The 65,927-nt window shown below is 46.7% G+C and overlaps 6 protein-coding genes and 2 long non-coding RNA genes across 15 annotated transcripts in view; 2 read left to right on the top strand and 6 right to left on the bottom strand.

Moving 5' to 3' along the window:
• Window positions 1–6,471: 6,471 nt before the first annotated feature.
• raver1 (ribonucleoprotein, PTB-binding 1) lies at window positions 6,472–14,668 on the bottom strand. 7 transcript variants are annotated; one of them, XM_078084010.1, is made up of 15 exons: window positions 14,128–14,668; window positions 13,125–13,191; window positions 12,095–12,564; window positions 10,679–10,870; window positions 10,463–10,583; window positions 10,269–10,369; window positions 10,072–10,143; window positions 9,655–9,724; window positions 9,143–9,324; window positions 8,966–9,047; window positions 8,718–8,845; window positions 8,530–8,601; window positions 8,313–8,435; window positions 8,143–8,208; window positions 6,472–8,028 (listed from the first exon to the last, which is right to left on the bottom strand). In XM_078084010.1, the coding sequence occupies exons 1-15, from the start codon at window positions 14,449–14,451 to the stop codon at window positions 7,882–7,884; spliced, it is 2,217 nt and encodes a 738-aa protein (XP_077940136.1). In that variant the 5' UTR covers window positions 14,452–14,668; the 3' UTR covers window positions 6,472–7,881. The 7 variants fall into 7 exon arrangements, with proteins under 7 accessions (XP_077940136.1, XP_040047651.2, XP_077940137.1 ...); XM_040191717.2 differs by having other exon boundaries at window positions 10,108–10,143; XM_078084011.1 differs by lacking the exon at window positions 8,143–8,208.
• Window positions 14,669–15,305: 637 nt separating this feature from the next.
• On the bottom strand, window positions 15,306–25,007 carry tyk2 (tyrosine kinase 2). 2 transcript variants are annotated; one of them, XM_040191920.2, is made up of 24 exons: window positions 24,819–25,007; window positions 23,873–24,075; window positions 23,659–23,779; window positions 23,445–23,571; window positions 23,200–23,363; window positions 22,241–22,619; window positions 21,992–22,168; window positions 21,527–21,684; window positions 21,327–21,444; window positions 21,030–21,213; window positions 20,840–20,946; window positions 20,583–20,753; window positions 20,053–20,140; window positions 19,742–19,869; window positions 19,310–19,445; window positions 18,405–18,556; window positions 18,168–18,318; window positions 17,983–18,074; window positions 17,706–17,895; window positions 17,292–17,410; window positions 16,487–16,659; window positions 16,283–16,400; window positions 16,059–16,169; window positions 15,306–15,968 (listed from the first exon to the last, which is right to left on the bottom strand). In XM_040191920.2, exons 2-24 carry the CDS (start codon window positions 24,054–24,056, stop codon window positions 15,834–15,836), a joined length of 3,483 nt encoding a protein of 1,160 aa, XP_040047854.2. In that variant the 5' UTR covers window positions 24,057–24,075; window positions 24,819–25,007; the 3' UTR covers window positions 15,306–15,833. The 2 variants fall into 2 exon arrangements, with proteins under 2 accessions (XP_040047854.2, XP_077940133.1); XM_078084007.1 differs by having other exon boundaries at window positions 17,983–18,318; window positions 24,819–24,998.
• A 1,620-nt stretch (window positions 25,008–26,627) lies between these two features.
• Window positions 26,628–31,621, bottom strand: cdc37 (cell division cycle 37 homolog (S. cerevisiae)). Its single transcript, XM_040191922.2, has 8 exons — window positions 31,098–31,621; window positions 30,020–30,301; window positions 29,143–29,248; window positions 28,378–28,493; window positions 28,169–28,291; window positions 27,552–27,734; window positions 27,404–27,475; window positions 26,628–27,273 (listed from the first exon to the last, which is right to left on the bottom strand). The coding sequence occupies exons 1-8, from the start codon at window positions 31,203–31,205 to the stop codon at window positions 27,133–27,135; spliced, it is 1,131 nt and encodes a 376-aa protein (XP_040047856.1). The 5' UTR covers window positions 31,206–31,621; the 3' UTR covers window positions 26,628–27,132.
• A 32-nt stretch (window positions 31,622–31,653) lies between these two features.
• cmc4 (C-x(9)-C motif containing 4 homolog (S. cerevisiae)) lies at window positions 31,654–32,386 on the bottom strand. Its single transcript, XM_040191923.2, has 3 exons — window positions 32,294–32,386; window positions 32,153–32,212; window positions 31,654–32,045 (listed from the first exon to the last, which is right to left on the bottom strand). The coding sequence occupies exons 2-3, from the start codon at window positions 32,208–32,210 to the stop codon at window positions 31,885–31,887; spliced, it is 219 nt and encodes a 72-aa protein (XP_040047857.1). The 5' UTR covers window positions 32,211–32,212; window positions 32,294–32,386; the 3' UTR covers window positions 31,654–31,884.
• Window positions 32,387–33,188: 802 nt separating this feature from the next.
• Window positions 33,189–39,566, bottom strand: LOC120827805 (vascular cell adhesion protein 1). The gene is made up of 10 exons (XM_078084738.1): window positions 39,393–39,566; window positions 38,694–38,966; window positions 38,292–38,615; window positions 37,930–38,187; window positions 37,536–37,672; window positions 35,490–35,670; window positions 34,814–35,080; window positions 33,969–34,301; window positions 33,614–33,868; window positions 33,189–33,542 (listed from the first exon to the last, which is right to left on the bottom strand). Exons 1-10 carry the CDS (start codon window positions 39,433–39,435, stop codon window positions 33,535–33,537), a joined length of 2,079 nt encoding a protein of 692 aa, XP_077940864.1. The 5' UTR covers window positions 39,436–39,566; the 3' UTR covers window positions 33,189–33,534.
• A 432-nt stretch (window positions 39,567–39,998) lies between these two features.
• LOC120828373 (intercellular adhesion molecule 1) lies at window positions 39,999–48,622 on the bottom strand. Its single transcript, XM_040191921.2, has 11 exons — window positions 48,342–48,622; window positions 46,597–46,872; window positions 46,200–46,523; window positions 45,565–45,795; window positions 45,228–45,455; window positions 44,877–45,140; window positions 43,258–43,530; window positions 42,996–43,157; window positions 42,439–42,648; window positions 42,102–42,344; window positions 39,999–40,989 (listed from the first exon to the last, which is right to left on the bottom strand). Exons 1-11 carry the CDS (start codon window positions 48,394–48,396, stop codon window positions 40,787–40,789), a joined length of 2,469 nt encoding a protein of 822 aa, XP_040047855.2. The 5' UTR covers window positions 48,397–48,622; the 3' UTR covers window positions 39,999–40,786.
• A 5,894-nt stretch (window positions 48,623–54,516) lies between these two features.
• Window positions 54,517–57,497, top strand: LOC120828509 (uncharacterized). Its single transcript, XR_013451347.1, has 2 exons — window positions 54,517–54,737; window positions 55,565–57,497. It is a non-coding gene; the product is annotated as an uncharacterized LOC120828509 (long non-coding RNA).
• Window positions 57,498–63,993: 6,496 nt separating this feature from the next.
• The window catches only part of LOC144384556 (uncharacterized), a 2,243-nt gene continuing 309 nt past the window's right edge, over window positions 63,994–65,927 (top strand). The window contains exons 1-2 of the long non-coding RNA XR_013451346.1: window positions 63,994–64,087; window positions 65,048–65,927. The exon at window positions 65,048–65,927 is cut by the window's right edge and continues 309 nt beyond it. This is a non-coding gene — a long non-coding RNA (uncharacterized LOC144384556). The remainder of the gene's footprint in view (window positions 64,088–65,047) is intronic.

Genomic DNA, 65,927 nt, shown 5'->3' with positions numbered 1-65,927 from the left:
TAAGACAAAGTGCAAAGGAAACACAGGATAGAAGGACATTTAAATACAATTATAAACTATACGGCTATAAATGAAAGCGATAGAATAGAATAAGGTCAGGTTAAATTCAAAAATAAATGTTACAACAAGAATTTCTTCAATAAATGAAGGCCTGATTGAAAAGAAGTGAGAGTTGTGGTTTTCTCTGAGTTTGTTCCACATATAATTGAGCATTAAAAGGACTGTGGGGACAGAAAGCAGATCTGAGAGGTTTGGGTGGTTAATAATGTAGAAATACTTGAAATAGTTACACTGTGAAAATGTTGTTTTCCTGGAGTGATCAGATATCTCAGCATGCATCGCATATTAAGCACTAAAAACACCGTCTAAAACTCTCGTCTTGAGGACCTAACAGACCTAAATGTATTCGCACACTGCGGTCAAAGCGATTTGAAGTCATTTGAACATTTTTGTGGCGACCTTGAGAGAAAAGCAGGACAGCATTATGAATAAAGCAGCTTGGCGGGTGAATGTACATGAGCATCGCAAAGGTTAAACCACAACACAGAAGCATTCGCACCAAGAAGACTTATATACTTATATTCATGCATATATTATATACTTAGTATATCATCTGGGGATACCTCATAATCCACCGTGGGCCCCGACTTTCCTCATTAATCTGCTTATATAACATCCAGCTCTTGTATGTGAATAATGATCAACTTATATTTAAATTGTGTCTATTTCTTTTTTTTTTCCCTGGAGATTTATCTAATTTGTAAGAGGTTATATGAGAAAAAAAGTTTGAAACTAAGACCCTGAATAACATGTTTTCAAAACCCTGCTGAGGAAACATGAGGAAACACCCACTATCGCACTATCGTGTCTAGTTTGGATTGTTTGGATTTCTGGCGTCTGGACTCGTTAATTCAATAAGTAGTGTCTCAAACGTTTAATAGCAAATTATTGAGCTTAGAGATAAATAAAAAACACTCCTTACTCGGCCATCAGAGCTGCTGGAGCAACAATCAATCTATGGATGCTTTTTTTCCTCAATGTTTGAATTAGCTTAAAAACGATAAGAAGCCCTTTGGACTGTGATACTGGGTTTGATGACTTTCGGCTCTAACTGAACATCCTTGTCGCAGCACTGGAGAAACCGGGGTTCTAAAGTGCAGTCAATAGTCTCTCCTTGAGAGAAAACGTGTCCGTTTGTAGTACCTGCCCTTAGAAAGTGAAAGGAAATCATTTTCAATTTTCCAAATTGAAGCTGACGAAGCCGAGACGATCCTGTTTCATTAAAAGGTCGCTCGGATTCAGCAAAAAACACGAGTGAGCAACTACAGGATATTTATCTCCATCATATTACAGTATAGTTTCTCTGGGAAACCCTCAGGCCTTGAAAATAGAGAAATGAATTTACAATTGGGTTGAATCGCTCTGTGAGGAATTCCTCTCTTAAGGACAATTAGAACAATTTCAGCACAGTTAAAATACACGATTCAGCCGCTTGGTCGGATGCGAATGAGCACACAGAGACTCCAGCAGTTCTAGTTCACGCTTACAAAAGAAACCGCTGGCTTTCATTTCCTCTTAAAAACCTTGAAAAATTCTTCCTACAAAGGGAAAAGCCACACGTAGTGCAGTAATGACCAAAAACACAAACAACACGGGTCATTGGAATGTAACACATAATTATTTCTCTCTGCTTTCATTTGGTCCATTTCTATTTTCCAACACTTGAATACCAAAGGCACAGTCGATTTTTTGTTTGTTCAAAAAGGTCAATCATTTCGATGCCAAATAAAGAAAGCAATGATTGGAGGATGCACTGATCCATTGTGGTTTGTGTGTGTGTGTGTGTGTGTGTGTGTGTGTGTGTGTGTCGACTGCACACTCGCCATCAACCTCGCCAAATGCTCTGGTTCATCGGAGTGAGGAACTGTTGAAAAGCCAAGTGCAGGTGGATGAGAGGGAAAAGCACGGTGGTGTTTTAGCCTTCTACTCCGTCCCTCTTTGCCATTCACCCTTGTCTTTGGTGGGGGACAGGGGACATTAAGAAGAGGACAGCGGATCAACAGCAGATGCCACGCAGAAGTCGTGTATCACCTAAACACTTAGGAGCGTTTTTGAGCTCAGCACCATGGGTCCGGTTTTCAAGATAAGGGTATTTTTCTCGAGAATTTATAATGAATAATAAATGGTGGAAAAAATGCCGTGAAAAATACGAGACATCACACGAAAACATCACATTTAGAGATTTCTGCCTCTCCTGTGAAGACATTTTATACAGTTAGTCAACTTAAGTCTAATATTGGCTGCATGGGAACTAACATCATCACACATGAATACTTGATCTTTGCAGTCATGATCAAAAAAGAGACCGTTTTCTCCGGCTCACAGGCAAATCCCTGGAGGAATCCAAGCTCTGTCCGTCGAGCGGCCGCCTGTCTGGCCTCTGGCCCCCACCGGGTCCACACAGCGCTCACCAGGGGACCACAAGAAACGGATCCACTGTCTGCCAGAGCCATGAAATAGTATTCCACACCTCGTCACTGACAGCGAGCATTAGTCTGGCAGCTCAGCAGCACATGAGAGAGAGAGAGAGAGAGAGAGAGCAGCAATGTGTAACAGCGTTTCAGGCAATTTATATTAGAAAGGAAACCGTTTTAGATGATCTTTTTTGTGGTGGGGGGGGAACGAGTTCCTTACAAGCCGCCACTTTTCACTTCGCTTTGATTAAAAGTACGTTTGGATTCTTCCTCAAAAACCAACGAGAGGCCGCTGACACGTCCGGTCCGGGTCGAAGGCAGAGGAGGAGTCCGGATGGGAAATTGTTGTGATGGGGCGGGAAGCTTTCACTTCAGGGACCTCGAACGACTTGGTAACCTGATTTGAAAGCTTCTAAAAACTTCTGCTAATGATGTTGTGGAGCTCTAACGGCAACTGGAAATACGAATCAAGTGTCAGAATGGCCGCCGCCTCGTTCATGTGCACTCAATGGTGTGAGGCGTGGCAGCGTAAGAGGGGGGGGGCGAACTGCCAGGGAACAGGAGACGAAGGGGCCCCCGGGCTGCTTATGGAGGCCTCTCTGTTTGAAAGGCTCGGCTGCACACCGGGCCGGCAGACAGGGGCTGAGCCTGTCAGTGTTGACTGTCGGTTGATGTCGGAGACGGTTCAGCGAGGAGGCCGGCGCTCTGAGAGTCAGCGCCCCCCCCCCCCTTACCCCCACCCACCCCTTTGGGCAATTTGCAGCATCCTTTTTTTTTCTGCACTGTTGCTAGGCAACCACCAAATGAGTGCAAACATTGGCTCGATACACAAACCCGGAACTGTGCGCCACATGATGCTAGCGGTTAACGGCGGCTAACGGTTTGAATGAGCAGAAACAACGTGATAGTTGATCATCTCAGTTGAAATCTAGAAAGATTCATTGTTCATTATGCACTCAGTAGGTATTTCTAAGAGTGATTTGTATCTTTTGGCACATATATATCGTCGGTGTCTTATACATTACTCATGTGTTGAATTTAAAGCGACGGCGATCAGTGTTTTCAGCGAAGAGGACGTTTTGGGACAGAAGTGTTGGAAAGATTTTGAAGATTTCCAAACGTCCTCGCTGGAGACGCGATTTGTATAAACCCCTGATGAAAGTGTTGTGGCTGTAAAGTTCATGTCTGGGACACAAGCAGCCCCTTCTTCATTTCAGAAACCAGATGTGTTGTTTCTATGCGTCAGAACAATAAAACTTTGCTCTCATTTCCCGATAATAACCAGAATCTTAACTTGTTGTTGTTTCTGTGCCACGGCGATACCCAATGACACAGAGGATCGAGTGGTAAACACAGGTTTCCTTCCCTTCTTGTTACATATAATAATATTTGTACTTAATCATTCTTTTGAATATTTCTTGAATATTTTCGTGAATATTTTTTGATTATTTTTTTGATTCTTTTTTATTCACCAGCCATTGAGCCACTGGTTCCCTGTGAAGTTCACTCCTTTTGTTTTCCTGGCACTGGTGTAGAAAGCAAGATATGTGGCAAAAACAGGTGTCCTCCCCCCCTTGTTACATACAACAATCTTTGTGATCATTCATTCTTCAGTCAGAAACCAGATGTGTTGTTTCAGTGCGTCAGAACAATAAAACTTTGCTCTCATTTCCTGATAACAACCAGAATCTTATCTTGTTTCTGTGCCACGGCGATACACAATTACACAGAGGATCGAGTGGTAAAAGACGAAAAGGGAAGAGCATAAACAACAGCAGAGCTTATTTCAGGGGGATAAAGGTTTGTGTTGTGATCCCTGCTATAATATAATCGTGTCTGGGTGTATAAACAGGAGCACCTCCGTGTCTCCTCAGACCCGTATCTTTCTCCTGGATGTTCGACTGCTTCATCGGCTGTTTGTCACGGGTGGGGGGGGGGGGGAGTGGGCTGTTTTCTATGACTAATCCTGCTATAAACAGCTTGTGACATACCCTCTCGTGGCTACTCTTCGCTGCTCGTATACTGGAACAAAAACGTAATAAATCACATTTTAATTTAGTGTGTGATTTACATGTAGATTAGAATCATTTCTGTATGTTTTAATACACCTATTTCTACTCAACACACACACACACAGGAGAGGGGGCGTGTTTCCCCCTCAGCACACACACACACACACACACACACAAAGTAATCAATAACTTTCCCTTCATTTGTGTTTGTAAAAGATGATAAATGATGCCGCAGCGCTCGGCCTTCAGAGCTCTTCCTCCTGCGGAGCTGCATTTTGGGGGGAAGTTTCAGCAGCTTTCACCAGCTGCTGTGCAGGGTGACTGTGTGGGTGGAAGTATAAAAGGCAGAAATCTAAATGTGTCTGACACAGCGTCCGCCGAGGACTCTGGGTAGCCCGGCTGCAGGTGTGAGGAGTCTAATCCAACGGTGCCTGAAGCTTTGCAAATAACACGCACAGGCCTACAAGCCGCCTCAGTGTTGTTGTTTCCATCGTTCTTCACAGAATAATGAGAATGCTTCTCGGTCGGACTCATTTCCTGAGCGGACGCGAACACAAAGGCGAACGTCACACACAATATGCACGTTGGGGAAAGCAGAGTTTCGTGACTAATGGACTGCAGTTGTGGGGTTTTTTGCCCGTCGGCGGAGAGCTCCATCCGCTTGAGGAGGTCGGCGAGCAGCAGCTAATCAGAACCGTTCACCCCGCGGGGGGAGGGAGGAAGAGGAGCGCTCTTCACAGCCTCTTACCCCCCCCCGACCAAAAGGCATGGCGTATCCCAGCAGCCAATCAGCGGGGCAGATCATCTGGGGGTCCATCTCACCTGCCATCATGTGCACACAGGCCTGGGCTCGTTCTTCAGCTTGTTTTGTTTTCTAAATTTAATTAAATATGAATGTCACCATTCTCAGTCTTATCAGCAAAATGCCTTTCAGGCGGACAGATTCCGGCTTTATTCTTGTTCAGCGGCCTGTTGGCCTTTGGAGCTGATAAGTGACTGAGACTGCGGGTAAATTACACATCCAGGGAACAGAATTCAGGCGCACAGTAAGTCCTTGTTTAACATTCATACAAAGTCACAGCAGCAGCGCCGTGATGGAGCAAACCGGAGCTCCCCGATAACGTGATTTAGCTGGAGCACACGGGGAGTCAAAAGGTTATTATTAGTCATTATCTACATTGTGGAACATTAACACAAATGTTGTTTGAAGTAAGAAGCCTCCGAGAGATTTTGTTGCACCCATTTCTCAAGATGAGCGTGCAGGAGAAGCGTTCCTTTTATGTTCAGTCTTTGGGCCAATAATGCAAAAACATCAGCTGGTTGTGCGTGCAGTTAGTTCTGGTGCATTGCTCCCCCCATTCGGGCTAAAAGATCAGTGTGACATGCCTCTTTATTTGGCTCTAAGGCACAATTAAACAGCGTCCAAGACATTTTTAGTGGCATACAAATGCATGGTTCTTGTATTCCTCAAATGCTTTCGTCCCTTCCGTGCAAGGACTAAAGCGCGGTTCACAATATTTATGTTAAATTTAGCAGTGAGGATGCAGATTTCATCAAACTGAATAATTATTTGCTCACTACATCGTGTGTCAGAACCACTGTGACCTTAACGTGGAGGTCTGCCTCGTGGTATTAGCGGTCTTTGGGAAGAGGATCTGCTGCCTCGATAGATATTAAGCGGTTTCTAATGTACCGAAAACAAACTATTAGCGTCAAACGATACACTAATGAAAACTGCTACAACTATGTACCCCTGAAGCCTCAAATCAGATCAAACTAATGTGAAGCCCTCTGGGTTTAAAAGCAGAAATTGACTGTTTAGTCTTTTTTTTTTTTTTTTTTAAGCTGTGCTTCAAGGCAATTAAATTATGTGCTCAACCAAAGAAGAGCATTTCCCAGAAGAAATAAAATAAAAAAAATCTGGTTTGAATTTTGTGAAAATACTGATGTCCTAAGATACTTTTTAAAAAGACGACTTCACAACATGAGTTTAAATAACATTTACTTGCTCACATCACATACAGAGACAGCCATGGAGGTACAGGCATGAGAAGAAGAGTCACACTGAATGATCGCCATACAGGACGGCTGCATCTCTGGGTCCGTACACAGCATGAGCGGCCCGCCAGGCACAACCACAAACCCATTCAGATTAAAGGAAAAAAAAAAAAAAAAAACTTGGACTCAGGCAAAAATGATCACGCTCAACTATTTACACAGCAAATAACAGGAAAATGTAAATGGAAGCCAACACAGGGCAGGATGACGTCACAGAAAACACTGTTACGGCTCAAGTGTAGCTGCATTTCCTAGCAGAAGTCAGAGGTAATGGGTTTTCACAATCAAACTGTCAACCAGAGAATTCAAAAAAAATAATTAAAACAAAAGACAGTCATATCACCGACCAGTCGCCTGCCACTAGCTCCCGTAAGTACTTCCCCACACTGCAGGGATGGCACGTGTCCACCGGCCCAACCACCGGGGTGAGGTGTTTGGACTTAAAGACATTCAAAATGATAAACAGAACTCACACAAAATACACAGAAAATATTCAGCTCCTGAACATCCGAGCGAGAGGAGGCTTGAAAAAAAAAAAAAAAAGGGGCATATTACAGAGGTGAGAACAGACCAGAGACCTCTAAGTGCATCACTTAACAACCAGTGTAGAAGAACAGACTCCGTGAACAAGTTGGAGGGTTTGGATCAAAAGACAAACGACGTGGAAAAGTTAAGGCTCGAGAAGACCTGCCAGAGTGAGAGAAAGCTTCCCCGTCAGGACACACAGCCGGGGACATAGAGCCACCATTGGTGGCTGGAAAGCTGCATGTTAACCAATGAGGAGGGACCTGAATCCAGAATTAGGGCTGACAGCAACATTAACTACCCAGTGGGAGGGGACACACACACACCTGCCCTTTTCACAGGGGCATTTAAAAAGTAAAGCCTGTTTCTATTATAAGTCCCTTGTCCTGACGGTCGAGACAACATCACTTTAGAAAGATGTCAAAAATGTGAAAACTGGCCACACTAGCGTAGCTCTGATACACCACACTCAATACAGGGATAAAAACTTTTAAAAAATGCTTAAGAGGAAATAATTGATTTGCTTTAACCATTTTTTCTCACTGTACAACTTTTTCAACAGGGAACTAAAAAGGCAAATAAAAACTGAATTGAACACTAAAATCATATATATATATATGCACAAACAGAAAAAATACAAGCGGCAAGAATTCCAACGGAGTGACAATTGCCCAGATAGCAACAGGCTGCAGAGGGACACGGGAGACAAATCCAAGGACCAACACACGGCACGCGGCGTGTTGGGAGACGTCAAAGGAGACGCCCTTGTGTCCTGGAAGGCTTCTACTGCAGCAGGAAGCGCTCGGCTGCAGTTAGAATATACGCTTTCGCTTCAGGTAGGAGTCTGCGTAGTGGCCCCCGAGGCCCTGGGAGTGCTGGCCCACGTAGCCGCCCTCGGGGCTCGGCTCCGGAGACGGGATCAGCCGGTTGAACAGACGCTTGTGGCTACCGATGGGAGTCTGAGGTGAAAAACAGCAAACAGATTTACAAAGTGAACACCGAGCAGCTGGGTCTGAAGCGCAAAGCAATTACACTGAATGTTACAAATAAAGAGGGCAAAGTGTTTGGATGACCTTCACAGCACTCCCCAGGCCTGGTGGGTAGCCGTTGGTGTGGCTCACAGGGGGCATTCCCACAGCCTGAGGACGGACAAACAACCCGCAGCACTCGCTATTAAACACGGGCTTTTCCTTGGAACCTATATCCAACCTTTTTAGTTTGAAACCAAAAACACAAGCCTCACCCGGTTGAGGTGGGTGTTAGCGAGTCCCCCGTCACAGGACGCCTCGGGGCCTGAGCCGAAGTAGGAGGACATGTGTTCGCTGGGAGGGTAACTGTAGAGGGGGAAACGCTCGCTGTAGTCGGCCTGATGAGAGAGCAGCAGAGGCACAGTGTAACCACAGGGCAGCGCGCACACCAGCAAATGGGCTTTAAATAAATAAATAAAATGATCGCGCTACCTGCTGACCGAATCCTGCCAAGGATTCAGCGCTGAGGTTCTCCTGCTGCTCGTACAAGTGGGCCAGAGGATCCTGGGGAGAGACAGCAGATCCCATCACGTATATGCGGCTGAATGGGCGGCCAGCCACCACACTGGAAGCCGGTCTAATAAAGCGGCCGCTATCCATATGAACCCGCGGGGGGTCACCTGGTGAAGGGGAGGATACTCGGGGCTGTAGGACTCCTGGTGGCGCAGGTTGTAGTTTGGCTGAACGTGCTGGTTGGACACATTGCTCAGCGTGGGCCTCTTCCTGTAGGGGTGAGTCCTGCAGTTTCCTGCTCGAGTAGCGCAGAGACACACGTTGATTTAGATCTCAGGAATTTCATGCAGCGTACAACCTTCTGCCAAGACAGAAAATCGGTTTATAAAAATAAATTAAGGAAAAAGCGCCTCACCTGAGGCGAAAACATTGTGGACACCGTGGAAGGCGCTGTGGGGATTGCTCCCATCTTTGGGAGGATCTCCTAGTATGGACACCTGAGCAGAGGGGGGGGGGGGGGGGGGGGGGGGGGTGAGTCACCCGTACCATTTACACGCAGGCAGAAAACATGGAAAATGACTTGCGGCCCCACCCCCTGCGCCGTGTGGCCATCTGCGCTCATCAAGCCGCCCATCAGGTGCATGGTGGGAGAGGAAGTCCGGGGGAAGGCGCAGGCCGCAGTGGGGGGCTCCTGCTCCCGTGTCAGCCCTCGGCCAAGTTGCATAGGCTTTAATTGGGCCAAAGCATCCGTCTGAAGACCAAGACCTCCACCACCTAGAGGAAATGAGACAGCGGTGCAGTTGTAAAATGGAACCGATGCTTTGATCCGTTAGAATACCTCGTTCCTTTTTAAAGTCAGTTAGTCAGATTTGCAGCAGAGATATTCGTTGAACCGACAGATGCAAAGCACTCAATCCAACGTGAATATAGATTTCTCCTTGGCAACATTATCCTGCACTGTGAGTCACATGTCCTGACCCAAGTAAAGAGGAGGCACCGTGATCAAGAGGCTAACACGGACGCAGATGTTTTGCATCAAAGGCAAAGCAAAAACAAGCCGTCTGGGGTTCAAGGAGCAACGGCTGGAGACGGCGGATGCCAAACCTTGGGGAAGGTCGCCGAGCAGATGGACCCCCTGCTGGACAGCCAGGGCGTTCTCCGCAATGAGTCCTGCCTGCTGGCAAAAGCAGGGAGCAGAGTTCAGTGTCACTACAGGGTCACGCTGCCGGGATGCAACACTCCAGCTGTGATAAGACTGCTGCGCTGCACCGGCACCGAGGAGTCTCACCGCGTATGCAAAACGTCATTACAGGGCGGCCATTTAATGCATTGTGCATAATGAAGCACACCTACATCATCACTCAAAAGTACAGCCCACACAAAAACAAATCTCCTAGCCAGAGCTTACCCACCATGGCATTGCAGGGTTTTTTCTTATAAATCACACACACAAAAAAAAGAAGAAAAAAAAAAGAAGAAATAACCTAACCAGCACCTCACACAAACACCATCATCACTCACACAAGGCACTAGAGGGTTCTCTTTATTGTGCAGCACCTGAGCCCAAAGGAGATGATTTCCCAGAAAGGCTTGCTGATGGTAAAAAGAAAGAGCGGAGGGGGGGGGTGGGGTTGGGAAAGGATGTATGAACACGAGGGGGTGGATGGAGCAGCAGAGGAAGCCCATTCCGGAGGGAGAGGGCAGAGAGGCAGATGTACCTGCTGGGCCTTGGCCTGGTTCTGAAGGAGCAGCTGGAGCAGGGCGGCGGAGAGGGCGGGGTTGGCCAGCAGGGGCATTGTGGGGGCGGCCCCAAGGAGGCCTGCGCACAAAAAGGGGGGCCATCAGGATCCACCGCAGCGGAACTGATCCTTCAACGAAGGCGTTCGCTGAGAGCTACTGGGGGAGTCCTCACCTTGTTTGGGTCCCTGTGACAGAGGGTTGAGCAGCATCTTGAGCGTGGCGGGGTTATTGAGGCCCGTCAGTATCTGCATGGCCGTCGGGTCGGGGAGGAGACCTTTGCCCCGGTTCACAGCCTTGAGGGGGGGGAGGGGCCACAAGTCAGGCAGTGAGCACACGAGCAACAGCGAACCCAGCAGCAGCTGCGTTACGGTCTTTCTGAGTCACAGACCATGGTTTGAGCAGCAATCAGGGCAGCCAACATGCTTCTTCCTGGGGGGCCGGGGGCACAGAAGGACACCCGGATGCGCGTCCCGCCCAGCAGCCGGCCGTCGCTGAGTCGCTGAGCCTCCTCGGCCATCTCAGCTGAGGAGAACTCCAACACCGTAAACCGCCGGAAACTCGAGTCTTGTCCCTGAGCCAACTGTGGAGAGGAACATGGGGGGGTTTTGGGGGGAAAAAAGGACAAGAAATTAGTTTTATTATTTAATGCAGGAAGGAGTGTCCCGAAATCATTTCTTTAGTAGCAATCAGAAAATATGCCAAGATCACCTTTGTAGTCCACTAATTGATTAGCAGATTTGAAATTGACGGCTCTATAAAACAGTTAAGCAGGATCTTAATTTTTGCTTCTACCAGTGATTATAAAATTAAATTAAAAATAGGTCGTTCAGCATGAAAAATTACTAATCAAGTGAAGAGATCTTTGTAGACTACCAGCACATTCATTTGTGATTTGTTCTCAAATCACTGCTGTACATTTTTTAAACACAGCCTGTGCAGCTGTGTTCATTGATTTAGTGCCTCTCCTTACAGGTAGACTCTGCCATTTTCTAGCATTTACAGGTTCAGCAGCTTCGCATGAGAGACCAAGGATTTACTGTTCCAGTAACTTACTTTTTTGCAGTTAAAGAGCCTTTAAACAATCCGCTGCATTTGATTTCTTGTCAATAGTGTTAGAGATCTTTTAACCATCTTAAAATTTTTACAACTCAGTCACATTATTTTGCTATGTATTGAATTTCCTTCCCAGGCCCTTAGCTCACCATCAGTAGCTAAATCTGATTAAGCACCTCCTGGTTTTATTAGCTTATAAACCAGGCCAGTATATCCGGTTGAAACGAGTGCTGGGATGATGAATCAATTTGTTAAATTATCGGATGACACTATATGGTCTATACAGCCTCTGCTAAAATCCTAAAAAGATATTGGACCAGCGGAAAACGAACTGTACGTGCTGTGCTAAAGAGGACGCCCCTCTCCTTCGTTCCAGAAAAGCCTTCTGAATGACACCACCTGGGGGAGTCAGGTGGTTATCACCATAGAAACCAGCAATGCTCATTGCTATAGAAACTTTGAGTGGCCACAGGAAAACTGGGGTAGAGGTGAAAAGGTACAGAAAGATCAAAAAATATTCAGTGGCGATTCACCAACTTTCAGATACACATGGAAGCACCAAAACCCTCAAACTGAAACTTGCGTTATACCCACTTACAGTATTTTACCTGATTAAGCATTACTCGACTATCAAAACAGCCGCAGGTTCATTTTTGGACTAATCGATCAACGGGCTAATCCATACTGATCCAAACAGGTGCGCTATTCCTGCATTCTACTGAACACGCTGGGTTTGTGTGGAGAAGCCAACCTGGCAGAAGATCGGCGCGTGGGTGTCCGCCAGGGCGTTGCGGAGATCTTGGGCCGTCAGCAGGCTCGGGGGCAGCCGGTCCACACACAGGCATTTGGAGTGCAGGAGTTGGTACGTGAGCGAGCCCACCTCCGTCCAGTGGACGTACAGCATGCGGGTGCCCAGCTGCTTGCCCAGCAGCTCCGACTTGGCCCTGGCAGCGGAGTCCTTCTTCATGTACTCCACAAAGCCGTAGCCCTTGGAGTGGCCCGTGGAGGCGCTGTAGACCAGAAAGCAGCGCTCCAGGTTACCGAAGGGTCGCACCAGCTCCTCAAACTGCTGCTGGGTGAAGGCGCGCGGCAGGTTGGCGATGCACAGCAGGGCGTCGGTTGGCTGCAGCTGCACGGAGATCTCCCGGTCCCGTAGCACGTGCTGGTGGAAGTCCTTGATGGCGCACTGCGCCTGTTCCCCGTGGAGCAGCGTCACAAAGGCTGAGGGTGGTGGAGGGACAGAGGAAAGGAGACAGTAGACACAATCTGGTGTTTAGTGAAGGAGGGACATTTGATGAGTCAGCGTTAAAGTCAGGATTAAAACCACATCCCCAAACATTGAGTATCTATTTAACAATGAAAATGTTTACCTAAAAAAATAACTGTGTTTTTATATGCAATTATCACTAAGCATGCCCATATTTGATTTGAACTAATTAAATGTTATGGCCTATTTTTTATGTAGAGAATTGTTTTTAGAGGCTTCTAATGGATCTTTAATGCACTTATACCAATCAAAAACCGGCAAATTTGTAAATGCCGATGCTCCCGAATAATGTTGTATCCATCTTTGGGAATCAAAAAACGCTTGGTGAGCAAAGCATTGGAATATAGTAGCAAATGAACTGCTCTAAATACTGACAACCTATGTTATTTATGTGACGATCAAGTTTAGTGGCTTGTTTCTTTAGTAAACATTTATAGATCATCCGTGATAGATCTTTCCCCACTTTAAAGTGTTTACGAGATGCATAACATAGCAGACCAGCAGTTAGACCAACCTGTGCCCTTGTATTTGTCAACGAAGCAGTACTTCAAGTCATAGTTGCCCAACAGCTCATGGACCTCCTGTATTAGAAAATAAGGAAGAAAAATAATTACTTGACCAATATTTGACTACTGAATTGTATGTTGGCCATTACACAATTGCAGGGTGCGTAATTGTATATTTTGGTCATCGCATAATTAGCTCACTCGTGTCCTCTGGGAAAGAACAAGTTGCACCTGTGAGGGGTGAAAGGTTAATAACCGATCCATTGTTGTAGGAGAAATTGTTCGACGCTGCTTTTGACCATTCACAAACGAAACTGCGATGCCGTCTAGCATTTTCTGAAACGTTTTGTCCGCACACCTTCCACCTTTTGTTGTACTGCAACTGACATCTCGAACTCCCACTGCCCCCCCCACCCCCCAGTGAACAATGGTACCGCCCGCAGGCCCAACGCTCCCCACGAGTCAGGCACGTTCCAAAAAAAAAAAAAGTGTGGCATCATGATTAAAATCACTGCACTACGGTACGACGACACAAAAACCCGAGTGCACCTGTAAAAGGTGTATGTATGGAGAAGAATCACAGGCGGACTGATCGCTTGTGAGCTTTGATAGTGAACGAAAATCATGAATAGCAAAAGTTTTTTTTTTAAACTGGGGCCAACGAGGCCGGAGGCAGGTCACAGGCCACAGATGACCACTATTGACAGTTAACGTTTTTCTGACCACCTGGCGGTTATCCCAACCACACAAACACATTTCAACTATTTAAAATGTGTTAAAATGTGTTCGGGGGGCGCCAGTGTATTGCCTTTTAAATAAAGCAGTTTTAGTTACGCAAAAGTGTCGCATCAATCAAATTTAAAAAGACAGCTAACGAGTTAAATGGCTAGCAGGCTAACGCAGGTAGCATGGCAGAGCATATCGGAGCTATGCTAAAGTTAGCCCAACCGCCTCCCGTCAATCAATCATCAAATAATTAAAACTTTAAAAAGTTTTAAGTTTTGCTCGTACCTGATTGCTGACGTCGGATGGTAGATTTTTTATGATTATTTTTCTACGGTTGTAAAACTCCCGGCGCGTTCTCTCGAGGCGGCTCTCAATCTCTTCGGGGCTCAGTGATGTCAAGTCCTCGTCGACCCTCCGCTGACACTCGCGGTCCGACGCCGAGTCCTCCTCGACGGGTGGGAGTTCGGGGTACCGGCGGTCTCCGGACATCGAGCTTTCGTGGGCCGCAGCGGGGTCGTGATTATCGGCGTGAGGACGAGGGGCGAAACTGAGCCCTGCGTCTGCGCTTTCATCTCCGGCAGCTGCGCCAACAGACACGACGGCCGCCATCACTCCGCTCGGCTGGAAGTTGTATCGGTCCGGACGCTCAGCCCGATTTGAGCAGTTTAAACAATACACACATGGCCCCGGCGCCGCTTCTCATTGGACGAGAGCGGGACGCATTCTCCATGACTACGACGTAACGGGGGGAGGGGCGGGGCGAAGCCACGATAAGCTGCTCCAAAGGCCCAACTCGCTGCAGAAGGTCCCTGACCACGAGCAGTGTGGGGACCACATCACGAGCATCCATTGTATAGATTCCTAGGTTTGACACAGGGTGAACCAAATGTTAAAAAACATAATATAGGTCTGTTACAAAGCAACTTCAAAAACACACTTCAATGAATGCATCCAGTTATAAACACAAGACATTGTTTGCATTCATATTTCTTTATTCATATGTGTGTATTTATATCTCTCTGAGAGAGAGAGAGAGAGAGAGAGAGAGAGAGAGAGAGAGAGAGAGAGAGAGAGAGATTTACATGGAATTGTCCCCTGTAATTGTTTTGGCTTGCTGGTAAGGGGACGGTAAGTCTGAACGCATGCAGATTCTCAGCAGACTGTGACAACATTTGGAATTGTTCCTTTGTACTCTCCAGTTATACATTCACCATACTAGCTTTTTGTCCTTTGTGCACTTTCCTTCAAACACACAGTGCGATCTTTACAGTAAGTTTGTAATGTTTATAGTGTCTGGGTGGTATTCTGGCTATTCTTGTACCCACTTATTTGTGGGTGATTAATGTGCACATTAGGATAATGTACATTTTCAAGCAGCAGTGTAGTTAATTTTTTCCCGCTGTGCAGCAAGGTCATGGTGAAGAGGGCCACAGATTGATTAAAGGGGTGCAGTCGAGTGGGTCTTTTAAGTTTTCACAAATTGGACGTATTTTTAATTTCCTTCCTAGAGGCAGGTGAACAGGAAACACAGATATGAAATTGTGTACAGTTTGACACATACATCAATGTATTTCAGTCCTGTATAAAATGGTTTATTAGATATTGTTCTCTCAGTTTACACTAAATAAAAATTAACATACACAGAAATGAATATACAAACTGTAAATTAATGAGAGTAATCCTACATTTTCCTAATACCAACTGTTATATGCGCAAACCTAGAATTTTTTAAAGGCAGAAGCTGATACTTTCCCAAGGACTAGACTCTTTTCAAGTACAACTCATTCACCAGAAAAGAAAGAAAAGACAGAGATTCATCACTGTGTTTTATCACGTTTGAGGGGATAACGGTGTGACAAACAAAATTAAACCGGCAAGGACGTCTGTGAAAATAAGGGGAGTCTGCATTGCTCAGCGGGAAACTCTACGTTCCTGTAATATATTGGCGCAACGATGGCAGTGTGATGACATATAAATACATAAAGTCAAATCTAAGCCAAAGAAAAGTTCATGTGCGGCTGCCAGTTGTATGTCTGGCGGATAGCCTCAAACATTTCGATGAGGGATCCGAATGACGGTCGTTTTGCCGGCTCCGCAGCCCAACATTGCTCCATCAACATCCCCACCTGTTGGTTCAATGGAAAAAAGTCATTATAGAATAATCTGGCTACTCAGGATGCCAATAAAATGTCAATAGTGCTTAAAGGAGATGTTACTTCATGAGGGCAGCCTTTGGGACGAGGCAATCGCCACTGTGTATCCAACAGTTTTATGAGCACCATCACATTCTTCTCCTCCTTGATTTCCTTCATCTTGTCAAAACAGACCTTAAAACACAACAGAGCCCATTAGGCATCTAACACAGGGACTCAAAATGCACTCCGTTAGTCGCACAAAGAAGCAGTTTTGAGCTGCTTATAAGAGGCCGGCCACGACGTACGTTTGGAGGGCTCAGCCGGGTTTCACAGCGGGTCAGGATCTCATACAGCGTGACGCCAAAGGACCAAATGTCAGAGGAAAAGGAAAATTTATTCTCCTTCAAGCACTCAATGGCATACCTGCACAGTGCAAAGAAATACCGTTTAGTTGCCAAAGTCATAAGACAAAGCATTGAATGAGACTAAAAAGTGCGGAATGAACCCACCAGTACACCGGGCTTTCCCCGTCCTCTCGAACACGATAGTAGATCTCGCCTTCGGGGATGTGCTTCGTTAGGCCAAAGTCTCCAATCTTCACCAAACTGTCGTTTTCCACCAAGACATTACGGGCAGCCAGGTCTCGATGGACGTATCGCTTGGACTGCAGGTACACCATCCCCTTAAAAAGGGAACAGGAACAGAAGTTGGATGCAATTACCGGGGCAAAATGTGGATGTTAAACCAAGTCGCTGTGTGTAAAGGAACGGAAGAGTTCAATGTTATTGAAAAGGTTCCGCTGTTAAGTTTCCTATAGAGTGTAATCCTTTGCGGCGCCATAATCGCGGCACATATCAGGCCGGTCTGTCCATCGCTTTGGTCCGGGCTGAAACGTTTCCACAGCTATTGGACTGATTACAGACTTTAACTTAGACTTTTGACTGTCGCTGTGAGCATGTTAGCATGCTAGCATGATTTACAGCACAGAGCAGCCTGCATGGCTCTAAACATCTTTCTTCGACATAATGCATCAATAACGCAACGTGTATTATGCTTCAATCATGAAAGTGACAGTCAGCTGCAAATGTGATGCAAACGACGTGTCGGTGAAGAACATGCCAAGTGATTATTTCCTGGTTGGAGAAAAACATCATGCAAGTACTAAATTACTCAACAAAGACATCATGAATTAACAACAAGACACAGAGATATTAAAGCTTAATGTGATGCATCATCTACCACAGGAGAACTTATCCTGCAGCACCAGGAATGTTGGAACATCAAGCAGAATAGAAGATCAGCACAAAACCTCACCTGACAGATCTGCTGAGCGAACAAGAGACACTGGGCCACTCCCAGTTTGCGTTTGGGGAGGTAGTCCCGCAGACTCCCCAGGGGAAGGTACTCCATAATCAGCTGCACAGCTTGTCCTCCTGTCAGTAAACAACGCAACAGGGCTTATCCTCCCACCTCCATTACCTCGCAAAAGGGAAGATTGACCTGCTGCCTGGTGCTCAGCAGGCTGCGCGTAGAAAGCTCACAATATTGACGTACACAGTGTGGCGCGTTGAATAGATTTTTCATTCTTTTCTGTGAGAAAAGCAGGAATCAGAAATCCATCACGTGCCAACTGCCGAAGCTCCGCGAGCACCGAGCGAGCTCTGCGCGTGAGACACTATGTTGTTGCATGCTTTTCAACGAACGGACACGCGTCAGCTGAGGCCTCACCCAGCTCAGTGCAGCAGCCCTTGTACTTGACAATGTTGCTGTGATAGAGAGACTTCAGGATCTCGATCTCCTTCTTCCAGCCCTCGAGGACCTGGCTGTTGTCCTGCTTCAAAGCCTTGACCGCCACGCGCTCTCCCGTCCCGTCGTTGGCCGGGTCGTACAGGTAGAGGGTGACCTTTCCGAAGTGACCCTGCGGACGAGAGCGACGAGAGGTGGATTACTCCCTCCGACCGTCACGGGGAGAAGTGAACTACGGGCGACGTGGTTATACACTCACCTCTCCCAGGTGCCGCATCATTTTCAGGTAGCGTTTGTGGAAGACGCTGGGGTCCGTGTCGGGGAGAGCCTCGCTGGGGGAGATGTTGGGATCTGCGAGCGGAAGCAGAAACAACGGCACGTTAGCCAAGATAGGTTGGATAAAAAAAATAAAATAAATAAGACATTTGAGGAGAAAACGCTGACTTATGATGATGAGCCCTGTGAGCTCTCTGAGCACGGTGCGGAACGAAGGCCTCTCCAGCGGCTCGTAGGTCAGACACATGCTGAAGAACTTTGCCAGTTCCGGGGACAAGGGTTCGGCAAGACGACCCTTTTGCTGATAGAAGCGCTCTTTCTGTTTCGGGGGATTGTAATTAAAAGTGAGAAAAAAAAAAAAGGTACAACTTCCTGTGGGAAGAGAAAAAAAAAAAAAGGTACTACCTCTGACAACGTGCCGCCACTCATGGGAAGGTCGCCGTCGTAGCAGATTTCGAGCAGCGTGACGCCAAAGCTCCACTGGTCGGCGGCGTTGGCGGCGTGGGAGCCGGTGTCGACGCACTCGGGGGCGATCCAGGGAATGCGCTCGAGGCGCTCTGCGGTTTACAATCGAGGCACACGTATGACGTCACGGCGATCTCAAGCTCCGGGTGAAGAATTTGGTTCGAGAGTAACGGAACCCGCGTCAGTCAAATAAAGTAGTAAACGAAGTTGGTCCTGGCACTTTTCTTATCGGGCTCTGGATCAGCCGTTTTGAATATCGGATCCCACTTGATGATAAATTCAAGTTGTGTGGCTGATTATATTGACATGATGTACGTTATAATAAGGCACGCGTTGTGCTGTGTGCAAACTCACTGGCTGATGCCCAAGAACAAAAAAAGGAAAATGTCTCTCACATTCAAGAGAAAACAGATTACGAAACAACAGAGCAAACGGTTTTCCAAAGAGGCAAATAAGCAATAAAATAATGAAAACAAAAAGTGCATGATCGGGAAATAAGGTCCATAGTTATCAATAAGACATTTTTTTATTAGTATTGTCTCATTTGGATATGCAAATTAAACTAAGTTACATTTGTATAAGAAATATTGAGCTCTAATCTCTGTTGACCAAATTTCCGACTTCAACATTTTGAGATAAAACTGCAAGACAACAGGAAATAAGTCACACATTTCCCGTGACTTATTTCCCGTTGTCTTGCAGTTTTATCTCAAAATGCTGCAGCGGTTTCCTAAATCTGATTAAAATAAGTAAGAAGAGCACAGATATGACAGAACCTCCTGCAGCTGAAGGACACTTTCTACAAAGCCAGGTGGATTCTGGGCTCGTGATACCGAGACACTGACCTTCCCTTGAAAGGACACTCAGGGAAACTCCTGGGTCACTCAGCTTGACAAAAGGACTGGTGCCGCTCTCCAGACCGCGCCTCGCCACCAGAATGTTCTTGGCGCACACGTTTCCGTGGACCAGCCGCTTGGTCTCCTGCGGGGATGAAAACAGTCCCGGGCGTTCAGCTCGTTTGGGATGCAGTGTCACCGTAACGAGTGTGAACACAAAACATCGATGCTCTTAGTTAATCAGGGCAACGGGGGACTTGACTCGCAGCACTCGGGTCTGATAATACGATTAACTCATTTCCTGCCTGCAGCTCAAGACTCAGCCGGCAGCACAGCTGCACAACCTGATTAGATCACTCTCACTGCACTTTAACGAATTAATCATATTGAATTAGAATCTGTGACATACAAAAACCAAACAGAGTGGTTGGTGGAACTCACGAGATAATTGAGGGCACTGGCGAGTTGTTTTGCAACAATGAATTTCCACTGAGAGTTCACGGATCCCTTTTCCTTGCGAAGGAAAACATCCAACGGCCCGAACTCCACAAATTCTTCCACCATGATGTCTGCAAAGACAGAAGGCGAGGCTTGAGAGGCGTTCGGCATCGCCGAGGGCAAAATGTAAACAAACCAGTGGCATCTGTGTCGGCATGGTGGTTTTGCATTTGCGTCACGAACTGGGACTGTGATGGGGAAGTAGCAAAAGGGGAAGTCGGGTTTGTAAAAGTGAATGGTGTTATTGTTCTTACTTTCGGACCCTTTGACCGACACGCCGTGCACAAACACCAGGTGGTTGTGGGACACCTGGCTCATCAGGCTCGCAGTTTCCAAAAAGCCCTGAGAATCACGAAGGAGAGAAAGAGTTGAGGATGCGAGCAGGTTAGACGCTGTCACTCTTTAGCGTTGCTGGACATCACGGCACAGTTCAGGTGTGTCGAAGCGGGCTCGTTTGATCGTTTATCTTTTATCATTAGTTGGTTAGTGGGTCAAACCGTTACAGCGACCAGCAGCATCTCGCTCTGCAAGGTAAAATAACAGATTTCTCTAATGGAGTCTTGTGGCTTCGGCAGCTTTCGTGGGCCTGTTAGAAGGGTTGTACCAGTGATTCTAGAAATTTGCTACACTTATAAAGCATACGTTTTTTAAAATACTCTCTCCCGCGTTGGTGCTCCCTTCTGTTTCTTCAAACTCCATGTGCTGCCGCTGACACGGGGACTGTGGATAAGTACCGCCTACGACCCCACTTCAAAAACATCCATTAAAAGAACACACAACTTACTAAATCGATGTCTTTATCGCTTTGGTCTAGAATCTTCAGAACCACTTGGATCTCTTTGCGGCCCCCAGAGTTGTTGTTGAACTCGTCATCCTGGTCGTTTTCTCCTCCGCCTTGGACCAGCAGATGTCCCGAGAAGATGTGGGTTCTGGTCCCGCGGCCCAGGTGCTGCTTCTAAAAGATGAACACAACAGCCGTTCAAGATGGAGGGCCTCGCGCACAACGAAGCCGCAGCGGATGAAGCGCGTCTCCACCTCTACCTGCACGATGTCTCTCTCCTTGATCTGGTGGAAGCGCAGCTGCGTCGTGTTCAGGGTCAAGTGTTCGGTGGGAACACCTTGCCGGACCACCACAAGGTTGGAGAGCTCTACGCCACACAGACACACGTCAAGGCCTAAACATACCACGACACAAAAGAAACGCAGGCAAAGAAGCCCAATGAACACGGACCTGCGTGTTTCGGCAAACAGCATTTTCGGACCGTGAAGCTGTCGGAACCAGACTTGAGCACGAAGGTCTTCAGGCTCTCCGCGAGCTCCTTCACGCTGGAGAACTCTCGATCCCAGCCCTCCAGGCAGAACTTCGGACCCTTGAGCTGAATCCGGAACTGCTTGTGGCCCGGCTTCGTTCCGTTCTACAAGCCAACGGGGGCGGGGGGGCGGGAGGGGGGGGGTGAACAGGGGGTAAAAGCGTTCTTCACCACGGCCGCGTCACTTCCAGAGAGGAGGCGTGGGCTCTCGGACTTACCTCATTTTTGTTCAGGACGGCGAGGATGATGCCGCGATAATCGAGAGCACTCCAGCGTACGAGGAAAGCTCCCTCCTCTGCAGCCTCCCGCCTCAGCTTCAGCAGCACGAAATCGTCACTGGAAGCACACCAAGCGTGGTGATGTAACCCGCTGCGTTCCTCTAAGGCCCGCTTGTGTTGCGCAAAGGAGAAAAACTCACTGCATAGGTCCGTGCAGTCCATTGGCTACACTCAGCACCACCCTCGGGGGAGCCACTTCATGACAAAGATAGTGGTGGGCGAACGCAGTCAGCCGGTTGTACCCATCCAGGAGGGAGATGAAGGAACGGGCCTCCTGGCTGGAGTTCATCTGAACCTCCTACATAAACACACACACACACACACACACACACAGAAACACCACCGGCTTACAATCAAGCTCCCACCTACAGACACATATACATTCAAAACACGGTGAAAAAAAGAAGAAGAAGCCTGAAGCCGGACAAAAACCCGAAGCTCTTATAAACATATAGAATATAGGAGAATTCATGCATTCTCTACTGTCGATCAGTGGAATGAGTAATAAGCAGCACAGCAGTTGGCCTAATGGACCGCACGCACATTTAACAATCAAACGAAGGCAGTGAAGCTTTTATGTAAAGGGGGTAAACAAGTGCTCTCACCAAGCAGCGGTTGTCCAGAGTGCTAATGCACACGTTTGTTCCAGTGATGGCTATGTGAGTTATTTCTCGGAAATCGCAGAAGGAGGTCCATTTATCCGTAGTGTTTTCGCTCGGCTGGCTGGACGGTTGCTTTTTGGTCTTCATGTAGTCGTTCCTCAGGTAGGTGTTGGCCTGCGCCTACGTAGACAGAGCGGGTGAGCACAACGTCCGCACGGCACACAACTACGCCGGCCGGACGCTTTGACCGACCTTCTGCTCGGACACCGGCCTCCACCGGACCCCCTTGGTGCCGGACACCAGGACCTCGTGGGTGGCCGGGCCGATGAAGTCGTCCTCGGGGGCGCCCTCGTAGCGGGTGGAGTTGGAGTAAGAGCTGCTCTCGATGCCGTCGTCCCTCAGCTCCAACTGGGACACCGGGAAGGTCTCCGATCCGAAACGCGGCGCCAGGTGTTCCAGCGTGGCGATGTACCTGTACATGATCTCCTGGGCCCCCAGGCGGCCCTTGTCCACGGTGTGCTGCTGGAAGGTCCGCACGAACTCTCTGAAAACCCGCCGGATCCGGAGTTTCGTCAGGAAGTTGTCTTTGGAAATTTGCTTGGCGAAGGACCTTGGGATGCAGTGCAAGAAGCTGGAAGAAGAAAAAAAAAAGAAAACAGATGATACCTGGAGATTATATTAGATTAAAAGCTCTGACGATCCAGGGGAGACTGTTGATTATCACAGTGGGGGAATATCGGTTAGAAATTGCAACACCCAACCTCAGCCGAGAGGCTACCTCCCACAGTCCAAAGACACGACGCTTAAACGGACGGCTCTTAATTGCCCGTAGGGGCGATGAATAAATAGAAATAGAAAGGAGCCTGCGATGGGCGGATGGTGTACTCGGCCTTCGCCCGATGTCAGCTGGGATCCAGCGACCCTGAGCAAGACGAGCAGCGATAGATAATCCATGGATGAAGAAACGCGCCCGCGGTTCCCCACAGACACACGGGCCGTACGTCTGCCTCGTGGCGAGTGCAAGCTGTCGAACAATTGTCCATATAGTGTACTCTTAATCCGACATGAGGCCTCTTTAGTGGCAGAAACACGTTTAGCTCCACACGGACGGTGGAAAACTACCTCATACAGCACCACTTTAAACCACCCAGAATATCAGAGGTGCAGTTACTATTTCACCGGTCCACAGTCTCTCCTTCGAAAGCCATTACCTGACTTTATCAGCAGCATCTTGTAAGGTGCAGCCTGTCAGCATCGCCTGGTGGGAGAGTTGAAGCACAGCCATCCCCAAGCTCTCGTTTTTTAAGCGGCTTCCCTCCTCCTCGGACTGAACGTCTTCCATCTGCACCATCTCGTTCACAAATTCATATTTGGCCTTTTGGACACACCGGAAGAAAAAGATGTTTGGCACGAATTGGTACACGGCGAACCCCTGCAAACGATTTCAAACACCAACCTGGAAGAATAAGTACTCTAAAGATGTGATTTCAAACAGAGGAGAACCCCCCTGTCCGGATCGGTGAGCATAGCGGGACACAGTCGGCTCCTTCTCATTTAGTCCGTGCCAATTTCTAAAGTAAAACCTAGCGAGAAGGAAACCAGAGAAACAATGTCAGAGAGCGTTCCCTGCGTCTTCTTCAGAAAGTGTGCGATAAAAAACACACACTAACCTCATACGGAAGTGAAGAACCAGGTTGGAGTCGTCCGGACTGAATTCATGGTTCGGACTGTACCAGCAGCGTGAATGTGGATTGTACAGAGCAAACAACGTGTGGCACAGGGGCGTGATCCCTGCAGAATAACACACAGAGGTTACACACACACACACACACGCACCTCAAACCAGCAAGCTACAACACCACAAAAACAGAACCACACTCTCACCTGCAGCCTCCGCAGCGCAGATGCACAGGTCCTCCGCCGTGACTCTTCCGGCCGAGTGGGACAGATACCTTTCGCCCTCCTTAGACCAGAACAGGTAGACGTGGATGCCCGCAGCCTGGGGGGGCTCGCGCAGGGCGGGGGGGCCCCCAGATCTCGAGCTCTTAGACCTCCCTCTTCTGGACATGGTGGGGCCAGCTTTATCACTACACAACCCCCCCCCCCCACACACACACATACGTATGTATAAAATACCAATGTGGAAGTAACAAAGTACATTGACTCAAGTGCTGTACAGATCCCATTTTTTTACAGATCTCGTTTAAAAATTGAAAACATCAATACATACTTGTTCTTAATGTAATTATTAGGATGTAATATTAATAATTAAGATTTGTCTGCTCAGTGTTTGCAGTCAAAAAATAGATCCGCCCTGCCAGCTTCGACGTGATGTACACATTGTACACACTGAATCAACAATTATAATACAATAACGAATAATAATACATGATTTGGATACTCGACGTTCTGACTTTGGAATTTATATTTCAGTCATTTGGGTATTTTTCTTTAGTACCTTGTTGAAAGCAGGATTAGTGAGCAGAAAAGTACCAGACACTTCATACAATACATACGCGGTACATGACATCATCGCATCCCCTTCAGGGCCTTTATAAACAATCAATAAAGTCACGCGCTTCTCTCCCGATCGAGTAAACACGACGTGCGGCGGACCGGTGTGTCACGCACTTCCGGTGTGATTACCTGTCCAACCTGTTTACGTTGCACAAAACTCCGCCACATCGATCGGCCTGTTCACGCGTTTTGTATTAAAGTGATTTGACGCGCACCGACCGCTCGAGCTGAGGCCGTGACGCGATACGTAAACGTTGTTGTGCCATCAGCGCCACAGCGTAACGACGCGTACGTGACAAATAACGCGTCTTACCATTTATCGGCGAGCCGTGGACGCCGTGAAACGCACAGCTGAGTCCGTCTGCGCTTCCTCCCCCTCTTCTTCTTCTTCTTCTTCTGTTTCTTCTTCTTCTACTCGCGGGTTCGCGTGAACTAAACACGCCAGCGGGGACCGCAGGTTTCCTGAAACTCACGTGATCGCGCCTTGAGTTTCGCCAAGCGCGAGCCCTGACCTTTCAAAATAAAGGTCGAGGATGAGAGTGACGTTGTGGTGAACTGATGGTAACGTGAGAAAGGTAAAATTACCAAAGTGCTGTACAATTTTCAACCCTCGCCTCGTTCATTTCACTCGGTCCTCTGCAGGCTAATATAACATTAAAACATATATGATACATTTGTTGAATTGTCATAGATTTTTAAATCAACAGATATACACAAGGGGGCGGGGGAGTTATATTATAGATTATATTCAAGAATATTACATAAGATTTTGCAAAATGCTTTTTCTTACGGTATTGAAGTACACTTTTACTTGAGTAAAAACATACTCTTGATGTGTTGTAATGCACCAGCAATGTGACCACAGCAGACCCTTTTCATTGCATTCATTTGTGACTTAATAAGGGGAAACTCACAGATGTAATACATTGTTCATCGGAGATTACGGTTTATACATTCAACAGGCCACGTTCCCTTATGCACATTTGCTATTTGATGTCTGGTGTTCATTTCAGGGCATCTGCAGCCTCCTGATGTCGGTTTCGTGTCAAATTTCAATGTTGTTTGTTTGGCTTCCAGGCCTTCACAATACAATCATCTCAAAGGCTTGGACGGCTAGTGGACACTAGATTACGGGTATTATTGCATGCAATGTTTACACTGAGTAACATTCCTCTTTCTCCATCTTTAGGATCAAAATATAATTATTAACGTTCTGTTGTGTGCCATGAAGTTAAAATATGACACCATAATAGAATAGAATCTCCGTCGGATCTAATATTTGGGTTACTTTCCCCACGTCCCATTACCTGGAGAATGAAATTATACCTACTATTATGGAAGAAGGCTGCCATCATTGAGAAAACACCCATATCTGAGAGGAAACCATAAATAGATCCAATCTGGCTCATTAGCAATAAACTTCAGTGAAGAAGGCAACGAGTACCAGACACTTTCAAGCTGTAGATCCTTATAGATAGAAATGAGCTCACTTCTGCTGGTCGGCTTCCCCTGCTTTAGAGGAACACGCTAACGGTGTTTTCTGTTTCTGTATTGCATCGCAATGGCCACCAACTACTTAATGCTGACACACATGAGGGATGAACAGGTAAAACCTGTGAATTCCTTAATGTTTGGTCAGAAATTCATTTAAACCATAAGAGACTTGAGTTGGACAGAAAATAAATACCTGTTGGGCATTACTGTTATTTGGCGACATCCAATCTAGTCAGGTCATATTTGTGATTAAGCTGTTTCACTTAATATCTGTTTATTATTTTCAACTCAGCGCTGGAACTTTCCCCTTCAGAATAAAAGCATCAGAGAAAGAAGAAGAAAGTGTAATCTGACCACACTGATTTGGGGAATGTAATTTGATGTGTTTTTTTGCCGGTGTCTTTTAATGTGTATTGTGATGTGTGTGGGGCTGTTCCAGAGGCCATCTACTGATACTTACCTATAATGAATGTCACAGGCATTCAGAATTCCCAAATACTTTTGGGAAAATCAATGCAGCCGCTCCATGTTAAACAGCTCACTCTCTTATGACGATGACTTCATTTGATGATTTAAATAGTAAAGCAGTGACACCTCAACGTTTTTGACAAAACTACGACACTTCAGGTTTGAGTAGTTGGATATAATTCAACTATTTGTTAAGCAAATTTGTAGAAAATGTCACTTCTGGGAAATAACCATCTGAATACATTGGTCGCTCAAGTCCTAAAAGTCTAACAAACAAAAAAAGAAATCACAAATTTGGTAAATCTGTCCATCCAATTCAGTAAACGCACACCCTGATAAAAGGTACAGAACATTATCTAGTGTGCGATTGCACAAGTGAAGCAGGCAGTCACCCACACACAAGCTGAGAGGTGTGTACAAGCACGTGGAAGAATACAGCTGACGTCCAAACAAATAAAACACGAGCAGAAGCTTCTTTTCCAAGCAGGAGTTACTAATGCGACGCAGCTGCGCAGACATCTCAACACTAACACCTCGAGTCTCAGTTTAGCATTTTGCAGGAGCTATTTCCTTGTTCCATGATTGGCAAACTAGTCATACACATTGTGGGGGTGCAATACAGTAGGTAGGTACACTGCGCAAACAAATCACACGATCGATGTTGGTCATTCCTTCTTGGTTTCTTCCGGCTCCTGTTTCACCTCCTCGTAGGTAGGATCTTCCTCTTTCTCATCCCCATCATCTGTCTTGGAGTTGGGGACCCACAGGCCCGATTCTATGCACTTCTTCATGTGAACCTTCGCCTCCTACATCAAACAACCACAATTATTAACTGACTCAACACCGGTAGACTGAGATGACTGTTAAATAACCGAAAAACATAATTCCCAGCAGACTTTCATCAGAAAGCAATGAGGCTTTAACAAAGGAACTTACCGTTGGGTCCATTTTGCTAATAACCTCTTGTAACATTCCGATGTCTTTATCATCAAAGCATTTCTGCATCTCCTGTAATTGACAACATTTGTCGTGAGGCACTTTAAACCAACCACACAACATGAAGGCAGAGGGGGGGAGAACTTACAGCCGGCAGAGACTCGTACACATCAACGGGGTCGAGCCCCCCGGGTCCCAGGCGCTTTTGTCGCTCCTCTTCCTCGTACTCCTTCATGGCCTTCTCGATGCGGATCTTCGCCCGTCCGCGAACGCGCTCCTTGAACGACTCCAGCTCGTCGTTGAAAGCGTCCTGGTACTGCTGGTCTGCGGTCTGTGGGGGGACGTTCACAGTGAGCATTTCATTGAATACTTTGACAGTAGAAATTAAAATTATTTGTTGCATCCCGACGCACAAATAAACCATCACTAAATGGCAACGGTGAATCATAGTCACAAACCGTTTTAAAGAAACTGACTAACTGGTGAGGGTGTTTTCCCTCGGCGACCACCAGCAGCCTTTTGCTCTACGCCGTGTGGTTATTTTCATATGTCAGCAGGAAACGCCGCCTAATGTTCACTCTGGAAACTAAACCGTTTAGGCCCTTAAAGAGGAACTCCCTGGACTACGTCTCGTGTCTCCTTTTCATTACACTCAACTCAAAAAGCAACGATGAATAAAAAGAAGAGCAAGATGCTTCTGCGTTATTTCCTGCGTTATTAAGCCAGAACGCGGCAACCTTGAGCATCGAAACAAATTAACGTCACCTTAATCTTGGCAAAGAATTGCCGAAAGCAGCCGCGGGGGTCCACCTTGAGGCTTTTTGCCAGCTCTAGGATGAACTGCATGACAATGGTCTGATGAGCCACTTGCTCCATCAATGAGTGTTTCTACGGAAAGAAACAAAACAAGTGAATATCTCGTTGTCGGCTCCCACAGAACGGAGGAGTACGCATTCTTTTCTCGTAGTCATTACCTCCTCCACCTCCAGGTCGATGCACATGATGACCAGGTAGTTGGCGGTCTCTTCACATACTAGATCCGAGTTGTCGGAGAGGTACTTCTGGCTGTCGTCCCAGCGTCGCATCATGCCTGTTGATAATCAAAAGTTATTTTCATAGGCTTAGTTGGGGGTTTGCTGTCTTGTCTTGATTTAAGAGTTAGGTAAGGGGGTAAGCAGGATCTGCCAAGCAGGCAGACACGAGTCTGACAGGATGGGGAGTCAGTTTATGTCCTGGCTGAGGAATGCAAGGTCTGCGGGTCAACTAGAAGATTTACCAGCCAAAGGGGGGTTAGAGACACACCAACACTATTCAACATACACACTCTGTTTACGATGTTTACGTTAAGTCAGGAGTCTGGACATTGGATGTGACCGGATCTTAGATGCGGGAGGTGGAAGGTCCTCCTCTACGCCAGTTTAGGGCCAATAGAAATCTTTCCTTCTCTGTCTTTCAAGGGTTATAAAACATGATGTTCTTGCTGATGTTAGTTAGTTGTTCTTCCGGCCTGTGTGCTGCCTGAACTGCTCCTGCCTTTGCAAACGCAGCGCTGATACTTGACCTGTGATCTGACAAATACATTTTCCAGAACGAGAGAAGTCATTCGGCTGAATTTGTGATAACCCCGACCAGGCTCCAAATCTTGAACACGTATTCTTACACTGTAGTGAAGACAGCAGTGAAGGACCGTCTCTACTTTCCCACCGTTCCGATACCGGGCAACACGCACGGATCCTTACCAAAGTGTTTGATCTGCTTCTCGTATTTCTCCACAAAGGTTTTGTGCTTTTTCTCCTTTTCTTCTTCGGTCTCTTCAGCAGAGTCCGGTTTGACGTTGACGACACTCTGTGGAGGATGAAAAGGAAGCAAGTGGTAGAGAATCATGGTTACAAGCTGGAAGTTAGAGGTTTATAGATCAGCTGGAACTCATGAGATTTCGTTCCAGTCAAAGGTTTGGACACACCGTCTCATTCCATTGAACGACCGGTATTTTGACTGGTACTGTATGTACGCTATGAATGAACGTCGACAGAAGCTCATTTCATGGCAGCGGATCAGACTGCTGCTAACCTCTTGTTTTTGAGTTAACTCTAGAGTGGAAGTCGCCAACAGCGACCCCGATCAAATGCATCACTGACTACAACCACGGGTGTTTCCCCCCCCGAGGCCGTTCGCTCTTCACGTCATGACTTCGATGTGCACTCAGCAGCCGCCTGAGGCATAACGCTGGAGAGAGACGAGATGGAGGGAGGCACACTATCATGTAAGGGAAGGTAAGAACGTGTTTTGTTCTCCGAGTTGATGCTAGAATACCCTAGTTTATCAAATGTTTTTCCAATATTCTGTCATGTATTTTGAGACCCTTAAAGAGCACTGGTGAAACAACCAGGACGAACGCACAGCTGGTTTCTTCTCCTTAGTGAATCAGCTGATACTAAAAATGTTAAATAGTGCCAGTGTTATTTTTACACAGTGACCTGCCCATAAATATATTCTAAACCTTATTGTTTTGTTAAACTAGGGGTTGGTAAATAACTTACTTGACGTATGATTAGAACTCAAACTTTGAGTGGTGTTTTTTTTTTTACTTTCCAGGCCTCCTCTTATCAAGCTCACCTTGCTGAAGCCCTCCTTGCTGAGCGTGTCGACGTTCCACGGCATCTTCTTCTCCTCCCGGTGGAGTTCCGCCATTTTCTTCTCCCAATCCCGCTCCTCTTTTTTCAGCTTCTTCTCCTCGGCCTGGGCTTTGCTACGCTCTGCTTTGGCGTCGTCGGTGGATGAAAGAGACAGCTCCTGCACTTTCTTCTGGGCCTCGGCCAGTTTACGCCGGCATTCGCCGAGGGCCTTGTTCATCTCTTCGCTTTTCTTCTCAAAGTCTTCCATTCGCTCGACGCGCGCCTGAGGTACGAATATAAAGAGTGTCCCACATCAGTCACAACAACAGGGGTTCAAGAGCGAGATGGCGGAGGATCTCCGCCGTAACAAAAGATGATTTTTTATTTGTGATATCGAGAAGGGTAAACATCTCTAACTTATACATTTTATTAGAGGATAAACCACTTGAGATGCACCGGCTGGATTTCGTGGGATCTCAGTTACAACATATGGAGGTAAGGATTTTAATCAAACTCTTTTATGAAATGGAGTAACTTTAGCGCATTTCCAAATTGATGGAAGTTTAGAGCTAAGTTAGAGACAAATGACAAAGGTCAGCGGGGGTGAATGATGAGGTGCTTTTAAGAAGAACATAAGCCTCAAATCCGGAAATCAGGAGCACAACAAGCTTTTAAGGATGAAAACACACGCATTGTAATACTTATCACGTCTAGCTTTGTATTTTATGGAAATGTCTGCATGCCTCCTAATAAGCCGGAGGCTTAGTTGTTCCATATTTTATCCAAGTCCCATCCTTCAGTTTAAAAAGACTGAGCAGAGCAGAACTAAATCCACAGTCAATGTTTTTTTCCCTTCAATGCTTATATCAACAACTTTATTACATCTACACAAAAGAACATTCCACGCGTTTCCGAGAAAAGGTGTCAGCTGAAACGTATCCGTGTCTATTTCAGTGCTAGCTTCAGACTAGCATTCTAAACGCTGGAGAGTCGTTGCCCTCTCCAGTGTAATGCACCCATCACTGGCACCCAGCAGCACGGGGAACAACGTTACAGCACAAACGCATCTTGTCGTGTACCTGGTGTCTCCACCTGAAGAGGCTCGGCGTGTCGATGTTGGGGTGGGTGTCATCTTCATCGTCCGACACCTCAATGTGGTCCCACACGCTGTAGTCTATTCTAGACATGACGCCAGTGAGGACCGAGCAGCGTTAGCTTCGGAGATGGCTCGGCTAGCGGGGAAGTTACTGGGCCGAACGAAGAAAACCCGAACCTCCGATCGAAAGACGCGGATAAAGCAAAAACTCAGCACCTCTCATGCGTGTGTGTTAGTATTCAGCGCAGCGGCGGGCTGTGTTAAGCCAACATGAACTTAGAAGGAGAAACCTGGGGCGGGCTAGCGAGAAACGGCTAGAGATTTCCAGAAAGAATCGCTCCTGCAGATTTCCGTTTGACGTCAGTGCGTCATTGCGTCACAAAGGACGCACGAGGCCGGAAGACAGGAAAGACGCTCAGTAAATGTTGTGTGGGTGTGTGAGACGTGTAGGCAGTTAAAAAACATGCAGTTATGTTAAATACTAATAAAGGCAGAGGTACATATTTATCGTTCATCAAACATGTTGAGAAAATAGTCAATTTTAACTCTTTCCTCAAGTTTATTGATTTCTTTTAGAAAATGTAGCGGTTGAAAATAATTATTTGTGATACCAAATTTACAAATAAATAATTAAACGGTCCAAGCGATCAGTAGCTTATTCCTAGACTAATACATAATGTGCCCAGACCTACTAATATGCCTTTTATGCAATAACATGTTACACTGACAGTCAATAAAACATCGATATAGTTCCTTTTCTTCCACTTCCATCAAAAGCTGTGGGCTGAAGGGAGCTTTGCGCTGCTTTTGCTCTCGTTGGGTTTGGAGTCCTTGAACCCCGAGCAACAGATGGAGTTTCCGGCCTGAGTGTCGCAGCACCGCCGCATCTCCCTGATGACGTCCTCACACATGCTCTCCTGGTATCTGTTAGCTGCAGGACGAGGACGACACGGGAGAGGCGGGGTTAGCGTAACACCAAAGGGGACGGGGGGGATTTGCTCCCGCAGCACATCGGCTTTATTTAACGGTTTTGTCTACCTTGTAAACACTGTTGAATTGCACATGCTTGCCTTTGACACGGATCTTTCTGTGGCATACCTGAAAGGGAACAGAGAGGGACAACATTCACACGTTAGTCAAGAAACACCTGGCTCCGTGTCTCTACGGACTCACTCCCACCTGTATCGATCAGGATAGGCCGGGAGCTCTTAGAGTAAAGGTCGCTGCTGCAGTTAGCCTGTGAGCTAACGCTACTTCCGGTGTTTTCGTCACGTGACTCTTGTCAAATCGAGTCATTTCGTAAAGAGTGCAGCAGCGACACCTGGTGGCGCAGTGTGAGTGCAACACAAACTGAATAAATGGCAGAAATTACTAAAGAGTAACTTTGAATATGACTTGGATTGTCATTGGGTATCTGTTATAAAAATTCTCACATGGTCTTCTTTTCCAGCCCCCACACATATACTGGGATAAGACCGGCATGTTCTTTATACATCTAATCCTTATGAGACACGGAGTGGCCTTCTGGACACCAGACATATTCTCTCAGCTGACATGTCATACACCCAACTTATTGTACAAACGATACAGACACTTGATTTTTCTAAACACCCCCTCTTGACATGACATTATTGCAGTTTTTCCAACAGTATCCACACCCCCTGATTGAAACGTTACCAGAATGATACTGGAAATAGAGGGATATTTTACTTGTATGGCACACTTTAAAATGCAAACAAAGATGCTTCACATGTTGTCGTGTCCTTTTATTTGTAGGATATGTTTAGCCCTCGAATCTAGCAGCGACATTCAACTATTACAGTATGATCTAGTTATTATAGACCTAAAGTAAATACGTGTAAAGGATATTTTTTTCATTTTACTTTTATTAATAAAGATAAGAAAATGAAGAAACAATTCATATTTACAGTAATAACCTGCTGAACTTTAACAATCGGTAATACATTTCAAGCAAACATTAAGATAATAGATAATATAGTCATCATTGTAGTGTATCTAGATTAATGTTACAGTATAATTTCGTTAATGTGAAAATAATTCTAGAAAAATAAACTAAGATAAGATAATCCTTTATTACTAGTCCTGTAGCAGGGACATTTACAGGGACAGGATATCACAAGGGAAGCATAAAAAGAGAACTACACCACCAATCCATCTCATAGAATGTTGAAGTACTGACAAACTACAGTTACCAAACATAGTATGTTCAAATATGTATATATAGATATATATTGTTTAAATTGGATTGATTTATCTCTCATAAGAACCTCATAAATATCTGTTGAGCCGTGAATGCATTGTCATTTCCGTCTCCAAAGCGCCAGCAGTAAAATCCACTTAGTTCGCATCTCCTCTTATGTCCAATGTGGTCGTCTGATCCGATCTCAAGATGTCTGGTTTCAAACACCTGTGTAAAAGCAAAAGATTAGGACGCGCTGTAAAGAAACCACGCGTGCCCTTCAGGGTCCCCTTCTTTACCTTTGGTCTTGGCTTTGACGATGAACTGCTTGCTCTTCTTCTCCAGCGTGTTGGAGGCGGTGCAGGTGTAGGTCCCGGGGAGCAGCGAGGAGGAGCTGAGCGCCGCTTCCTCCTCCATCCTCTCCCCGAGGGGATTGGAGGACTGCCAGCTGTACACCGGTGTGGGGTTTCCGCTGGCAGTGCAGTTCAAGGTCAGCTCAGCACCAACTACAAAGTCCACAACCTCGGGTTGGGGGCTGAGGAACGTCGGGGGAACTACGGCAAACGTCACAGCGATTAGACGCAGCCAAATGAATACGCTTAACATATGAGAGCTCATTTTTTTGTTTGTTGTTGGATTAGCTTCATGACTTACAGTAGACGGACGCATTGAGAGGCTCCGAGGACACGGACGGAGGTGGTCGGGGGCCCTCCGGTCCGAGCTCCAGCTCCGCTACGCACCTGTACTGGGCTCCGTTCTCGTCTTTGGTCGGCGTGACCATGAGGACGGAGGACACTTGGACAGGCGAGGAAGACGTGAGATCGGCGAAGGAGTGGTTGTAAACCTCGGTCTGGCCCTTGTACCACCTGAGGGTGAGGTACTGGACCGGAGCAATGTTCTGAACCTCACAGAGCAGCTGGTACTCTTTGCCCTCCAGCATGGGCCCGTTGTGGTTTACAGGCCGGATGGAGACGCTGTCTGGGGTCTCTGAATGAATAACACGCACGGTTCACGTCAAGCGAGTTTAATGCGAGTCGTCCATTTCCATCAAAACTAAGTGTGAACTCATACGGACATCCGGCCCGATACCGACTCAGGTAGCTGGATTTTTTAAATTCAGTTCTGGGGTTTTATAATGTACACACAGTTCCACAGGCAGGAACTCCTTGGATTTGTTTTGAGGGACACGGATTATACAATCCTCTGGACTCCCTTGTTTGGTTCAATATTACAAACGTTAGGTTTACATATCAAAAACATTTCATTACAATTGGGAGAATTGTCACACAGGTGAGATTTAGGCAACAAAACCACACAAACTCGGTGTGGTTTTATGGACCGTTCCACATAAATGAATGAATAACTTCTTCTGCTGCAGTGTAGCTGATGTGTTTACTGACCTACTTCCTAAAGACAAATAACAGCCCTGTTGTTTCAGGACGAAGTTTACATTCTTCTATCCGGGTTGAACTATCCTATCAAAAAACGAGTTAACTCACTGTAGAGGACCAGGTTGAGCTTCTCCTCACACTGCCGGGGAGCCGTGAAAAACACCCCGTAACAGATGGGCTCCTCGATCCAGTCGATGAGGCTGTCCACCTTCCACTGGACCGACAGGTCCCGCTGAGTGGAGACGCCTCCGATGGCCGACTCCCAGCCGAGGACCCGAACCGGGCGAGCGGCTTCGCAGCTGACCGACACCGGCTCCCCGAAGCCCACCACGACCCGGGGGGGCTTGAGGATGAGGGAGCAGCCTTCACCTGACACTGAAACACACGGCAGCAGTCATCGCCGTTGTCCGCGGCATCATCGCCTTGCTTTCACTTGTGGATTTTGCACAATAAAATAAATAAATAAAAGCACAGCTGTTATGCAACCACGTCACAACACACACACACAAATCGTATGTGGGAATTGGCAAAAATATACTTTATATAACAACCAATTACACCCGAGTATATTGATGGCAACATGAGTGGTCCTAGACCTAACTCCTAATTATATTTGCAGTCGTTTAGAGAGAAAATAATCGAATAAATGAGTAAAGCTCTAACTAATTATTGATGGTCTGATGGTTGTTCTCGTTTTCCTTTATTGTCACCACCACAGGTCTGTTTGCAAGCTACACCACCTTTTTCACAAGCAGCTCTACTATGAAATAAATAAAAGTCTTACCCGAGCAAAACATGCAAAGCGCCAGGATCCATTTGAGAAAGTCCTTTCCCATCTTATTTTCTGCACTGAGCCGATGGAGAGAGAGAGAGAGAGAGAGGGAGGGAGAGGGAGAATTCCAACTCCAACAAGCTTGGCAACTCTGCAGGGAACTATGGTGGAACAAAAGGGCCCCCTTCATCTCTCAGCTGACGTGGGGGGGTTGGGGGAGTAGGAGGGGGCAGGGGTAAAAGGGAGAGGGGGAAATGTAACAGGTGGCAGGCCTCTGAAAAACACAGCTGATCCTTTGCTCTGCTTTTGTCAGTGTTTTAGCAGGAAATCCGGATGTACGACAAATCCATTTGCAGTTATGCGAGCGCTGATTTGGTTGTGTTACGTGCACACGCAAGGGGATCTGTTCTAACTCGCCTGTTTTTCGGTTCTGCTCGGCTGCTCCTGAACTCTCTGTGAAGCAGGCGGCAGTGTTGGTGCAGCGTGTCGCTTGTAGGTCTCCCGCTGTGAGCAGAATGCTACACAGCGTAGCCGCTCCGACCGCGACTGCAGAGCAAGTAATCCAACGCTCCATTTCCTATAAAGCTGGGCAAGCTCAATGCACAGACTCACGTTGCATTCAACAAAACACAGGTTAAGCTCTATCGTAAAATATTGTTTTTTTAAACTCCACTACAAATGGTGCAACGTCCATTCTGCCAGGTTGTCATGGCAACACGGTGTGAGCATACACAAACAGGGCTGTCTGGCAACGGCTTTAGTAACTGAACATAAAGAACATGAGTTCAGGAGAAAAAAAAGGAAGGTTTGCACTGTCAAATGAAGGCAGGATAACAAATGCACTCCTTTACATTCACTTTGTGCGACACTAATTAGTATGGCAGCCTGAGTGAGGGAGAGAGAGACATTGAGAGGGAGAGACAGGAAGAGGAGAGAGCGAGAGAGATTGACAAAAGGGGGCGGTGAGACATCAATGAAAGACGATCAGTATTCTTCAGGACGACCACTGACAGAGAAGTCGAGTTAATTTAACGGGAAGTTGCAGAAAAGACTAAAACTCTCACTATGTATTTCCGTTAAAAACATTAACTTCCTCAATTAATGGGGGCGCTTGAGGTGAGAAAAACATCTTGAGCACCATGAAACTTGGTAATTTATATTAACATAATTTATTTTTGTCTCATTTTGTTGATAAGAGGCAAATAGTTTAGCTTGGGGTGCAAAAGGATTCGCTGTGTTTTCGAAATAAAAATGCTATAATTATTGTGAATTATGCATTGTGAGAGGATTATATTCATTACAGGACAAAAAAAAACAATAAATCACCATGAAAGTTAACTAGTTTATTACTGATATGAAGACCATTATCTCATAGTTCATCCTAATGAGGCACAATCTAAAAGGTAGCTTTCGGTAGATTTTAATGTTTAATTAAAATGTTTAATGCAACTGGTATGATTCATGCACATCACAGAATTTACCTGAACAGTGCTTTTAGTGCAAAATGTTTTTACATTTCAGAGTTGTACCGTGTATCAACGTTTTTTTTTTTTACATTTCAATACAATAACAAATAATAACATGCACACCGTCGTCGTTTACTCCCAAGTACGTCGTCAAAAAACAAAATCAAAATGTTCCTGAGTGAAAAAACAAACAAGGTCTGATCGATTAAAGCGTAACATTCAAGGTGCATTATTTTTTCAGCTCTGTTTAACTCTTAATACCAACCCCATAGAAAATCATTGGCTTGAGTAGCGTCCCCATCCCGTACGTTAGATCCCGTCCCTTTGAATCACATCGGTTTGATATGAGTGTAAGCAGATTAAAGTCGCCAGGTCACCACAGTGCGTGAAGAAATGTTTCCTGATATCATTTCAGTATTGATTAATTAAGCCGATGGGGTTAAGCAACAGCGACCACACATGAGCACACGCCGGCTCAGCCTGAAAATACTTTAAAAAGACCTGATTTTGGTATGTTTATAAAAGCACCAAAATAAGTCAAGCCATATGAAATTGAATTGAAAAAAAGTCAATTGAAAAAAGTCCCTCCTCATATGGGCGCCGATGAGGCGGGCCGTCCTTTGAGAGAAAAATTGCCATTGGGCGTCAACGTCAAAAGGCCGCCAATGGAGATCACCACCGCCAGGAAGACAAATACTCCAACCAAGGCTCCAAAGGTTGTGCGATTCCCTGTGGGAGACGGGCAGAGTTTTGATTACTTTCTCTCCTTGTCTCAGCTCGCTGGTCCAGACCCCGAAACATCAGAGCTTTTCTGTTTGTGATAGACCCCATATGCCAGAATGACGATTAAAACTAAGAACACAGCCATCAAAATCCCGGCAGTGGTTCCGGGGGCACTACCTGATGGAAAACGGTAGAATTAAGGTGTTACAGAATAATCAACATGACACGAGAAAACGAGGACGACGCTCATAACGATCTCTTACCTGCTGCTCGGGTGACAGTGAAATATTTGGTTGCGGAGCCCCGGGTGTTGGACGCTGTGCACTTGTAGGTGCCTGGATGAGGGAAGGACGGAGCCCAAACGGATTGATTCCCCTTCGCAGCGGTCAGCTGTATGGCGTGGGCGACCTGCCAGCTGTACTTCGGCGTTGGGTTTCCCGTGGCCGCACAATCCAAACTGAAATTACCGCCGGCCGGGAACTCCATCGTCTTATTTTCGGGCTGCGCGAAGGTCGGTGGGTCTGAGGAAATGAGAAGATGGAAATAAAAAATGAAAGAATAATCGGCGAAAAGTGCCAACACATCCGATATCCCCCACCAACTCAAGATGCCGTTGAACACCTACACTGCACGATCACAGCACGGGACTCCGACTTGATCGCGGGGAGACTTGGAACCAAGTCCAAGTCCAGCTGTGCTTCACACCTGATCCGAGTCTGGTCATCCCCCCTCTGGGCTGTCAGATTGAAGACGGACGTCGCGTTGACTGGAGCCTTACTGGACCCGTGGAACCTCTCCGTGCGGAGGATCTTCTCTCCTTTGTACCAGTGCACAGAGAGGTTTTGTATCGGGGCGACGTTCACCACGTCACACTTCAGGCTGTACGTTTCCCCCTCCACCAGGGGGGCTGTTAGACTCGGCTGAGAGATGGACACCCTGTCCGGTGCTTCTGCACACAAAGAGAAAAAAATGTTCAACATCGGAGGAATTGACGGATCAAAATCTACCCGGCCTTGGATATACTTACTGTAAACTGTGACTGGAAAATTTTCTGAACACTGACCAACTTTGACGCGATTAAGGAAGCAGATCACCAACACTTCCCAGTGTTCCACAGAGGTTATATTCAAGACAACGGAAGAGACACCCGCTGTCTTTTCGCCGCCGTACATTGACTCCAAGCCAATTGACTCTATCTGGTCTGATGTTGAGCTGCAGATGATCCTTAAGGGGTCTCCAAATCTCACCACAACGGTGGGGGGGCTGATCTGGACGGGACAGGAAGAGCTCACCGGCCGTCCTGGAAGTACACAAAGGGCTTTACAGAGATGTATCATCGGCCAACAGGGTGGGATTCTGACCAAGCAACGGCTCATGGGACACTTGGAGTAATTAATTAGAGAAAATATAAGAAGGCTGGATGCATGCGGTTGTGTCCATATTCAACGTTATAACAAAGACACGTGTTTTCTTGTTGACCACCTCTTGGGTGCTTCGTCTTACTTGCACAACGATGCGATTTCTGATAATAACTTTGCATCATCTACGACCACATGGGTACATTTTGATCCCCACAGGTGATTGAAAAAAGAAACCCCGATGCGCGTCAGTTTAAGAACCACACGAGTCCAAAATAAGGGCGTCGGCCGTCCGGAGGTCCGTTTACACATCGACGGGAACCTTTCAACAAAAAGCACAGCGAACACGACGTGAAAACAGTACCCACCTGCGCACGCGAGCACGCCGCTGAATACGAGGAGCCACCTCATGGTTCGGACGGTGTGGCAACAAGAAGACCCGTCTGCTGCTTGACGAGGAATGAGCGAAGGGTCCGGAGGAGTCGCGTCCCGCTCCGCGTCTCTCCGGGAACTTTCTCTTTTACTTGGAGGCTCCCGTGTAGTGATGCGTTCACGTGCTCCTGTGGATTGTTTTTTTTCTGCTTAGCTTCGTATTCACGCTGGTTAAGACAGAAGGCTCGTTTTGCTGACGGGACATTCCCAGTTCCGACCCCAACAAAGTAGCATCCAACAACTCAACTTTCGACTCCCTTCATCGCAAGTAGAAAGACGGTGTGAGTCTCTGTAGTTGCCTTATGTCCCACGGCACCTGAAGGCAGCATAACTACGGTTCTGTTCGCGTATAGTTTTAAGTTACCACCAGAAAACAAGAAGTACGATATACTCCTCGTTATTTGATGTGTTGCACCACATCGGCAAACAGGCCATTCGTTGTACGACAATAGTAGCACATTTTAGATAAGATATTTGATTCTTATCTAACATTTATGCACATCAGAAATATTCATGCCTAATAAAAAAAAAAACAGCAATCTGTTGGAAACGCGATTTTTAATATTACAATACAGACAAACATCAGTCTCAAATATTTACAGCCGTATTCACAAACGTGTAACAAACGTGTAACCGAGTCGAACGTCCCGAGCATGAACGAGCAACAGTGTCCACACAGTGAGCAGAGCTGCTCTCCCTTTTCACAGATTCCACCGCACACCTTCGGTCACACTGCCTGTTGAAAACAGTAGTGTCGCTTCAGGGTCACCGTGATTGACGGTCATGATCGACTCATGCTTGATGGGTAAAAATAATGACATACAGTGAAATGAAGGGAGCATATAAAAAAAAAAGAAGTAAAGTGAATGCACGAATTAACAACCAGGTGCTGCGGGGATGACGGGTTCGCGTAGGCCAACAGGAGCTTAACATCACGCGTTCAGCCTCTAACCAGAAAACCCTTAACTTTAAGACGAGAGAGCCGCAGGAGCCGAGATGCTGGCTCATTTTCTGACTATATCCAGCAGCTCAATTGTCTTTGTGCTCATTACTGTAAATGACATCAAAACAATTCAACGGCCAAGTTTAAGTCCCAGCTCTTCCTCTTCTTCTTCTTCTTTCCATCCAGTGAAAACAGGTCAAATCCAGTAGTAAATATAAAACCTCACATCTCACGCAAAGGTTGCTAATTCTCATAACCAGGTTATTCCATTTAGAGTGAAATACTTTTATGTGGGACGGTAGATGCGAGGATGTCAGAGCGGTGGTCCGGCTTCGTGGTGGCAGAGAGATGCGGCTCATTCAGAGTGCTTCTCCGGGACGTCCTGTGCTAAGACAGTTTGGTCATAGGAAACTGCATGTCCCAGCCGTTGTGGGCTACGTTGCTACTGGGGGTGTCGAGCTTGGGGTTTTTAAGACTGTAACGGCGCATCTTGGTGTTCTTGTAGTAGATCGAGTAGATGAAGAGGAAGACGATGGAGATGGCGACTACTGTGACCGCCACGAATCCAGCTATGAGGGGAAGGTAGTCCTCTGCCAAGAAATCAACACACGAACGTCAAAACAAACCCATACGAGAACTGCTTCAATCAAATAAAATGTTCTACTGCAGATGCACTTTTCTATTTGGATGCGGAAAGACAAATATAACTTTTTAAAAATCACATGACTTACAGACAACGTGATCTGTGTTGGTAACCAGAATAGAATTCACATGTTGTGTGCGGAAATATATTCTGGTTCCTCAAGACTTCCTGTCTTTTTTATTCTTCATACAACGTGGAGACATGATTTGCACAGAGCACAATTCTATCTATACCAGGGGTCTCAAACTTAAATCAGCTGCGGGCCAGATGCAGCCCACTTCAACCGAACGCGGGCCAGACTAGCGTCCGAACGGCATGGTCGACAATAACACAACTTAACACTCACTTTCAAAAGCAGTCATTGAACCCCACCCTGGGGGATCGGTCCGAATGAGACTACAACACTAGTCCTCCTTTAACTCAGCGGGGGAGACCTAAGGTCATGTGACCGTGGAATTCCTTTATAGCCAAACGTGAAGTTACGTGAATCGAAGCTGCGTAGTAATGGACGGAGAAGCTCGTCGGTGACGTCAGATGCTTCATGTGTTGTTAGTGTGAGTCGTAAAGGAAAACTTTATTAAACGAGCGATGCTAACGGTTAGTCACATGATCACCTGCGCGAAAGAGGGCAGGAAACTGAATTTCACCCTCCTGCTCTCTGCACCTCGGCCGACACACACGACCCGCCCCCCATGTCAGTCACATGCATGCCACGTTCACTGGACAAGCACACAGTAGGAAACCAGAACATCATAACATGTCCCACACAGCAGCTGACAGTGGGGTTACAGTATAAAACTTGCGGGCCGCACTAACATTACACTTTCATATTAAGGATGGGGCCACAAAACATCGTCCCGAGGGCCGAAATTGGCCCGCGGGCCGCGAGTTTGAGACCCCTGATCTATACTCTGCAGATGCAAAATGACGTAAAAGGTACAGAGAAGGGTTTGTATAAAGGCGAGCAGAGCAGAGGATTTATTTACCAGCAATACATCTGTTTTCACAGATAAGACGTGGATGTTATCTTCTAAAGAGCACTTTTGGATCGAGTGTTACCTTTTAAAATCACTTGGACCACATAGTAGGTGGAATCCACCTCATTGGTGGCGGTGCAGTTGTAAACGCCGGCCTCGGACACGGTGAGCGTGTCTTCGGACTCGTTGAGAACTTGTTGAGAGCTGTAAGTCCAGTGGATCTTTGGAGGCGGGAGGCCATCGGCTTCACACACCAGCTCCTCGGGATAACCTCTGAACACGGGGATCGCCTTTGGAAGCTTCGTGGTGTTAATGGCGGGCTTATCTGTGGATGAACGATAAAGCAGCGTGAATACTACACACCTTACAGCGCTGTGTACACGATAGCTACCGAGCAGCTAATGGAGGTGCGATCTCACAGTAGACGGTGATGTTGAGAGGACCGGACGTCGCGCTTGGAGCGGGCTGCGGCCCCTCGGGACCGAGATCCAACTGAGCCTCGCATCTGAACTCTGCCCCGCTGTCCGTTCTGTTCAGAGTGACGGTGATGGAGGACGACACGTTTTGGGGATGTGCGACAGCGCTCGGGTCACAGTTGTTGGGCTGGCAGTCAGTCACTCGCAGAGGGCCTGTGTGTGTTTGCGTTTGTGTGTGTGTGTGTGTGTGTGTGTGGGGGGGGAGGTAAAATACAGTGGCAAATCAGACGTTTGTAATTTTCCGTCGGTAGATTTCTTAGAAATCAACTGAAACTTTCGTTCAGGAAATGCCTCATTTGCATATTTAAACTCGGCATTTCAGAAACCGTGTGATACAAAATATACTGAAGAATCAACTAGGGAAATGACGTGGTGCCACATGTGAGGCATGATTAGGATACCGATTCATATCCAACTTAATATCCTCCACGATCCGCCGCATAATGATTTCAAGTCGGTTGAGTAGCGGCGTCACTGGAGCTCACAGAACGATACCTCACCTCTGCTGGATGGCTCGAAGGTTTCGTTTCCTCTGTACCAACGCACAGTCACGCTTCCCGCGGGGGCCACGTTGGAGACGTCACACCACATCTGGAAGCTTCTCCCCTCCACCGTCGAGAGCGAGTTGTCCTCAGCCCGGATGGAGACGCTGTCTGGTGTTTCTGGAGAGATGGGTGGGGAGTGGGGCAAATGATCAGGATAGTTCCTAATTCAGAAAAGCAACGCAATGACAGTGCGAGTGCAAAGGTCAGAAGCGCGTACTGTAGATGGTGAGGTTTAACTCTTTCCAGCATTCTCCTATCCGGTGAAACGTGGCGATGCATTTAGGCTCGGGGTTCCAGCCCCCATCAGGGGCAGCAGACCAGTATGTGCCAGTAGTTTTGCCCGCGTGCTTGTCCTCCCAGTATTTGCTTTTGAGATGCATGGAGCCTTCGGATGTTGGGGTGCAATTCGCACGGTGCGAATCTCTGCTTTGGTGTTGCACCACCATCCTCTCCGGAGTTATCTGGATGGGGCATTCCATACCACCGGCACCTGTGGAACAGGGTTGGGGTACGGGAAATGTTATTCTCCAGTCAAAGTCTGTACGCAGACATTATCTTAACGCAACATCTTCCTCATCCAGTGGGCGCTGCTTGAAACATGTGGAACAAACAATGAATCTCAGGAAGCACCAGGAGAAGGACGGATGCCCCCCCCACCCCTCCTCCCTCCCTTTGGAAAGTCTGCACTCGCTGCCCAACATATGCGAGGAATTCCAATATCAATATTTAATTTGAATGCGTCACATCCCACAGAGCCCCTTCGCATCGGAACAGCAGCTCTTAACTTTGAAAGGTACTATTTCAACAGACAACTTTCAAGGACGCGAGGAGGCTCGAAACACGTGATCAGACGAAACGCTTAATAACAAATATCGCGTTCCGCTGGCATTCACACCTGCGTGTCCATTTAAAAAAAAAAACCCACCGCGCTGCACAAATAGACCGTTGTTCCTCGCGGGTGTGTAAAATAAAACACCCGGCCTCTCCGCCTCAACTCACCCGCCGCGTCCCCGCCACACATCGCCAGCAGCCGCGCGGCCACAAGGGCCGTCAGCAGACGGAGGCGGTTCGAGTCCTCCATCGGAGTAACGGGAAAAGTTTGTCCCAAACAACCGCCGCCGACCTTCTCGCGTCCCACCGAGCGCCTGTGAGGCTCTCGCTCCTCGCTCGCTCCTTTCCTCCCTCCCTCCCTTCGTTCCTTCCTTCCTTCCTTCCTCCCTCCCTTCTCCACTCCTCGGCTACACGGGGCGGGCCCCGGCGGCGACTTGTTTTTTGTTGGGAGAAAGTTAAGCTAAGCTGGGCTAAGCTAGGCTAGGCTAGGCTAGGCTACGACGACCCCCGCCCCCAACAGACATCCACCGTGCCTATAAACGTCGCTATCGTTGTGCCAGTTGGCAGGAGCAAATTTAGCACAAGGTAAGTCAAGCTCGGTCAGTTGCCATGACAACTCATCTGACAGGCTACTACACTGATGTTAACTAAACAGGTCACACGAATTACCCCCTTTAAAAGAAGTCCTTACTAAGACACTCACAGCAATGAAGGTTACTCTGCTCTTAAGCCTCCAACAGCAAAGCCCAAAACTCTCTTTTGAGACTGTTGTTGATGTTGTTATTATTTTTTTATTACCCATTAAATTCAAAAGTAACAACAGACAGACAGACAGACAGTGGGTGGTTTTGGGTGGAATGTACCCATGATATTATTGCAGGACCTATAATATAATACTTTTCATTATAAAAGCAGTATGCGTGAGTATTAGAATTTAGGTCATTTTAAAATAAATGTAAAGAGCAAACAACGAGCTCGTTCAATGATCACATTACATTGACCCACCTTTCACTGTGACGTTGGCTGTTTTAGAGACCCTTCCTCGATCATTCGTGGCGTGACACGTGTAGGAGCCCTCGTTGTAGGCGTTGGCATCGCGGATGTGCAGACGGGCCACTCCGTCGTCATTTTTCACCATCACATTGGGGGCCTGGTAAAAATCCCATGAATACTGTGGTTGTGGGTTCCCCGTCGAGGAGCAGATCAGCCACACGTCAGATCCAACGTCAACCTCCGAGTCCTCCAGCTCAACTATCTGCGTTGGCTCGTCTGGAGACAAGGGTCACAACACCGTCAGAGGAAAAAGCAGATGACTAGTGCAAACACAAGCAGAGAGCAAAGGTTAAAAGTACCCACACAGGACATTGATCTCCATCGTGACGCTGACATTCGACAGTTTACTCAAAGCCGTGATCGAGTACTGCCCGGAGTCGTGTCTTGTTAGGACCTCTGGAAGTACCACGTCCTTGCCATCTTTGCGCCAGACAATGTCGGGCTGCGGATAGCCGGTCAGATTGCAGGACAGGATGTGAGGAGCATTTTCCACTGCTGTGTAAGTGTGTGGACACTTAAACTCTGGTCCATCTGAGAACAAAAAACAAAACAAAAAACAACCCTCTAAATAGTGTTTTTCTTTACACTTTGGTGTATTTGTGCAGAATGTCCTCATGGTCTGGTTTGTGCTGACACGCACACAACACGTGAACCGTCAGTTCCCTCCGGACGAAGGAAGCACTCTCTGCCGAGACGGTGTACCGGCCTGCGTCCGTCCTGTTCATAGGTGCTGCCGGGTCGACGGTCTGACCGTCTTTCAGCCAGTTGACGTCGGGCTCAGGTCGTCCCGTCATGGGGCATCGCCCCCCCAGCGTGTCTCCCTCCTGTAATTCCAGTTTGTCCAAAGACAGGCATTCCCCCTCTGGTCCAACTAAACAGAAGCAAACACACCAGCAATTTATGCAAAAACCGCACTTTTAGTAGATGAAAAAACAGCTGTGATGTAGATGAGGTGTTTTGTCGTCTTGAGACTGGGAATGAATGAATAATATATGATGTACTAGAAAAAGGAATCGGAAACTGTCGCCTGTTTGCCGTTACGTCACATGATTGTCAACATAGTTCGGAATAGATTTTCTGTTCATTTCAATGTTATTCATTCTATTTAATCTTATTTCTTATTTTTATGTGAATTCAGAATAATAATCATTCAAGCATTGCAGCTCTGTAAAAAACCTGTAAATTCAAACCCCAACATAACTGACGTAAAATTGCTGCATTTTAAATCCCTTTGGCCACATTGCAGGCTGGTGAGTACACACACGATATACTTACAGTGAACCGTAACTTTCAACTCTTGTGAAGATGCATTGAGTTGAGGTCCATTTGGCCTCAGGTCCAGATGTGCCTCACATCTGACCGTCAATCCGTTGTCTTGTCTGGTCGCTGTGAAGTTCAGCACAGATGACTGATTCACCGGTTTCTTACCGGCACCCACATTTTTAAAAGTGTCTTCATGGATCATTGCATCTCCTTTGTACCACTTGACAGTAAGGTTTTGAACAGGCGCTATATTGGGGACGTCACAGGTGAATTGACACGTCTCCCCTTCGACCATCACACCACCCGGGCCACTGATGCCGATGGTTTCTGGGAATGCTGAGGGGGGAAAGAGGAGGCTGTCAGACACGTGCGTGTCATTCGGATCCTCGGTAAAATAAGCAGGACTTACTGTAAACTACGACCGTTGAGGTCTTGCTGCACTGATCAGAAGAGGCCCCCGATGGTGGGTTGTAGAAGCATATGGATGTGACGTCATAATCAGTCTGGATGAGTCGCTCCACAGTCCAGGCCACATGGGGGACATTTTGTATAATTGTGCTTCCTACTGTGGCCTCCCAGCCCATTTCTGCGGAATGGCCATCCGATGTGCTGCAGTTGATGGAAACCGGGTCTCCATATCTCACCACGACACTGGGGGGGCTCAACTCAATGGGACAGGAGGCACCTGCAGCATGGACGACAAGCCGCAAGGAACATTTCATTGGGTTTCATTTGCCAATTAATAACAGCTTTTCATAAAATATCATGGGAACAATTGTGTGAGGATCGACAGTAGGATATTTTAAATACTAAAAGAACAAGACCACCGACTTTGTAGTTGTTGGCCTGTTTGAGATGTTGTTTCTCTGTAGTCATCATGCATCTCTCTGTGCTTGTTCTGGTCGTTTTGCCTGTCTCTGAAGTTGTTATAGCAACCATGTGTCTACCTGTAGTGAGTGTTTGCCACTTTGAGATTTTTTTGCATCTCTTTATAGTTTATTTTGGCACATTTGTAGTTTGTCTCTTCAAGGTTGTTTCTCTTTGTAGTTGCTTTATGTTTCTTAATAGTAGTGTTATGTCTCTTAATATAAAAGGATAAATGTTTCTGCAGTGTCACGGGCAACTGGCCCTTTCATTTAGATAACAAAATAGAAACAGACCTCAAAGTGTTTTATTCGTCACTTTCATTTTCTAATAGAAAGCTTAAACGTTTACTCCAAGTAAACAATACTCGGAAGTTCAGTTTCCCTGAAGCATTTTGACACATTACATTACGTGTCATTTAGCAGACGCTTTTATCCAAAGCGACTTACATTACACTTTAAACCCATGGCTTTTTCACATTTTTGCCCAGGGAGCAATTAGGGGTTAGGTGTCTTGCTCGGGGACACTTTGACATGGAACATGGGGCAGCCTGGGCTCAAACCAACAACCTTGTGCTTCCCAGCACACCTTCTCTAACCCCTGTGCCACGACGACCCCACATCCAGTGCCGCACAGCAAACAAAACCAGTTTCCCTTTTATATTGAGAGAGGACGTCCTTGTCCTGCTACGGTGCTTTCTCCAAACTCTCCCACCAGATATTTATTTTCAATTCATTCTAACAACTTAAATAAAATAAACAAAAACAAACTAAAGTATGCCAGGTTAATACATTTTTACAACGACTAATGTCACATTTTTATTTAGATTTGCTGACGTAATGTCACAAGAATCACCCAAAATGTTGACAAATCAAAATAACAGTAAATCATTTCAACATTGAACACTGCCTGTGAATTGAGCAACACTGCTGCGTAACCTTTAAGTGACTGTTACACAACACTATTCCTTTGGGAAAATTAATTAAAAAGAGTCTGATTTAATCATAGAAACGGTTGTTTCCCCCCTGAGTTATGATAGAGAGGTTTTACAAAGTCTCAGATTAAACACATTGTGTTCTCATTGTTAGTTTGAGTCCAACTAAGTGAGTCCAAAAGATGCCGCTCCGCTCAGCTGGTAACAAAGTTGTACTCTGTGGAATGCAACAGATTCACCCACAGCACTTTCCCCCACACAGCGCCCCCATATAGTCAGCATACATCGTGACCGCATTCTCTTTTCAGTTTCTGTAGAGTATCGAGACACACATGATGTACATGGCACAGACGTACCTGTTGCACAGAGCAGGAACCCCACAAAGAGTCCAAAGGATTTGCTTTCACTCATTGGATTTGAACAAAGTCCCGTCTGTGCTTCGTTGCAGCTCTGCTCGGATTCCAGCTCTGGAGCTGCAGGCTCTCGGGTCCAAAGTGAGTCGACTGAGACAGGAATAGAGTCCACACACTCTGAGGGGTATAAAGCTCCCCCCCCCCCCCCCCCTCTCTCTCTCTCTCTCTCTCCGTCCTCCCTCTCTGTCTCTGTGTGGGATGTTTTTCAGTTATTCATGAGTCCCGGTAGATCTGCTGCTGGGATGTTTTTAGTCTCACATTTTTATTTTTTATATTTGACTATGTTAAAATGGCTGTAGGCTTCAAATGCACAAATTCTGGGAAGGGGCTTTTGGGCAAAGATCATTTCATTACAGAAATCATACTTACTAAAATACTTTTCTCAATCAGGCAAAACCAAGTGTTTTGTGATTCATCGTGCCCACGCTTCTTCTCCAGGTCACCAGAGATTCACACCCCCACACACACACACACACACACGTTTCGACAGAATGCAGAATCAAAGCCCTACACGTGCTACACATTCATATTTCACAGCGTTTTTCACACTTTTTTTCAAATCTCTATTAGTGAATATAGAGTCTGAAAGTATATATGTTCATGTGAGATCCATTAAGTCTGTCAAAAAATGGGGCTCTGTAATAAAATAAACATGTTATCTTCTTTCCTGAAATGGCACCTTTCTCTGCGGAGTTTCCACTCAAGCAGTCACATCCTGTTTTCAGATGTTTCATTTTGTAGAGGCCTGGGATTTTCCCATATATGAGTTATATGGAGAAAAGGTTCCCCTTCTGTGCTGACAGATCGAGGAAGGCTAATGGTGACGAATCTCCATCAGTAGTTAACTAAAGGAGGCAGATTTTCGAAGGAAGGCCAAGATCACTTGTTATCACATCCTCCCTGAGGAGGCACACCGTGTTTGTAGCTGAAACAGTGAAAGCGAGAATGCCGAGAATAAACAGCTGGGCGCCTTTAATTCGGCTGAGGTCAGAGGTTGTTCGAGCAGTTCATCAGGTGTCAGCGAAAAGGGATGATAGAAAAATATATTCAACAGGGGGAGGCCACGAAGGAGGACAGGCAGCTTCACTTAAGGAAACAAGCATTGGGATTCCTGTCGTACTGGCAAATAACTCTATAACTAACTCTATTCACAAAACATGCACTCTAACTTCCAGAGGTCTGTGCGCATATTCCGATTCTGATAAATTGTCCCTTGATGCATGTCCAAATCAGCCTTAGTCTCTTGACATGGGGTTGTTGTTTTCCGGTCCAAACCCAAAGGAAAGGAAACCCCAGAAAACCAAACTGCTTTAGCACGCAGGGCGTTTGATGCTTGTAAATCATCGTCTTGGTTTCCTGACCCTCGCCGGCCGCTGCGACAGCCTCTACAGCTCATTCTGACCAGCTCGGATATTAACACGAGCGAGTCACCCGGAAAGCTGAGCTCGAGTAGAGGATTTGTTCTCACGTGGTTTATTTTACATGGCAACGAAATGAAAGTGTCCATTTTCATCATTATAATAGCTCAATTATATGGAAGTTGTTTGAACAGAGGAAATAACAACACACCGCTCAATTAACTTTTTATATATATATATATCTTTATCTTTCAGATGGAAAAAACACAGAGGTAGTTACCATGGCGATTTACCGGGAGCCTGTAATCCTGCTGTGAATAGGTACATAAGAATTGGAAATCCCCAGCAAACAGGAACAAAGCCGGAAGTAATCAAATGAAAGATTAGAACTAGGAAAGAATGATCACATGGAAAATCTTACTTGTTGGTAAACAGCGCTGGTTAATTGTCTTCGTGAAAGGTCATAAGAACAATGAGGAGTTACAAGTACAGCACTAATAAAATATAGCAAGAGCTAAATGCTAAATGACATGTAATGTACTGTAACCTAATGTATCAGTGGTGTATTGGCAGAATAAAATACACTACAAAGCAATAGGATCTGAGGCACCTCCTCAACTCCTTTTTAAAACCTTTCCTGTGACAAAGAGGGAATATCTGTGGGAATGTAAGAAGGGTTCCAGAGACCTTGTCGGGACGCTGATAACGTGACCGTGACCTTTTACCAGATGCTTTTTTTCTCACTTCTCTCTTAGAGTTAGAACACTGAGCTGCTGCTAAACGCTCAACCAGAGAATGACGCATTCACCACGCAACAATATGATTGTTGTCCTTTTACTGGCTGAAGCAACTCACTGTAATGTGATCGTGGAAAATGCCAACAGAGACCGCTCTGTCTCCAGAGATTCCTCCAGTTTCTGTTGGTATTTTCTTTATTTTTTTGCGAGAAAAACAATGCCGGCATCAGGAAAGAACGAACGTTCCTAAAATGCCTTTCTAGAAATGTCCCTTTTCTTTACATTGATTCATCATGCAGGATTAAATGACTCTAACAGCACAGGCTGGGATCATCTGGTCTTCATTGTTTACACTGACCCTCAGTGCACGAACTGGTAATACACTACATACCACAGCACTGACAAAAATTAATTCCCCTGCCAAGGATTGCTTTCTTCCCGTAATCATCAAACTGAGCGCGGGTCCTTTCTGGAATGCATGTGTGTTTTAGGAAAAAAAAAGAAAAGAAAAAGGGTTCTGTACAGGGTGCTGGACAAGATTCATAGAGATAAAGGTGCCAGATGCAAAACCAACAATGTGGCCATTATATAGAAATAAATAGAAAACTCGTAGCCATCATTATTCTATTTGATTTCGTAGGAGCCGTCTATGACTATAAGCCTATTCTAGATAACCTATAAACAGAATACATCATATATTTCATACACAGTTTGTGATGGATACTTGTAATGTAAGAACCAGATAACAAATAGGAAACATCTAAACTGATGACAAATAAAGGGGATCCATAAAAGACAGGCAGACGTGGATTCCAGTGTGAGAGGTGGCACCATGCCAGACTGAAAGAACGAGTCGCATGTCAGATGACCTCCCGGTCTGCTTCCCGGACGCCACGAAGAGTGATCCTCATCCTTCTTGGAGGTCTTGTCCTGTCCGCGGGCCTCTACTGAGTGCATTGTGTCAGTTTACGAGAAATCATCAGCTGATTTCCCCCTCGCTTCAAAGTGCATCCTGTGGGTCGAGCGAGCAGTACTTGGATCCCTGCTTGTCAGGGTGAAGCTGGCATTCAGTTGCTGGCCTGAATCCTGCTCCTGTCGCGGGTTCCAACGTATCCCCTTTCCTTTGCACCCTTCTACCTTCGGCCTGCTCCTTGTTCCCATTGGGTTTCAAATGGAGCGGCTGTCTTCAGTTGGAGCTGAAGGAGTATTTGTCCTCGTGACTATTGGGAATCTCAACTGAGACTGAAAACCTCCTTTCACAGTAATTACATTGTTGTGTTAAGCAGTTTTGTAAAGGGAGGCTCATTCCTCTCCTGCTGAGTCACAGGAGACAGGGACAATCTGCACACACCCCCAAACCCCCTCCTCTCCTCAACTGTCCCGCCAAAAAGCAACCGGATTCATCCAGAAACTCCCAGCTGGTGGGGGAGGATGTGCCAAACGGGCCCCTGGTTGTAGCTGTGGAAGAAGAGAAGACACCTTTTAGAATGCTGAACGGCTTCCAGAGAAAACTATCAATTACTTCTTCTTTTTTGCGTGCATCTAATAATAGTGTAACAAAGGTTATGTTTATTATCAAAAGCAGAGTGTGGCTATACGTTGCACTTTTACACACACTTTAGTTCCTACCCGTAAATGCCAAAAAAATCACATTGGTCTTCATTCTCCTTAACACCAAAGATGCACATCAGAGCACTGAGCTCAAGGTTAAGAAGAAGGGACCCTGATAAGACTTTTAATATTGACACCCAGTCATTTGTCAATTGAGGACAGGAACAGAACATGTGTGTAAGATCTGCTGGTGAATTTTGACATCTATCAACATCGCAGCGACCCTTTACAGTAGAGTGCATTCCTGAGAGTTTAGAGTTTAGAGTAGTGAAAGCGATTGTTACATTTCCCTTTTTACGTGGAAACACAAACGCTGACAACCAATGTAGATAAAACTCAGGGAGCATGTTAAGGCAGTTAAAGAAAAATAGATTTATTTGTAATACTTGAATCAAACAGTAAACTACAGAGGAAGGTTTTAAAAAGGGGGGGTGAACTGTGGGGGTTGTGCCAAACAAAAGTACTCTTGGGTCAGGGTCTCCTTGTCACGAGAGGAGCTCTTGGTGAGGACTCATTGAGGTTCAGCTGACGTTTTCATTGTCCAACACAAAAAAGTCCCTGGGAACAAAAAACGTCTCGGAAGAGAGATGAACGGGGAAATGCTCTGGCAAAACTAAGCGAGCTGAATGGTTAACAAAAGAAAAACCCAAATCTCTTTTACAGAGGAATTAACAAAACCATCAATCAAAAAAGGCTCTAAAGTAAATTGAGGAGCTGTGGAGCCACAAACGGCACGAGGCCAACTAAGGAGACGCAGACTATAAGTACGCATGAGGGAAGTGTGGGAACTGGTGGACACGATCAGGAATCAGGGAAGACAATCAGACTGATGACACATGAGGAAGGACAAGGAACCTGAAGCGAGAGGAGAATTCATTTCCAAAATATAAGTCACAAAACAAACATGGATACAGGACAAAAACCCAACTTGAAGATTACACGCAATAAACTGCAGATGTGTTTTTCCAGACCCTCCAATGTCATTTGGAGGAGATTGCTTTGAGGAGAAGTCCTCCAAAACCTGTTACATGATATCCCCCAAATGATCTGTTTGTGACGTAAAATGTGTCCACGGGAAGAAACGTGAGAGGGTTTTCTCTGATAGCTCTTTGTTGAGTCCAAAGCAAGGCAATTTTATTTGTATAGCACATTTCAACAACAAGGCAATTCAAAGTGCTTCACATAAGACCATCAAAAACATCCAAACATGAAGCAAGGAGACTTACCAACAATTAAAAATACATTGAAACATAAAATAAAAACAGTCATTAAAAGGATAAAAAAGACGTTAAAAGATTTTAAATAGAATAAAATTTGCAGTGTAATTTGAGAATGTCTTTAAGAATTGCGACTTGCAGAAACGGTCAATTGAAGGCAGCAGCAAACAGAAAAGTCTTTAAACTGGATTTAAAGGAGCTGAGCGACTCAGACCTGCAGCATTCTGGGACTCTGTTCCAGATATTTGGAGCAGAAAAACTGAACGCTGCTTCTCCATGTTTAGTTCTGACTCTGGGAACAGAAAGTAGACCGTTCCAGACGACCTACGGGTTCGTGGCGGTTCATAAGGTACCAGCAGATCAGAAATGTACTTTCTGTCCTAAACGATTCAGTGCTTTATAAACTAGCAGAAGGATTTTTGAGTCAATTCTTTGTTTGACAGGAAGCCAGTTTAACGACCTGAGAACTGGAGTGATGTGTTCCACTTTCCTGGTCCTAGTGAGGACTCGAGTTGCAGCGTTCTGGATCAGCTATAGCTTTCTGATTGACTTTTTACAGAGACTGTCTCTGTGCAGTATTCGAGTCCACCGAAGTCTACTATCTAGACATAAGTCCTCTAATCCTTGATATATTCTTTAGGTGATAGTATGCTGATTTTGTAACTTGTCTTATTATGACTGTTTAGGTTGAGGTCCGAATCTATAATTACACCTAGATTTCTAGCTTGGTTTGTGGTTTTTAACGTCAGTGATGGAAGCTCAGCGCTAACTTTCAATCGTTCATCCTTGTTACCAAAAACAATTACTTCTGTTTTATCTTCGTTTAATTGAAGAAAGTTTTGACACATCAAGTTGTTGATTTGTTCAATGCATTTAACCAGCCCCTGTATTGGATTGTAGTCCCCCCAGGGATTTAGTTATATAGATTTGTGTGTCATCTGCATAACTATTCTGTGACACACAACGTTTGGTGGCCACAACTATTTAGTGCTGACAGGCAGCTATTTACTTACTATTTTCCGGCCCTCCGCTTCGCGTCACACAAGAGAGTAACGCGAGTAACGAACTCATTTCAATTTCAGTAATTGTAAATGCGTTAATTTATTTTTAAAAATACATTGTTACATGCTCGTTACCGCTAAAAGTAGTGGAATTACTCCCAACACTGGTGTTTACATGGTGGTATAATTCGAATCTTTGCTTAGTCGGACTATGCTATCTTTCGGGGCAAGTGCTATTATCCCAATATACATGGCAGTAAATAAATCGAATCATTGGCCGAAAGCACGTCATATCCGATACGATAGGTGGCGCTGTTTTCATTACAACTAGTTGTGATGCAGCCATTTCCGCTTGAGCGCTTCACCACTTCCAACAACATCAACATTAGGAGAAAGATGGCGAGCGGAGAGCAAGGTGAAGCTACATCCCTCTACTATCTTTGCATGATGGTAATAGGAGCACAGCGAATGCGAATGGCGCTATTGGCCGATTTGATAATGGAGAGAAGACGCCGTCGGGATCTCAAGCATGCGCAAAGACGCAAAGTCCAGTTCCTCATCCCATTCACCGTTACATGCCGCAATAGTCGAACTATCAACTGGATCGGATCGAGTTATCCAGGGGTGTTAGTCGGATCGTAGTCGGACCGCACATAGTCAGACAAAGGTGTTTACATGAAACGGATAATTTGATTTCAGTCCGACTAAGCCAGTTATTCGAAACCATGCTGACTGATAAACTCTGATCCCTCCCAGTGAGAACATTCGGACTTTGACTCTGTCACAACAGAGGCAGGACACAGACTTGGAATCAAAAGGTACTTTAATAAAGACACACAGGGCTTAAATACAGTGGGAGGGGGCAGGTGATCGGACACAGGTGGAAACAATCATGGACACGGCAGACAATCACAGGGGATGACAGGACAAGGCAGGAAGTGAAGCTAACCCAGGGACACAAGATGCAGGAAACTACAAAATCAAACCAACCCAAACCGTGACAGTATCAGGGATGAGCTGCTCACCATGGGGCCTCCAGTCCTACAGCCCGGGTTTAGGAAGGTTTTTTCTCGTTTGCTGCTGCTCTAATTATGCTGTAATGGAAATGTAACTTGCTGTCACATGAAACTGGGTCAAAACATGAGAAATACGGCCCATCCGATGAATTGGTCTTATTTGCATGTTGTTGCAACTTTTCAAATTTAAATTAATCCTTTTCACCCTCTGTAATTAATTTTTCAGGGCGCACTGATCAGATGAGGCCCCCGATGGTGGGGCGTAGAAGCATATGGATATGACGTCCCAATCAGTGAGTCGCTCCACAGTCCAGGCCACAAAGTTGACATTTTGTATAATTGTGCTTCCTACTGTGGCCTCCCAGCCCATTTCTGCGGAATGGCCATCCGATGTGCTGCACTAACTGTTAACACACTACATACCACAGCACTGAGAAAGATTAATTCCCCTGCCAAGGATTGCTTTCTTCCCGTAATCATCAAACTGAGCACGGGTCCTTTCCGGAATGCATGTGTGTTTTAGGAAAAAGGGTTCTGTACACATGTTCAAATGGAATGTTTCATGCAAACTCGCTGGACAAGATTCACAGATAAATAATCAGCTGATTTCCCCCTCGCTTCAACGTGCATCCTGTGGGTCGAGCGAGCATTACCTGGACCTCTGCTTGTCAACGTGAGGTATCCCCTTTCCTTTGCACCCTTCTACCTTCGGCCGGCTCCTCGTTCCCATTGGGTTTTAAGTGGAGCGGCTGTCTTCGGTTGGAGCTGAAGGAGTATTTGTCCTCGTGACTATTGGGAATCTCAACTGAGACTGAAAACCTCCTTTCACAGTAATTACATTGTTGTGTTAAGCAGTTTTGTAAAGGGAGGCTCATTCCTCTCCTGCTGAGTCACAGGAGACAGGGACAATCTGCACACACCCCCAAACCCCCTCCTCTCCTCAACTGTCCCGCCAAAAAGCAACTGGATTCATCCAGAAACTCCCAGCTGGTGGGGGAGGATGTGCCAAACGGGCCCCTGGTTGTAGCTGTGGAAGAAGAGAAGACACCTTTTAGAATGCTGAACGGCTTCCAGAGAAAACTATCAATTACTTCTTTTTTTTTTGCGTGCATCTAATAACAGTGTAACAAAGGTTATGTTTATTATCAAAAGCAGAGTGTGGCTATACGTTGCACTTTTACACACACTTTAGTTCCTACCCGTAAATGCCAAAAATCACATTGGTCTTCATTCTCCTTAACACCAAAGATGCACATCGAAGCACTGGGCTCAAGGTTAAGAAGAAGGGACCCTGATAAGACTTTTAATATTGACACCCAGTCATTTGTCAATTGAGGACAGGAACAGAACATGTGTGTAAGATCTGCTGGTGAATTTTGACATCTATCAACATCGCAGCGACCCTTAACAGTAGAGTGCATTCCTGAGAGTTTAGAGTTTAGAGTAGTGAAAGCGATGCAGTACTGCAGTAGTTGTAGCACATTTAACCGTGCACACGAGGAGCTGTGTGGGCCTGGATGCTATGAATTGCTTTGTAGGGGAAATCCGTATCATTAGTTTTTTTATCACTTCTCCCTTTTCCGTTGTTTCCCAGAAGCCCCCCAAAAAAATAGCCCTTGATGACAAGCACTTTTGCTACGCGGATGTTTGGAGAATGGAATGTCAGGCCCCCTCGCCCTGACCGGCACCCTCACATTGTCCCTCAAAGACGTGTGTTTTTACAAACCAGGAGGAGACTCAAGAACAACAATGGAAGACGCACAAAACAACAACAAAAGGAGCACGAACAACTCTTAGGTCAGGGTCTCCCTGCTAGCCGCTACAGGTCCCCTGGTTGAGGGAGGGTCCGACTACTCCATCTGGGCCTGATGGTCCCAGGAGAGGATCACTGTTGCTGCAGCATCGGGCCTGACATCATTGCTATGAGGGAAGGTTCAGGGGAACCGAAAGAGCCAAACTTCCAAACAGCTCTTTGTTTTTATTCAACAATTTCACAAAATCAAAAGAGAAAAAGAAAACCCTATCCTCAATAAGTGAGTTTTTTTAAATCAGTCGAGGTTCAGAAGATTCCGGTATTAAGGGGCGTTGTGCTGCTGTGTAAAGATTCTGAACGGTGATGTCATGCATTTTGGGAGCAATAAACTGCAGATGTGAGATTGCTTTGAGGAGAAACAATGATATAAACCACATCTTTGTTGAGTCCAGGGGGGGGGGGTAAGGGGGGGGTGGTCTTCATTTCAAGGACGAGTCAATGCATGCAAAACAAAACATAGCTTTTAAGTTGCAATGCTTTTTACTTTTTACATTTCTGGACCCGATGACTGTGAGTCTCCACTAGATGGCAGCAGTGTGTCAAATCTAACGTGAAAATTGCAGCGCTCCTTGAAAAGCATTCATATGGATCTGATATCCTTTTCTCTGAGCAGAGATTTGTGGGGGAGACAAGGCCTCTTAGCTAAAGGTGGAGGAAGGGGCTGCTGCAAACACATATCATGTGGATTTGGGAAACCTCAGCAGTGGAACCACAGCGACCACTTTCACATACACAAAGCTGCTGGGGAAACCTAATTAATGTGGTCAAATTCAAGTAAGTTGACAAGTAGGACTCCCGTGAGTCAGATTTAATTAGAAAGAATCATTTTTTCGTGCCGGGTAGAAGAAGCCTGCGCGCTTCATTCATCTTAACCCTAAAGAGAAGGCCCATTTATCCAAAACTGCAGCGAGTCAACCTTTAACCACACATTGGGCAGGAAATGAGTTGCAAAGGTTCCTTTCATGATCACTTCTCTCATGATCGCTCTTTGACGGAGGTCACAGGTTACGATTTGTCAAACTTCGCTTTAAGCTGCTGTATCTGGAACAGACTCTGTGATCACGTTGACCCACTTAAAGTGTCGACAAAGTGCTGTAACATTACTTCCTATTCCACTATGAAGTGAGTCAAACACATCACCTTACAGCATGCAGCAGAAAGTGAATTTTAGAAATGTTGTCCACATTGGGTTTACTTAATTGTGGAATGAGCCATGCAACAACTTTAAGGATTATGACCAGCAAATATGAGATATCATGACCGTCATTATGAAGTGTGTGTTTTGATCCTTCTTATAGTTCATTATGAATGTATAACTATACTTCTACATTGATATAAGCAGATTACAACATTGAAGTATGTTTTTAATGCGAGATATATAAAAGCCTCATATTTTTCATCCTTCACACCGCTTATTTCTTGACACGTGCTGGACGTCCTGTCAAACTGAGATTTTGGGGTTTTATTGTGGGGGGTTGAACCACAAACTGACAATTTCTCAGACCTTTGAAATGGTAAAGCGTTAATCCTCTGTTTGTGAGAACTTTAAACACAGAGATCCGCTGCCTTTCTGCGGTATAAATTTAACTTGTTTGTTTTGGGCCGTCTCCAACATGCGCTGCAGATGGACCCGTTCTCACAGAGCTCCTCAGCCGGGGGCTTTTTTTTCTCCCAGCCGTCCCGGCCCGCTCTCCCTTCTTTGGCTGCAGCTCTCGTCCCGGGTTCCAAACGTCCCGAGTTTCATTTCACCATCCGAGGCCGACGTGCGCGGCGGGAGGAGCTCCATCGCTCCACAGAAGACACTAGCGTCAGACGTCCCGCGGCGTTAGGGAGTCCATACTGATGGTAGAAGCCGCTCCCCGATTAACGGACCCAGTCTGGAACATAAATCTCAGACTGTGACACCCGATCAATTGGTGAGGGTCACGAGGAGGGAAGATGGTAACACTAGCTGGCTATTGGGAGCAGCCATTGATTTCCTCCCGCTACGGTAGAAGCAAAAAAGACAAGATGGAGACACACTGAAAGGATTGTAATAAGTCGATGAGGAGCAGCTGACACATGACACCCCCGAGGCCCAACCCCTGGACCAAGACAAATGAAACCTAATAGCGTTCACCACCGCTGCCCATCTGGATGGCGAACAGCTGCAGAGCGCTTTGTCATCCTGCTTCTTGTCTCAACCCTTATCAGGGTGTCTTTCTAAACCACACCCATGTTCCACATGCGGCTTTTCCCCCGAAACCCCGCTGATCGGCGGCAAAGGGGGAGACAGATAAGCGATTACCCCGTGAAAGGGAAAGGAAGAAGGTCCTTTTGTCGGTGCTTTGGAGGTCCTGGGCTCCCTCCCCCGATCCCCCCCCTCTAAACCCCCCCCACCCCCACCCACCCTCCTTTCAGAGGCCTCCCGGGCGCCGTTAACACCAGGAGAGCGAGGCGCTGACTTCCAAGGTTTGGTGGAGCTGGAGAAAACAGCATGTCAACATCTGGGAGGCATTAGAAAGCCTGAAGGGTGAGGAAAAGGGAGACGATGATGGGGGAGTGTGTGTGTGTGTGTGTGTCCACCAAGCTGTGTGTGTTTTGCAGAGATTGACTTAATTGCATTGCTTTTGTGAGAGTTTGAGCTTGAAAACCGTGACCTCTTGAGTAATGCGTACTAGTTGAACGAGGGTTGCATCGGGAAGTCCCAGCAGAGATGAAGGCAGATAGTGAAACGCCTGCGGGTGTAGTGGTCGGGTGGTGTATGGGGGCTTGTGTGGCTCTTTGTTTGTGAAACTTGTTTGAAGACTGGGTCTTTCACTCGGCGGGCAGGATGCAGAGCTCTGGACCCTTGGCAACAGAGCGGCTCCATCTGAGCCCCGGCCCTTAAAACAAGATGGCTTTGTGCGTGCGATCGCCATCCTGCTCCTCCCTTCCTTCCCCTGAACCCCTCACCTATAGGGCCGCTGCCTCGGGGACGCCGCGCGCCAGGTGCTCCCCCTCGTCAAGCCTCACCGCAAACAGCAACCCTGACCTTCGCTGGGGCCGAGGGGCAAGCCGTGACATCACCCGGGAGCCGGCGAGCTGGCCGGCCAGCTGACAGGGAGCAGCCTTAAGCTCCTCCCCTTTTGAGCAGTGCTTTGTCGTGACAGGCCGGCTGTTCCGAACGCTCAATAGGCAATCATCCGGTTTATTGACGGTACCATTTTGGTCGGTCATAAACGAGGCCAGCCTCGAGGCGAGGCCTCAAAATGTCCTCACTGCCGCTCACATCTTCAGCTCCACGGCGGGGAAAACCCCAACGTGAAGTCCTGCACGTCTTTTTTTCCGTTACGTGGCTTTATTTCGACCCCGATCACACCTGCAAGAAATTTGTCTCCACCTCTGGTTAGTTGGGAAATATTTCTCCCTGCATGTTGTCCCGAACTGAGAAAAGGTACGACTTCAGTCTGTAACGAGGCCCCTGATCCCAAACAGACCCCCGCAGATTAATACATGAAGCCAAATTTCCACTCTTTGCATCGCCTCAAATGTGATTAATGAAAAACAGAGAGTTTTGCCAAACGGGAACATTCTCAGATTTTCCTGGCTCTTCTACACCCCCACCTTTTTTGTCCATTTTCTGTTGTTGTTTTAAAGGAAAGTCCTCTCCATGACATGAACACATGCTCTGCAAATGGCCCCGGGGCTCACAAGAGGCCGTCATGGACGTCCTTTCTCCTCCTCCTCCTCCTCCTCCTCCTCCTCCTCCTTCCACCCCCCACGTCAACCTGCCATCCACCCCTCCATCCCGGCTCCATGTCCCACAACTCCCTGTTCCTGAGCCGGCATTTCACGGACACTCCCGCCGAGACCAGTGACCTCATCAGCGGGCAGGAAGTCAGAGGGTTCAAGTTCCTCCGGAGAGAGTAATCCCACACATCTCTGCTTATTTCATTCAGCGGAGGGGGGGGGGTGGTGTGGGGGGGGAGCGAGTCGGGGGTGTGGAGTTCGAGTCCTGCCGGTTTCTCACTATCAGACGGTGTCACGTCATCATTGTGATCACGTGACCGTCGGCTTTTGCTGGCCTGAGCTCGTTCTGGAAGCGGAGCGATCTCGGTGGGAAAAGCATAGCGGGGGCCAGGTGTCTGCAGCTGCAACGTGGCACTGGAAACAATGTGGAGGAAGAGGTCGGACCAGGGGAGAAAAGAAAGGAGCTCAGAGGAAGAAGGAGCCTTTGTGTGGGGAAAAAATGAACATTAATAGACAATAAAGACGGCTTTGTTTGTCAAAGTTCTTGGTAACTCGCTGGCTGTTTGAGGGTGTTTGTGCTTCACGCCATTGACCCGCGTCATCCATCAGGACAGTAGAGCGTGAGTACATGTTTGCAGCAGGATCGATTCAGGAGCTATTGAATGTATCCTGGAGCTGTAGCAGACAATGCAACGCTCCCAAAAGCAACAGCAGATTTTATATATATGTACAGTGTATACAGTGTATATATTAGTCACATGACCCAGCAGTCAAAGTTGTAAACACGCTTCTTTCACATCTCAAACGCGCCCGGCACTCCCACGCTCCTGCAGCGAGCCAGCAGCGAGTGAGTTGCAACACGTTTGTTGCCGACAGGTCTCAGTTTGAGCTGACTCTGCAGATAAACACTTCACTTCCAGAGGGTTGCATCTGGGTTCGGGCCGCTCCCGGCATGCACACAAAGACACGCGAAAAAGCTCACGGCTGAGAGAGATACAGGGAAGAGGAGCAGACAAGACCAGTCAGATAACTCATATAGCGTGTCTGTGAGTGTGCGTGGGGGGGGGGGGGGGGGGTGGGTTAATGTAAAATGATCACATATGCCCGTCAACGCGAACATTGACGGGTTTGTGCACAGATGTGTGGGAGGGAGGCAGGGCTGAACAATCACACTCAGTGTTTGTGAGTGGTTTCAGACATACCGCATTCTCCTCGATAAGTCTGCCGCACTTCCACCCACTCGGCTTCAGTGAGTCCGTCTAAGACTGCGAGAGGCGCGAATAGTTGGGCCTTTTTTTGGCCTTGAAAACACGACTGGTGCGTGTCTAAACAGCAAGGTTTTATGGCAGAAAAAGCAACAGGATTTTTTTTTTTATCTCAGACGTGTTTTGCTTGGGAAAAAGTAGGGTGATAAAGTGATGCAAATTAAAGGCCCGCATGCCATGTGGGGCTAACTGTCACCACGGCGGATCCCAATCAGTCCTCTCTGCAGCAGACGTGCAGTCAACGTGGAGGCTCTATGCGTTTTAAGAGGCTTTTTCTCCCCTTCGTTTGACTCGGGGCCAATATTCATACTTTTGGTGAACAGAACATTCAGAGAGAGGGACTGGGAGGACATTCACTGATAAACTCTGCTCCCTCACAATGAGAACATTCAGATTTTGTATCAGGGATGGGCTGCTCACCATGGTGCCTCCAGTCCTGCAGCACAGATTAAGGAAGGTTTTTTCCCATTTGCTGCAGATCTAATTATGCTGTAATGGAAATGTAACTTGCTGTCACATGAAACTGGGTCAAAACATGAGAAATACGGCCCATCAGATGAATTGGTCTTATTTGCATGTTGTAACGTCTCAAATTTAAATGTATTCTTTACACCCTCTGTAATTAATAACACACATTTAGCTGGTCAAAATGTGTAATGCACTATTTCCTCTGTCGACATCAATATCCCTCTCTCATGGCGTCGTCTGAGCTAGCCGCGATGCTAACAGAGCTAACAGCGTTATGATGCCACTTAAATGCATTAGGAACACAACAAAAATGTGTATTTAATGATAGAAATACAAGATTAACCTTTGCTCGATAAAAAACTGCATTACACAGAACATTTTCATGCATATTTACGTAATGTCGTGGGGACGGAGAAGGCACCGCTTTGCCGGAGCAGCCCGGTATCGACTTGAGTCAATGGGAAGCTTTGTGTGCAAATGTGCGAGAGCGGGATGGAGGAGGAGTGATGGAGAAAGCATGTGAAAGTGAAAGAAAGTGTGGCCGTGCAGATGGGTGCCGGTCACTGGAGTCTGACCGCTCCGGGGTCAAGAAGGTCAGCGCTCATGTAGGAACGTCATGAACCGCTGCTCTGTGGGAAAACTGCGGAAGATTTTCAGGTCTGTTTGGGATAATTGAAGTGCGTCCTTCAGCTGGAGTGTGTGTCAGCGGTGCGTTGGTCGTGCAGAGGGAAGGGGAGTAGAAGGGGAGGCGAAGGGGAGGCGGAGGGGATTCGGTCCTTGAGCAGGTCTGGTTCCCATTAGACCAGAGGCCCCGCGTCGGTTTGTTTGCACAAGCAGAGCGTCCCGGAGGAGAGCGGCCTGATGTTGCTCCTCCCAGCCGGACCGCCGTAGAGGGGGTATCGGCTGCAGCGCTTCTCTCTCTCCCGCGTCCCCTTTCTGCGACCCCTCCTCGCCAACCATGCATCTGGAACAAACGTGTCTCCTAAGCTGTTTACATTTGATGCACGTTGTTTACGTGCTATCCGTGAGAGCCGTGCCGAGAGGCGTAGCCATTTGTGATGCATATGCCGTGTACCTAACCCTGCGTATTAATCAGCCTGATGGGCATGCAGAGACAGGTCCATCGCTAACACGGGTTGGGCTTCAGCAGTCACACGCTAACCCTCAAAAGCACACAGGGGCCAATCAATAAAAAAAGCTTTTCCACTGATAAAACAATACTGGTGCAACACATTATTTTCCATTGCAGCGTGCGGAGTCATGGAACATTTGTCAGTTATTTCTGTGATTTCTGCATCACAAGCAACCCCCCCCCCCCCCCCCCCGCCTCCCCTTTCCTCCGCCCCCTGCAGGGACTTTTTGTTGTGTGCTCGCTATAAAAACACAGTTGAGAGATAGAAGTCAGTCAGACAGGCTTGAGGTGGCACCGTTGTGGATTGCGGGCCGTAAAGAGCCTAACGACCACCGGGACCACATGCAGAAACACTAACAGGTAAATAAAGCAGGGGGACCGATTGAAGCAGCACGACTCTGACGCCAACGCGGTGCGACAGACCAGGTCGTAAAGATCTGAGCGCACAGTGAGTGAGTCAAAAGTGAAACAGAGCCCCGTTGATGTTGTGGTTAAACGGTGAGGAAGTTCTCGTCTGTACTCCACGCAGCATTTTAACGGCCGGAGGAGGTTTGGAGCTGAAGGGGAGGGCTGGGGGGGAAGGGGATGATGTTTCTCCCTGCGTGCTCCGCTGGGCTGGGGAGTGGAGCTGTGATTTATAGAAGCCAGAACTTCGCTGCATCTTTTCTTGGAATTCTGGACCGTTCTGAGGGGGAGGGGTGGGTTGGCTGGGGAAGGGGTTAGGGGGGCAAGAGCAGTCCGAGGCCAGGATAAGAGCAATATTTCACAGAGGCCGTTAAATCAATTCATCTGCGAGGGGAAGGCCGAGCCGGAGAGCTAATGGACATTCAGTCTTTTCCTTCGGCAGCTTTGACTCAAAGCCAGAGGTCCCGAGAGGTTAAAGGGCTGTTTCCCCGTGTTTGGAGAGCTACGATTTAACCCTGTTGTTGGAACTCGTTGAGGTCAGCGAAACAAATCATGAGGTGACTCGTGTTCAGCTCAATAGGCCGTTTTGACAAAAGCAATGAAAGTCCAACATTTGGCGCTGAGAGCTCTCCTGCTCTCTTGCAGCTTTATTGGAGTCAGTGAAGAATCCCCATAAATGAAAACTAACTGTAGCATTTCAAAAGGGCTATAAATAATTGAAAGCCGAATTTATCTGAATTAGTGTCCCAGAAATATGACAGAGACTGATCCTGTGTGGCTACTAATTTAGAGAATAAACGTTTGTCTGTAAAACAACGTCGGTAATAATTCAACGTGCTTTGGGACATTACTGGCGGTTATTTTAGAATTCGGGTGAGCTGTCGATTAAAGCCACATTTCCTTTTTGTTACACAGCACAGATGCTCTGCAGTTTTATGGCGCATTCTCTGTGGGCCGCAAAGTTGCCAACCGCTGGATTTTAGATCTCAGCGCATGACGTTCGCGGCCACGTACACACGCACACCTCCGACTGCGTACTTCCCACCATCCACCCGCAACCTGCCCGAAGGAACGGCTCTTTATGTGCTCTTCACAGCGGACGCCAGCCTGATGAAACCTGCAGCCGGATGAGAGAGTCACGCGGCAGCCTCCCTGCTCAACCGGGCAGACTTTGACTCGAGCGGCATGACTCACTAATCGACGAGCACACAGCCGCCCCGAGCTGACAGTCGCCGTCATGTGTGAAAACGCCACGCGTGCACGTGCGCGTCCAGGGCCGATCCTTAAAATGTCATTCGGGGAGAGATCTAAATGGAGTCACGGAAAAAGTGACGGCTGGGTGTCGTTAGCAAGCGCGGTGATCATCTAGCGACGGGGGGATTCTACATGTGGCATCAGACGCCAGCACTTGAGCAAGTCTGTGGAATCTGGAGCTGCAGTTAATTATCTTTTAAAGGGTTGTTTATGTGGGGCTGCGATGGATTTTAGTGTGCACGAAAGGATTGACTTGCAGTTTGATTCCTTCCTTCGTTGTGCCCGGTTACTTTCCTTAAGCCATTCTAACAGATTTGGCCGTGGGTGATAAGTCATTTTGAAGGTGATTGGATGTGGCCAGCGAGGTCATTATGCAATTTGAGTACAGCTGTATCAATATTACCAGGATTTTGTTCTCCTTCTCTAGTGTTTGGCCTGATCCGCCTCCCCTAAAGCATTGGGAACTTGAATTTAGTTCTTTGTGACTTTAAAAGCACGGCAAGAAGAGATTTTCCATTTCAACAGGAAAGTGACGCCAAAA

The sequence above is a fragment of the Gasterosteus aculeatus genome, chromosome 11 (genome assembly GCF_964276395.1).
Source record: "Gasterosteus aculeatus chromosome 11, fGasAcu3.hap1.1, whole genome shotgun sequence".
NCBI classification, from domain to species: Eukaryota; Metazoa; Chordata; class Actinopteri; order Perciformes; family Gasterosteidae; genus Gasterosteus; species Gasterosteus aculeatus.
The sequence above is the reverse complement of the archived record's forward strand: the minus strand, read 5'-3'. Positions and strand labels throughout refer to the sequence as shown.

Bases quoted from the DNA above. Each gene is read 5' to 3' on its own strand.
- cmc4 (XM_040191923.2), bottom strand. From the start codon at position 32,210: ATGCCACAGAAAGATCCGTGTCAAAGGCAAGCATGTGCAATTCAACAG. The intron at 32,046-32,152 runs GTAGACAAAACC...CTCGTCCTGCAG, and splicing joins AATTCAACAGTGTTTACAAG to CTAACAGATACCAGGAGAGC.
- LOC120828373 (XM_040191921.2), bottom strand. From the start codon at position 48,396: ATGAGTGAAAGCAAATCCTTTGGACTCTTTGTGGGGTTCCTGCTCTGT. The intron at 43,531-44,876 runs GTGGGTCAATGT...CCTGTTCCACAG, and splicing joins AGCCAACGTCACAGTGAAAG to GTGCCGGTGGTATGGAATGC. The intron at 43,158-43,257 runs GTACGCGCTTCT...CCATCTCTCCAG, and splicing joins GTTAAACCTCACCATCTACA to AAACACCAGACAGCGTCTCC.
- LOC120827805 (XM_078084738.1), bottom strand. From the start codon at position 39,435: ATGAGGTGGCTCCTCGTATTCAGCGGCGTGCTCGCGTGCGCAG. The intron at 35,671-37,535 runs TGAGGAGGGACT...CACGTCAGCTGA, and splicing joins CCGCCTCATCGGCGCCCATA to GAGATGAAGGGGGCCCTTTT. The intron at 34,302-34,813 runs GTGAGTTAACTC...TTATTCATTCAG, and splicing joins GCTCAACCTGGTCCTCTACA to AGACCCCAGACAGCGTCTCC.
- raver1 (XM_078084010.1), bottom strand. From the start codon at position 14,451: ATGGCGGCCGTCGTGTCTGTTGGCGCAGCTGCCGGAGATGAAAGCGCA. The intron at 13,192-14,127 runs GTACGAGCAAAA...TTTCTAATACAG, and splicing joins CATCCGACGTCAGCAATCAG to GAGGTCCATGAGCTGTTGGG. The intron at 8,209-8,312 runs GTGAGGCTTGTG...GTCCGTCCTCAG, and splicing joins CTAACACCCACCTCAACCGG to GCTGTGGGAATGCCCCCTGT.
- tyk2 (XM_078084007.1), bottom strand. From the start codon at position 24,056: ATGTCCAGAAGAGGGAGGTCTAAGAGCTCGAGATCTGGGGGCCCCCCC. The intron at 21,445-21,526 runs GTGAGTTTTTCT...GTGTGCTTCCAG, and splicing joins GGACTGCACGGACCTATGCA to TGACGATTTCGTGCTGCTGA. The intron at 15,969-16,058 runs GTAACATCTCCT...TTGAACCAACAG, and splicing joins CCAAAGGCTGCCCTCATGAA to GTGGGGATGTTGATGGAGCA.
- cdc37 (XM_040191922.2), bottom strand. From the start codon at position 31,205: ATGTCTAGAATAGACTACAGCGTGTGGGACCACATTGAGGTGTCGGAC. The intron at 30,302-31,097 runs GTACACGACAAG...TTCGTACCTCAG, and splicing joins TCTTCAGGTGGAGACACCAG to GCGCGCGTCGAGCGAATGGA. The intron at 28,494-29,142 runs GTAAGGATCCGT...GATTATCAACAG, and splicing joins GAAGCAGATCAAACACTTTG to GCATGATGCGACGCTGGGAC.